Source organism: Amborella trichopoda, chromosome 5, assembly GCF_054954075.1.
Source record: "Amborella trichopoda isolate Santa Cruz 75 chromosome 5, AtrichopodaSantaCruz75HAP2 v2.0, whole genome shotgun sequence".
Taxonomy (NCBI): domain Eukaryota; kingdom Viridiplantae; phylum Streptophyta; class Magnoliopsida; order Amborellales; family Amborellaceae; genus Amborella; species Amborella trichopoda.
Genome location: NC_142340.1, coordinates 40,202,475 through 40,274,563, shown reverse-complemented (window position 1 = coordinate 40,274,563; position 72,089 = coordinate 40,202,475). Strand labels below are relative to the sequence as shown.

At 35.0% G+C, this 72,089-nt stretch overlaps 3 protein-coding genes across 10 annotated transcripts; 2 read left to right on the top strand and 1 right to left on the bottom strand.

Moving 5' to 3' along the window:
• Window positions 1–31,833: 31,833 nt before the first annotated feature.
• Window positions 31,834–47,957, top strand: LOC18425030 (RNA-binding (RRM/RBD/RNP motifs) family protein). 8 transcript variants are annotated; one of them, XM_088867886.1, is made up of 10 exons: window positions 31,834–32,028; window positions 34,988–35,086; window positions 35,234–35,691; window positions 43,878–43,941; window positions 44,056–44,109; window positions 46,503–46,571; window positions 46,785–46,850; window positions 47,173–47,241; window positions 47,343–47,443; window positions 47,589–47,957. In XM_088867886.1, exons 1-9 carry the CDS (start codon window positions 31,918–31,920, stop codon window positions 47,397–47,399), a joined length of 1,047 nt encoding a protein of 348 aa, XP_088724012.1. In that variant the 5' UTR covers window positions 31,834–31,917; the 3' UTR covers window positions 47,400–47,443; window positions 47,589–47,957. The 8 variants fall into 8 exon arrangements, with proteins under 8 accessions (XP_088724012.1, XP_011629210.1, XP_011629212.1 ...); XM_011630908.3 differs by having other exon boundaries at window positions 47,319–47,443; XM_011630910.3 differs by having other exon boundaries at window positions 43,875–43,941.
• A 23-nt stretch (window positions 47,958–47,980) lies between these two features.
• Window positions 47,981–51,106, top strand: LOC18425031 (HXXXD-type acyl-transferase family protein). Its single transcript, XM_006829602.4, has 2 exons — window positions 47,981–49,394; window positions 49,959–51,106. The coding sequence occupies exons 1-2, from the start codon at window positions 48,903–48,905 to the stop codon at window positions 50,913–50,915; spliced, it is 1,449 nt and encodes a 482-aa protein (XP_006829665.3). The 5' UTR covers window positions 47,981–48,902; the 3' UTR covers window positions 50,916–51,106.
• A 405-nt stretch (window positions 51,107–51,511) lies between these two features.
• LOC18425032 (myb family transcription factor EFM) lies at window positions 51,512–55,671 on the bottom strand. Its single transcript, XM_088867885.1, has 4 exons — window positions 54,822–55,671; window positions 53,503–54,033; window positions 53,268–53,344; window positions 51,512–52,318 (listed from the first exon to the last, which is right to left on the bottom strand). Exons 1-4 carry the CDS (start codon window positions 54,985–54,987, stop codon window positions 51,776–51,778), a joined length of 1,317 nt encoding a protein of 438 aa, XP_088724011.1. The 5' UTR covers window positions 54,988–55,671; the 3' UTR covers window positions 51,512–51,775.
• Between the last annotated feature and the right edge of the window lie 16,418 nt (window positions 55,672–72,089).

Below are 72,089 nucleotides of genomic sequence, written 5' to 3'. Positions count from 1 at the left end.
TTGCAACCAGGGATCTAAAAATGGGAGCCAAATCCTCAAATTAATGAGGGTATAATCCTAATTCTTTTGATTAGATTAGGTTGATTCTCCAGTCATACCAATGTAAAGATACAATAAAAACATAAAAAAATAAAAACAAGGGACTGTAGCTATTCTAGAATTATCAAATTAGAATTAGCACCTTATTAATTTATGGACAACTTAGATTGATTCTAAATCTGCTCGACAATTTTCGAAACATGCATTGCTTGAAAATTTTTAAAAAAGGTTGTCTATTGAACCAAAACCCTAATTCTTATTGATATTAGTGAATAATTTTGTGAAGTAATTGAGAGGATGTGATAAAAGAGAAGGTGAGCCCATTTAAACAAGGGTATTGGTTCTTTAAGATTGAAACCTTAAACAATCCATTTAAAGCGTATCTCCAAATTTTATCATAATATTTAAATTTTGTTTTAAAAATTCTTAAAATTATTCAAAAATCTATTTTCATACCTAATTATAAAATTTTAAACTCCAAAAATGGTTTAAATCAAGTAGATCTATAAACATATGAAAATTTTGAAAATAGATGGTCTAAATAATGCGTTGCAAGATGCATTATTTTTAAGACTCAAAATGTTTTTTTTTTTTTTTTTCATATTCTGAATCTACTCGACAATTTTCAAAACATGTATTGTAATGCATTTCTGTTGAGCCACAACATGTGTTCTTATTGATATTAGTGAATAATTTTGTAAAGTAATTGAGAGGATGTGATAAAAGAGAAGGTGAGCCCATTTAAACAAATATAGGCAGCCAACCTACTTTTTCTTGGTACTCCGCAAGCTTGATGGACCACTTCGGACCCTTGACCCTTGGTCTAGGGCTCTTGCACCAAAATATAGGTTTGGGTGCATTTCGGCCTCTTGCTATGGGTTTTAAGACATGAGGTCTACAACACTAATGTCTGGGATTCATTCCAAAAAGTTTATCCACCCAAGAAAAAACCAAAAAGAAAAACAAGAAACTGATATATGTCTATTTTTATGTGCATCGTTTTATGGTATGGGTTCCAACTCAATCCTCGCCCACCCAAAAGAAAGCAATTAATAACAAGAAAAACAAGACAATCAAGAAGGCAAAAAAATAAAAATATCGAAGAAAAAAACCAAAGAGAAATAATTAAGAGCCAAAAAAGAAAAAAGTTTATATAAGGTTGCAACCTTGTACTGTAGAAAAAAGCATAATTAAAAAATCTATCAAAAAAAAAAATTGTTTCGAGGTTGAAAGAATCTCTAATTGATCATCTAAATCTCTAGATGTACGGATGTGAGAAAAAAAATAGATTTGAAAATTTAAAAAATGATACATCTTATAATACAATTTCTAGACAATCAATTCCAAAGATTTTCATATATTTGTAGATATGCTAAAAAAATATTATTTTTTTACTTTTAAATTCTATAATTAGGTGCAAAATAAATTTTATGTCATTATTGATATCCTTTTACACCAAATTTACATGAGCTCTAAAGGCACACCTGGTTGAAACTTTATGAAAACCACACCCAAAGAATGAAAAATAAAAATGCTTAGTTTAAGTGGGTGGACTATTTGGTCATTATAAAATGAAAGGGGACAGTTTTTGTCATTTATTAGAAGTAATTATTATTGTTATATTGTTGAATGAGAATTCCAGATCTACTGAATGTACTTTGGGGGTTTTGGGGACCCACCCACTTTTTCTTTATCCCACTTTGGGATTTAAAGGTTTCCCTTGGCAGTCTCAACTGAAAAGGACCAAAGCATGTGTTCTTCTCTTTCTTTATTCCACATTCCATTTTCCTGGTCGGCACTACTACTGCTACTCCTTAGCCTTCAAACTTTAATATTATTATATGCATATTCCATTTTATTGGTTGGTACTGCAAAGCTATAGAGAGAGAATAGAGGAAAGACAAAGTAGAGAGAGAGAGCGCACGTACTATTGAGGGGTGTGTAGGGTAGGGTAGGCAACTGGTGGGTCTGGCTGGATCGGGGCCCAAATAGTATTGGGGTTCCGGTTTTCGACTCAGATATGACTCGTCGGGTCTAAAAGTTGGATCAATACCTGAACCCATTGGGTCTCAGGTCTATCCCTCGAAACTAGGGTCTGGTCAGGTCCATTACTACCCTCACTGTGAGTTTTTTTTTTTTTTTTTGCCTTTTTTTTACCATCATATACTCATGTTATTGGCAACAAAGTCACAATCGCCTGCCATTACATTTCAAGCCGTTTGATTCGTAGTTTAATAGCTAAAGATGACTAAGAGTTCTTATTTTATAGGATCTTTAATACACCCAAACAAATAAGACTTGAAGTATTTTATCTTTAATAGTTTATAAGTATGGATCTGGTCCAATCAACCCGGGATCTAGATCCAAATAGTTTTGGGTCAAGGTTTTGAACCCAAACCCGACCCACCGAGTTCAAATGTTAGACCCATATCCAGACCTGTGTCGAGTATACCTGGCACGTCCTGGGTTGGGTCTGGGTCTGTTGCCACCCCTAGTGGGACCCGTTCGGCATGGCCGTACATTGGGCTGGGCTAGAGCCTGAAATCTAGTCCCAATATCTTGGTTTGGGGTAGTACTAGGCCATGGGTAATGATTGGGCTTCCCATTTTATTTTAATTTTTTTCAAAAATAGAGTTTTAGATCTAGTAGGCCCGCCCAACTTGATCCATCAATAGGTTCAAGCTTGGTCACCTAGCTCAAGAGTAGAGCTCGGCTTGGGCAAGAGCCCTTTTGACCCCGATCTAGACAAGGTTGGACTTAGACCAAACCTTTAGTTCCCGTGTCAAACTTGCCCAAGCTTCATAGGTAGCCCAAACTTGGCACGGGAACCTAAAGGTTTGGTTCTTTCTTGGCACCCATGAAGCTTTGCCCCTTCTAGGTGAGGGTGGGCCGAAGCAAAACCTTACCCTGATTGTTTAAGGTTTCAACCTTATTCAAACCAAACCCAATACTAAATGACCAATTCTTGTTTCGAATTCCATCTACCCTAGGGCATTTTAGCCATTATAAAACTTTATTGAGGGGGTATTTTTGTAAAATAAATTGATTGAAATGCCCGGATAAATTAGATGATTTGATGATCTCATCGAATTTTTTAGGTAGTATGTGCAAATTTTAAGTACCATTCTCCACGTACAGGGAGACAAAGAAATAAGGAAAAGTACTTCATAGGTGGTTGCTTTTCTACATTGGCGTTCCCCGAGGATCATCCATGTACCTTCAAGAAAAAATATTAAATTAATTGCTCAAATATTTATTTATAAAAAAAATGGATTCGATTTCTATACGGCCGCCTGTAAAAATGTTGGTTTATTGATAAATCTATTTTTGAGATGGATTTTAAGATTTATTTTTTAAAGACATGTGATATCTAACATGAAGATCTTAAATATGAAAAAATAAATAAATTTTAAAAATTAAAAGTAATAATTCTAGTAAAACAATATTTGAACGGCTAGTTTTGATTGTTTTTAGATGAAATATCTACATGCATTCAACTTTTGCTTTACATTTTTGAATTGCATATAAATGTTGTCTAGCCTGTATGAAACAATTTTTTTAAAAATATCATTTTTAGTTTTAAAATTATTTTAACATACGAATGGTCTCAATGTTAGGGAGTATATATTCCTTAAAAATTATGATTAAAATTTATTTTAAAATAAATTATTAAAAAAGACCGCATTTTAAAATTTATTTTAAAATAAATTATTAAAAAAGACCGCATTTCTACATATGAATATGGGGAACAGTGTCCAAGAAATAAAGAGAGCATGATAGGAGCCGTGAATAGTCGTAGTTGGATGAGAAAGAGAGGCATGGGCTTGAAAAGAGCACAGTTTGACCATAAGATTCGGAATCAATCAGTCACCACTCACACTTGCAGCACTTTTCATGAGCCCCACTAAAAGAAGCCCTTTTGCAGGGTGGTGGGGTACAGTGTGGACGCCATCCCAAGCCCTTGCCCACTTTGTGATCACTTTTGCTTTTTTGGGCAGATATCTCTCTATGTTTTTGGCAGTATTCCTTTTGCAACAACATATAAAGGAGTCCATGTAGAATGATCATGTAGGAGCATACTATACATTTACTTCCTCAGGTGAAAGAGCAGCATAAGAAGATGCGTTTATATAAAAATTTCGATCCACTAGATAATCTTCTGATGATTATTTTCAAACAGTTATATTTTGAGTTTATAAACACTATTGATTTGACTACCATCTTAGCTCATATCTTATGAAGTCTGTTTTGCTTTCTGTTTTTTTTTTTTTTTTTTTTTTTTTTTTTTTCAGGCACCCACTTTGTTTGATTTCCTTTTTGTAGTTTAGTCTTAAAAATACTCATAGATTGCGTTTTACCCAAGAGAGTGAAGGAAGGAAATGCTCCCCCTAAGAGCATACAATCTTTTGACATATAAATATATTGAATGACATGGGACATAGGAGACCTTTAGCCACTTTGTGATTCTCTCGATTAAGTGCTTCTTGTAAGATCCTTTTGCAAAAATATTCATATTGGATAAAGAATGTAAATGATTATATATGATGGTTGATAGATGATAATGTAAGATTCTTGCATTTTGTAGGTCTATATGAGGTACCTATGGCCACACCCACTCAACAAATCCTAGTCTCATGATGGCTAAGAAAAAGGAACCTTTAGTTGTATGATATGATGTATATTATGATAATTGAAACTGATGATTAAAGGGGTTCCTTCTATTGAATGGAGTGAGAAAGAGTCCCATCACAGGGTAAGTTATTGGAGGCTTTGCTCTCTTTCTTTTTTCCTTGACTGGACAGTGATGACACTTATGATTACACATATTTCTTTCATTAGAGATATTATAACATACTTTCCAAAGAATAGTACATCCAAAAGTATCTAAAAGGTTTTACATCATGTATATACAATTTTAGTGATATTGACTATTACCATAGCATATTTGTAACTTTTTAGAAAAACTTCATACGAGTCAATTCAAAATTCTGATACATATCTATCTCATTTAGGTACTCCAAATAAAAATGCAAATAGAAAAATTAACAAATAAAAGTTCAAGACCATTAGTGCCAAATGCTACCAGTCGACCGGGATGCTTCAATCAAACTCTTGTATATCAATTTGGCCATCTGACTTGTATTGTTTTTTAGCATCAGAGTTCTATTTTTTAACAAGATTTAGAGGTGCACATTACTTTGATCGTTTAAAGTTGATACCTCATACGTACTAGGTAAAGAGAGATCTTCCTCCTTCGAAGGAGAGAGAGAGAGGGGATTTCATGATGATGGCGACGAGGACTTTTGTAGATGAAGACTGCCTCATTGTTCTTGATAATTACGAGGGTAGATAGGCTGAAATTTTTGAGAGGCCTTCAATGATCATCCACTTTGGTGTAGGAAATGCTCAATTCCGCCCACCTATGCTTTATTTCTCCACAATTCCAAAGTAAGAATGGGTTTGAGTGGTTAGCGGATCACATTAAGCAATATTACATCTCAAGTTCCAGTCCTACCGCTGAATTCCCAAGAAAAGACAAAAAAAAGAAGGAAAGAGCTCCACAACCTCTGAAGCCCACATCAAAACTATGAGTTTACGATGGGTCCCTCCTAAATTTTTTCTTAGTTAGATCCCAATTTTTTAGTCTAGGACTTGTATCACCTTAATTTCTTGCACTTTGATTTTGTTTTGAGCATATGATTCCTTTAGATTTCGGCTCCGATGTATGCATATTAGTTTGGGCACAGGAAGTAAAGGGTTCGAATCTTTGTAGTTCATGTCAAAAAGCCCAGATGAGTTATCTCTCTCTTGTTTTTTTTTTAAAAAATGTATTCATAAGATAAATTTACATTAATATCCCTCTAATTATTATTATCATAGAAATCCCCGAGTTCGATTTTAAGTTCATATCATTTTTCATTTTCTATTTTATTTCTCCGAATCACCCTACCTCAGACCCTAAAGGTTTGAAGTTGTGCAAAACATCAACTTTGAATTTTGAAGCTAAGAAGTTGATGATTGGAACAAAAACCAACAAAATCAATTTCCAAAGTAAAGGTTAAACCTTAAAGGTTCGAAGTTGATATTTACGAACTAAAAACGAAAAAAAAAACCAACATCAATCCTTGAAAGTTTGAAGTTGATTTTGAACAATTTATAAGGAAAAAAAAAAGAAAAAAACCTTAGACCATCAAGGTCCAAGTCAATTTGGAAAAAATTTAAAATTAAAAAAAAATAAATATTTGCATAAAATCAAACTTTTTGAGAGGATTGTTTACATTACAGTAATTCAAAGGGCCATTTGCATTAATTTCTCTACTTATAAAGGAACATGATTCCTTAAAATTTATTATTATGATTTTTTTTTTTTTAAAGTATACACAATATCTAGGCCTACAATGGATCGGTTTACCTGGCCCAACACCTTTTCTTTATTTTTCTTCTTTGTTAACCTTTATGGCATTTGGCCTAGCCTAGCCTTGGGCCGAGGCCTCCTCAGCCTCATCTGGGTAGGTATGGGCTTGAGCCAGCCCTGTAACTAGGGCTAGGGCTGGCGCGGCCGGCCCAAGCTCGGCATGTTGCCTCCCCTAACAACATCTGAGGTTTTCCCAGCCGAGACTTTAACCCCTCCACTATTTTAAAGGCAGCCTCTGAGTTAAACTTGTTCCCATAATGTGTCATGATATCCAGATAAGGGTGTGGTTTCTGTAAGGTTGCAACTTTAATCAATCCAATTAACGTACACTGCTAAATTTTTATCATGTAATTTTGGTATCTTAAAACCTATTTCCATTTCTAATTATAAAATTTAAACTCTAAAAATAGTTAAAATCAAGTAGATTTATAAACATATGAAAATCTTGAAAATGGACAGTCTAGATAATTTGTTGCAAGATGTACTATTTTTGTAACTCAAAATGGTTTTTTTTTTTTTTTTTCCATATTCATACATCTCGATGTCGAAATAATCAATTAGAGGATTTTTCAACGTTAAAATAACTTTTTTCCGATAGATTTTGAGGTGCATCTTTAATTATACATTTTAGGGTTGCAACCTTATATAAACTCTTTCCTCTAGGGCCCGTTCGGATCGTAGGAAATTAGAAATCTTAGATATTTGAAATCTAAAGAAATCTATGGATTTTCAATATCAAGGATTTTTATCATGGATTCCTCAAATCTCTTGTTTGGATAAACTATATAAAATTCATGGATTCCTTGCAATCACTTCTATGTCCATTGTTTGGTAACCAAACTCTATAAAACTTTTTTCTCTAAAATTGTTATACTTTCTCTCTCTAAAACTCAAAATTTGGGATGGTATAGCTATAAAAATTTTGAGATAATTTCTCTCTCTAAAATTTGATATGGTTTATTTGTCTAAAATTTAATATACTTTCTATCCAAAATTTAAAATTTGAAATTGTCTATCTAAAAATTTTGAGATAATTTATCTCTCTAAAATTTTTAGGTGCTTTACTCTCTCTAAATTTTAATATATTTTCTATTTCTAAAATTGTAATATACTCTCTTTAAAGCCTAAAACTTGAGATAGTTCCCCTCTTCAATAATTTTGATATAGTTTCTCTCTCTAAACAATTTTAAGTAGTTTCTCTCTCTAAAATATGATATAGTCTTTCTCTCAAATTTTAAGATACTTTCTCTTTCTAAAAACTAAAATTTGATATAATTTCTCTCTAAAAATTTTGTGATAGTTTCTTTTTCTATAATTTTTTATGAATTTTCTCTCTCTAAAATTTGATGTAGTTATTCTCTTAAATTTTAAGATGTTTTTTCTTTCTGAAACTTCAAGTTTGAGATATTTTTTCTCTCTAAAATTTTGAAATAGTATAATCTCTCTAAAATGTTATATACTTTCTCTCTCTAAAGTTTAAAATTTGAGATACTTTCTCTATTTAAAACTTAAAATTTGATATAGATTCTTTCTCTAAATTTTTTTAAGATAGTTTTATCTCTCTAAAAATTTCATGTAAATAGGTTCTCTCTAAAATTTTAAGATACTTTCTCTTTCTAAAACATAAATTTTCCGATAGTTTCTCTCTCCAAAAATTTTGAGATAGTTTCTATCTCTAAATTTTTTAGTTTCTCTCTCTAAAATTTGATATAATTTCTATATGTAAAATTTTAATATATTTTCTCTCTCTAAATTCAAAATTCGAGATAATTTATCTCTCTAACAAACGAGATGTTTCTCTCTCTAATTTTTTTGGTAGTTTCTCTTTTTAAAATTTAGAAAAGTTTCTCTTTAAAATTTTAAGAATACTTTCTCTCCCTACAATTTTCATAATAATTTCTCTCTCTAAAACTTAAGACTTGATATAGTTTCTCTCTCTAATTTTTTTTGAGATAGTTTCTAGTTCTAAAACTTTTTAGGTACTCTCTCTAAAATTTGATATAGTTTCTCTCTTTAAAAATTAAAATATGATATTGTGTCTCTCTCTGAAAATTTTGAAATAGTTTCTCTCTCTAAAAATTTACATGTACTTTCTCTCTCTAAAATAGTTTCTCTCTAAGATTTAAAATTTGGTCTAAAATTTTGAGATAGTTTATCTCTCCAAACGAATTTGGGACTTTCTCTCTCTAAAATTTTTAACATACTTTCTCTATCTAAAAGTTAAAATTTGAGATAGTTTTTCTATCTAAAATTTTGAGATAGTTCTTCTCTCTAAAAAATTTGGTACTTACTCTCTCTAAAATTTTAACATACTTTCTCTCTCTAAATTAACATACTTTCTCTCAGTAAAAGTTAAAATTTGATATAACTTTTATCTTCGAAAATTTTGAGATAGTTTCACTTTTAAAAAAATTTAGGTACTTTTTTTTTCTAAAATTTTTATATCTATTAAATGCTCCCAATGTTTCGGATCAAAGGAGCCTATGTATGAAATCCATGGGCATTAGAAATGCAAAAAAACAGGTTTTGGTGTGGAAATGAAATCATGGAAAAGTAAATCTTATTTTCATGATTTTGATTTTCTTGATTTTAAGTATCCTAGTCATTAAGCCATCAAAACGGTGGATTTTGACAATATCCAAAATATTACGAATCCATGTTTTAAAATCCATATACCCAAACAGGCCCTTAGATAATTACTAATAAAATGTTAGCACGAACTAGCAGTTATCTTGGTATCGGTCTTTTCCGTTTTTTGAATATTATATTTGAAAAAATGTAGAACCGGAGTATTTTTTAGGCGATTGGAGGATAAAGGCCATTACTTAACGTCTAATTTGAAGTCCAATGACCAAGAAGAAGTCGAAAGAGAAAAAAATGATTAGCCATAATTGCAAGTAATTATACTGTCGTGACTACATCATTTCAAAATGAACAATGTTGAACACTCTTAGCCTCTCTCATTTCACATGTCAAGTGAATATTTAGTAAGAAAACCCAGTTATTTCCTAGAAATCCAAGCTTGCAAAGATTGTTCTTATCTATTATTATGTTTAAATGTAGTTGTGCTTTGTTACTTGGACTATTATGCACAATCATGGAGTAATATGACGACTAATATTTTGCACTTAAGAAATATAATAAACATTGGCCTTACGCTATTTTACTCTCTTGATGGTTTTGACTTTTGACACGTTTAGACCTGGGGATGACCTTACTCCATCTTTATTCATAAGACATGCACCCATTTTCTCTCCTATGTGACCTCAGGCATGGCCTAACCATAATTAGTATGCTATCCTAATCATAATTTATCTTTTGTATATTGAGGTCACAATTATTCTTATTTCTTAAATTTCAAAATTGGTGGTTGTAAGAGTGTTATTGAATAGACACAAAGTTCCAAAAAAAATATTTCAAGATTTCGTGACTTATCCCAAGCCATCCAATTTGACATTGAATGAGTAGGAATGGTGTTTTTGTAGACAATTTCTAATTAGCAAGTCTCTAATTAAATTATGATGTTTTAAAAACCTTTGAATTTTTCAAAATATGAAATCCATTAAGAACTCCAAGTTTTTCAAAATATCTTCAAAAAATCATGTTTCGATGGAATCGATATAAATCTATATTTTATCGTTTCTCGAAAAGGCTTTCAAAAAATTTCTTCCCTATAACTTTATTGAAACTCAATTTTAATTTAGAGATATTGGTACTTATGGCCTCACTGAAGGCATGACCCTTAATTGAGCAAAATGACGAATAAAGATTTATGTAGCCAACTCCAATTAGTTGGAAAAAGGCTTTGATGATGATGAAGATACTGATAATTAGGGGTGAGAACGATTCGAATCGGGGTCGGATCAGACTAGATTCGGATTCGGATCCGAATAGTATACATCGGATTAGGGTTCAAACCGATATTTGGATCGGGATCCACATTTGAATAGTTTATATCGGATCCGAATCCAGATTATATATATACTATTTAAAAAAATTATATATATAAAATAAAAATTTAAGGGGAAATATCATTGTACCCGCTGTTTTTTATTTTCATATCTCAATAGACCCAAATATTCAAAATATATCTCCTACACCCCTGACTAACTTTATCCACTTTTAACTATTTTTTTAGCTCTAACAAATATAAAAAAGATATGCTCATTATAAACCTTTCATCTCTTTACATAATATATTCCCCCAAATTTCTCTCTATAACATTCACTCTCTTTGTCTCTTTAATGGGGGAGAGAGAGAGTGAGAGACACGAGGAGAGAGTGGAAAAATAAGTAAAGAGATTTAAGGGAAAATCGCGTGAAGAGAGAGAGAAATGATGATGTTTAGAAACGATATGTCTTTCTTGTATTTGTTTGGGGCGAAAAAAATAAGTTTAAAGAGGATAAAATTAGCTTAGGGGGGTTAACTGATATAAAACTTAGAATTTTTATGACCAAAGACATGTGTTGAAACCTTGGGTCTATTGAGATATAAAACTTAAAAATAAGGAGGTATGAAGATATTTTCTCAAAATTTAATATAGAAAAAGTGGGTTGGATCTAGATCTGGATTCGGGTCAGATCTAGATCAGATCCACCTTCACTCGGATTCAATCCGGATTTCAATTCGGATCTGACGTTTGGATCCGGATCCAGATTTTGGATCCAAATTTTGGGTCCATACTTGGATCCAAATATGGTCCGAAATCCGAGTTTTGGATTTGTATCAGGTCAATTCTCACCCCTACTGATGATCATGAAATAGGCTCACTTAAAGCAAGACTCGTTAATAATTTTGATTTGACAAAAAATATCTTTAAAAATTTTCATCAACATGTTCCCTTAAAATAAGTGCATTAAAAAATACAAGCAATATATTTTTTAAAAAATAGTATATCAAAACGATCATATATCTTAAAATAAGAGGAGTAAGAAGAAGAGTACCCAATGAAAAATATCATTTTTCTCTAAACCCAGAGCATCATTGTAAGAGTAAGAGAGAGATTTAGTGACAACTAAAGATTTATGCTACTAAGAATTAATTGTGAGATTCAAATATTTAGATTTGCTTAAAAATTTTCTTGCTTAATTCAGAAGTTAAGTTTAATATTACCTTTTCAATTTTTTTGTTATTTCACTGCTAAAAAATAGAGAAAAGTAAGAAATGGATACGCAAGACCTCCAATCTTTATGAGCACAAGTATTAATGAAGATTACAAAAAAAAAATCATTTGAGTTAGAGATATCCATTTTATTACAATTAGATATATTTTAAACTTCATTTTGACTATAAAATCAATATATTAATAAACAAACACTCAGACATTAAAAGTTATTGGTATTTACGTAGTTTGGATAAAATAATGAAAATCTGCGCTACATTACCCCCATTTTTTTGAGAAATCTAAAATCTTGTATTTTTAAGAAATTTTAGTGATTTTTTAAATTTTTTTTAAGGCTAGTTTGGGCCGATCCACCAATTCGAACCAATTTTTGAGATGGACGATGCTAGTCCCTAATCCATTTGTTTGTTTTTTGTTTTCCTATACCTTGGTTTGCAGTTCATGTTATTTGCGAAATGTGATTTTTGTGTTTAGTATTGTTTTTCTTGTTTCTTTATATGATCCCAATTAATCTATCATATATTTTATATCCTGATAACAAAGTAAGCATTGTTGTTTTCAATAAAATTATATCTTGACAATAAAGTAAGCATTTTTGTTGCATTTATTAAAAAATTTATACAAAAAAATTATAACGTATCACTCTAATGATACTAGATAAGGACATAATATTATTGCTCACATGACTTTAATGTATCCACATAATATATGCAATCACAATATTTTTTGTCATATTTACATATCTGATTTTTTCCCTCAATTTTTTGAGCCAAAACCAAAATATTCATGATTATTTAACTGGCCTAAATTTTGGCAACATGTACTTTTTACCCTTTTCTACCTCCTTTTAGGAAAAAAACTGATTTATTATCGGTATTTTGATTTGTTGATATATCATTATTCTTAGACTGATTAAGTATGACCTTAACATAGACATGTCACCATCTGTATATAAAGTTATTGTTATCCTTTCTCCTTTTCTCTGGATTCATATTTGAGTTTTTTGACTAAGATCTGTTCTTCATAACTCAGATATGAGATTTTCGCTTCAGATTTGAGCCTTTCTCTCTCAGATCTAAGCCTCTTTATCTCTCTCTTTCCCTTCTCTTTTACGGTTTTTCTTTTCGGTGCCCTTTTATTTATATTTTTTGTTCCGTCCTTTTTCTTTTCCCTCCCCATTTAAGCTCTCCCCCTTTTTTTTTTTTGTCTTTGTTTTTCCATCCCCTATTGTCTTTTGCACTCTATCTCACTCTCATTTTCGCTCTCTCTCTCGCTCTTCTATTTCTCATGTTTCTATAAGTTTTATTTTTTTTCTTTTGCTTTTTTAGGTTTACCCATTTCCCCTTCACCTGTTAGAAAGAAAGTAGGGTGTCGTGGGAGTGGCAGACTCTCTCCTCCACCACCTCCTCTCTTCTCTATCATTTTTTGATCTCTCCTCTTCATCCCATCAATCTCCATTCCTCTTTCATGCCGTCTCCTTTTTGCCTCTTTCCATTTTTAATTGATGGGTTGTTTTTGAATTTTGGCTTTAAAGACTGTCTTTTCCCCTAAGTAGGTTAACGCTTAAGATGAGACTTCTCGTTTCGTTGGGTATCACTATCCTGTCGTGGTCTCTTCTCAAGCTTTGGGGTCTTGCCTCAAGGGCCTCAAAGACCCTATATTTAGCTACTTAAGTTAACACCTAAGATGGAGCTTGACCCATAGAGGCCCTAGTGAGCCTTATCGAGGTTTTTCATGTTCCCTTGTAGGGCTTGAAATTCCTACGAGTAGTCACGTACGATTTCTTAGGGGAGTTGTTCAAAACTCATTCTCTCCTCCTCCTCCTCCTTTTTTCCCTCTTCACTTCATCTTAGTTCTTGCACTTGATTATTTTATACTTTCTTCTCTCTCTCTATCTCTCTCTCCCTCGTTTCCTTTGACATATCTTTTGTTCCTTCTCTTTAGTCGATGGTTATGTATTTCCGGCCCCATCTCTATGCTGCCATACTTTTCTTGTTATTCTCTTGGGCACCGTTTCAGTGTAGGTCGTGCCATGCCTTTTTTCTTATGCACCGACTCAACCCTGGCATGTAGTTCACATTTGGAGGTGAATGTGGTTATAGAGTGTCCAATTGAGATTATGGGTGGGGGAGTAAAGATTTTATGGGAATGTCTTTGGAAGTGCTATGTATGGTTAGGGTGGGGTCTTAGACAGAAGGTATTGTAGGAGCCTTTGGGGTGAGGGCGTAGTTGTGTTTGGATGTCTTGAGGGGGTCTTCCCTGAAAGTTGGGAGTACCTCTTATTGTCTTCCACTTCTTCTCTTTTCTTTTCTCTTATATTTATCTAGCCCGGCTCCTTTATATAATGAAAATCTTTGCTTAATGTTAAAACGAAAAAAACTAACTTCCATTGCTTAAACTATTTATCGTTTTAATTGATATGTGAGGCTTGTTTAAATAGTAGAACCATGGGTCTTTATTTTGTGTTGCTAGCAAAAGAGACATGCTCAACACGGGTCATGAATTATTTATTTACATTAGGATTATATCAGGATGTATATGGAGTATTTACTTTATGTACTCAACATTCATTGGACACTCATTCCCCTTGTTTTGTAATACAAAATTTATTAAAAAAGATATTTTTCGTCATTAGGAGAGGTTAAATAGACATTTTTATAAAAACCTAATATCATTACATTAGTGATTAAATAAAAATAAATACTTCAAATATAGGTGATGTGACACCTCATGCAGATGATGTCATTATCCTTTATAGTTAAAAAAATACTTTAATTTCTATCTAGAACTTAAACTTTACTCTAGATTAATTATCTAAAATACCCCTAGATTAAAACATTGTCGAATAAGGGTATCATGTCCAAAAGTATTCAATACATTAATAAAATACTCCATGTGTAAGCGTACCCTAATAAAACCCTTTAAATTATGTTCAAGATGTTATTAGTATTAGCATATAAAGCCATGAAGAAAACACATAACTTAAGTAAATCAAACATGCATGAAACCAATTGTTTCTAATTTGATACATTCATAGATATCATAGTAAATGAGAAATAATTTTATATATTCTTATTGCCCATCCAAAACTTCTACCCAAGTCCTTTTGGTGCCAATGTGTCCTCCCATTTTTAATAACATTATCAAACAAAATCTTCTACAATGCACAATTATGGGTCATTTGGCAACTAGAAGCTGGAAATGGGAGCTGGTATTTCTATTTATGAGATTTATCTGCTGGGTATTTGGCTACCTGGTAAAGACAAATACTGTGTTTGGCAACCCATTTGAAAATTTCTATAACAGTGTTTTGTTGGACATAAAATTTTGCAAACATAGAGATCTGAAAATCAGTGAGTTTTAATCGTTCAAAACAGTTTTCATTGATGGGAGGATAATAATTGTTAAAACAATGAGATTTCAATTTCATATCTCACCCAAGCTTAGCCTAACCAAATGGATAGTATAGATCACATATATTTAATTTATTGTTCACATCTCTCTCTCTCTCTTCAAAAACGGGGCTGGGTAACAAATAACTAAACAAACTTGCGTCCGACCATAAACATGAGGAGCAAGTCATTGATTAAGCGCGACAAGCACCATCCATGCAAAACGGAAAGAAAAGCTAAGTAAAGGAAGCAATGACAATATGAGTCTAGGAATTTAATCTCATATTATATGTATAATTAGATTTAATTGCCTGAAACTTTGCACACTAGAAAATAAATAGAAAGTAAAATAATTTCTTTCGAATCTAGAGAATATGGATTCCATGTCTCATTACATTGCAAGGCTTTTAGGAGTGATGTTTTGAAGAGAGACATAGTAAATTAATAAAAAAATTTGAGAAAATGCATGTAATAGACTACTGCAAAAACAACACAAGCAAAAAATAAAAGAAAATTACTTACCCATAGATTGGTTATGCCATATAGAAAGAGAGAGAGTGAATGTTAAAACGAGAGCGGAGAGTTGAAATACTGGATCGAAATTTCTATTCCTTGATATGATTGTATCAGTTTGAGTTGCCAAACATTGATCAGTTATAGTGAAATGGAATTTCTTCTTCCTCGTACAAAACTTCCTGTTGTCAAACACCCCTTAAGGAAGTCAAAATTTCCCTCTATTTTTTTTTCAAAAAACAAGAAAAGCTTATCATATGTTTATAAATAACTGTTCAAACTATTTATATCTTCTATTATATTTTCAATCAAATCAGCAAGAGTTCTCGGACTTCTACTCTAGTTTTTCTCAGGCTTAAGATTTAAATTGCCAAAATCATTAAATTAGTCCCATGAATTTGCCTCTCAAAGTACAAAGCAATAGAGAGAACACAATACCGAGAAAACCCATAAAGATAGGAAAGGGAAAACCTATTAAGAAGTATTGACAAATCCTTTAAGATAGAAAGTGATAAAAAAATAACAGGCACGAGGCTAGAGGTATAAAAATACAAAGATTTTATACAATAATATATGCATAATAAACAATAAAAGTTTATTTTTTTATAATTATGTTACACTTTTTTGAAAAATATGTTATTCTATTAGATGAAATGGTGACTGTTCATTTTTTCCTATAGGCGTTGGGAAGACTTTTCTTCTCTCTCTCTCTCTCTCTATATATATATATATATATATATATATATATATATATATATATATATATATATATATAATTGACTAATAATCATTCCTATCATATCAATAATATAGGTAAAACTGAGGCGAGACTAAGTATGCAAATTAGGCGAAGAAAAATAAGAAGCTAGTGATATTTAACAAAAGGGTGGAGTTTGTATAAGGTTACATCCTTATACTGTAGAGATTAGGTGCACCTATAAATTTTACTTAGAGATATCGTTTCGGCATTAAAATTCTTATGATGGCTTCAAAATCTCTTTTTAAATTCAGTTAGAAAATTTAAAATTTTAAAAATAGTACAGATCAAGCAGAATAATAAATACTTGAAAATCTTGAAAGCAGACGGTCCAGATGACTTTTTACTAGATGTACTATTTTTTGAACTTGAAATTCTTTTTTTCTTCATGTCCAATCATTTCAAGGTCTAGATGATCAGTTGGAGGGTTTTCCTATGTGGGAACACTCTCCACTGTAGGATTTTTGAGATGCACCTTTCCTCAGCAGGATAAGGTTACAACCTTATACAAACTTTTTCCTTAACCAAAAAGCTATGTAATGCATACCATAGTGCTTCACATAAGAGAAGATGACATTACTAAATATTAATATACATAAATAGTAAGGTGTGTACATAACACGTCTAAAGGATTATTCAGCTAAGAAATGAATGAATAAAGCCTATATCCATAAGAGTAATACAAAACCAATAATAAAGGAGTATACATGGGGTGATGCACAATCAAAACTGAAAAATACAATTACAACAAATTGTTTCAAGTATACTCAAGATATTTCAGCCATGTATAGCATGAATATATACAAACATCTTACATCGTTTTCCTGTGATATGACGATGAATAAAATTCTACAATGTGACAAATCTATTATTTTAAGAGGGAAATTTCTCATTATATGTTGTTAAATGAGAAAGATTTAAGTTGCATCTAATGATATATTTGATAGTCATATAATTTTCTAATGTCATAATAGAATGATATCCCTAGATTTTCTCAAAAGTTGATCTGCCTCATTTCCATACTGCCTTTATTCGATTCAAGTTGTGCCTATTATAAAACCAAGTTTGAGATGATTGAATTTTAAATTTTTATCTTGTTAAGAATTTTGACAACACAAAAGTAGACACATGAAGGACGAGAGAGAAACAATTGCGTTTGAGAGAACTAAGCTCTCAATCTCTATTCTTATACATAATTAAATCAATATTCATTATCATTAGAGCAAGGGTAATCATAAGCTCATAAACCAATTGAGATAAAAATAAAAATATAGATAATATAACTTTATAGATCATGTAGATATATCATATGTAAATTAGTGGCAGAATGAAATTGATTGCTTATATTAATCTCTTGATTAGAATGTTTAACAACAAAAAGCAAGTCTTGCAAATTTAAAACTATATGATGTATATCACCAAATTATGACAACTATTTGATAGGCAAGCTATTGCAAGGCAATACTGACTAATAGTTTAAATTCATCTTTTGATAATTATAAAAGTAAAAACCAATGAAATTTTTCACCACATTTTTGTTCCCACATTATTTACATGTTTAATTGAACAATTAATATGAATTTCATAAGAGGGAATAGAATCCAAAGTTGAGGTATTATAAGATACAATAAGCATTCAAACATATTTAACAAAGAAACTCAATTTTTTGTCAAATTATATACCTTTTATTTGGTTTTTCATTTGTAGCTTTATAGAATATACACTCAAATTGTGTAAGATGTATTTGAAAGAATGACCTTTTAACATTTAGCACAGCCACCTTACCGACAACTATCCTAGGAATTTCCACTTGGCAAAATTTTAGGAATCCCTTCTTTTACTGGAAATATTATTATGCTTGATTATTATTAAAAAAAAGATGTGCATGATAAAATGATCTCATAATGCCTCATATTAATATAAAAAAGAGATAGAATAAGATTTATGATTATATTAAATATCTTATAAGTGGGAATGAGAAGTACCTCTCTAATATGACCAATTGTTATATTTTGGAGTTAGGTAAAAGATTAGTGCAGTGCAATCCTTATTCTGCTAACCAATGAATATGATGATTATGTCACCAAAGCACATTGAGTGAGATGTCCGAGTTAATCTATCTATGAAAGAAATAAATTTTGATATGAGGAAAAATATAACTTACATAGATGCTACGGAAAGATGGGATTTGCAGATGAAGTTACAATTTTTGTGATATGAGTAGAATTTACTTGATAATCTGTCAAGTAAATCAGTGAGAACAAATAATGTAATCACCAATTTTTTTAATCTAAAGATTTCAAAGTTTAAGATATGCAAACATTACGACTTTTTCGTTATAAAAGAAATCAAAATTCTCTCTTGCTAATCCTCCCTATAGAGGCACTTGCAAAATTTCATTTCTTTATTCCAAAATATATAATAGCAAGAAAAAAATTTATTATAAAAAATGATACAATGTCGAGTGATTATTACCTTTGATTTGCCAATGATATATTTTTGAAGTAGGAATTCATCCGAAATATGCAACCTCCGATACTTGTCAAGTTACATATCGTATAAGATTTGTCATAAAATAGTTACTATTTGAAAACATGATTTTTGTAAGGCTAGAGCTTGAATTTGTACTTGTAACTATTTTCAAACCATGTTGGCCACCAACAATAATATTATAAAATTTTGCTTCTCTTATGTACATCACTATGGGAAGAATAAATATAATGTCCATGTAAAATGAAAGGATAAATAATCTCATACATCAAATTCCATTTAATGTTTGATAAGGTTAGTCTTCCCCAGGCTACGGTGGCAGACTTGTTGGAAGTTAGAAGTGACAAAGCTTACTGGAATATCACATTCCCTTATGATAAACTTCAGAGTTATCTCTTTCTTCTGTTAAAAGAGCTTGAGCAAACTTTCATTAAGCAGCATAATGAGGATGAAATGGCATGGGAAATTGAAAATGATGGCTAGTTCTATGTTAAGTCGGTCTATAGATTACTTTTCTTTGACAGACTGTGCTGGTCTCTTCCAAAGATAAAGCAAATATGGAATTGGCCTATTCCACATAAGTGCAAGTCTTTCTTTGGTTGGCGTCCCAAGATAAAATCCTAACTGTTGACAATTTGATTAAAGAGGGAAGTTCATCACTAATGTTTGCTTGATGTGCAAGGAAGATGGTGAGAGTGAGGTGCACCTATTTATCCATTGTTCGTTTATATCCAAATTTGGTGGTGGTACTTTCAATTGATGAGGATGAACCTAACCTTACCGCAATATGTGTTGGATTTGATCATTCAATTGGAGGTGCCTTTACCAAAAATTGGGAACTCTATCTGGAAGATCCTTCACACTGTTGTTCTATGGGAAGTATGGTTGGAGAGAAATCGAAGAACCTTTGAAGGGAAAGCCCGTTGTTTTGACAGGGTATTAAGTAATACTAAGATCTCCCTTTGGTCATGGCTCGCTGTCATCAAGGAAGGCAAGGGTTTATCCAAGGTTGATGTTTTATTAATATCTCTAACCTTTTTCAGTTGGATGTGCCTAAAGTTAGACCTTGTACTAGATGGAAGCCATGGGATCTAGGAGTGCTTAAGCTGAATTTTGATGGAAGCTCGTTTGGCAATCCAGGTGTAGCTAGCTACGGTGGTGCAATACGTGATTGCCAAGGAAATGTCTTAGCTACATATGCTGGCCCGTGTGGAATCACAATGGCTAATCATGCGGAATTTCTTGCGATTTTTCATGGCCCGAAAATTCTAGTGGCCAGAAATACAGTGGCAGGTGTTATCATTGAAGGGGATTCGATGAATGTGATTAAATGATGTTTGAAAGAGCAACGCTTTCCTTGACAATTAAATCCACTGGGTTTCAGATCTTTATGACCTTATCTTTAGCTCATGTGTATAGGGAAACCAATGATTTGGTAGACTCTTTAGTTAAAAGGGGTGTTTCTCTTACTGCGCCGGTGATTGCTGATGATGTATCTGCTATTTATAACTTGCTTTTGATATCAATAAATTCTGAACTTCGTCAAAAAAAAAAAAAAATCCATTTAATGTGATTTGTGACAAGATCAAATTAATGATATTTATTTAAGAATAAATGTAGAAATCCAATTTGGCAGTATATCGAGAATATTGGTGGCATGTCATTTTTATAAGTAAAGATATAATAGATGTTGACGCAAAATATAAATAGTGGAGAAGTATGTGTTTATGTTTGATATTGAGGCAAACATAATTCTAACTGACTGGCCTTGACTTTGAACGTAAACTAAGTTACTCATAAGGAGAATGAGGGGCTGGTCGTTAAACTGCTACTGTACAGTTTATCGTCAGTGCCAGCTTGTGAGGTCGTAAATAAAAAATCCACTAGAAAGTCTAGAAAAAGTTTTGAATTAAGAAGATGGTAGATTTGGAAAAGGGTTTTGGAAAAAGATCCAAAAAAAGAAAGAAAGAGAAAGAATGATAACCTCAAGCCAGATCCCCAGGCCCAACACCAGGAGTCACTGGCCAGTTCAGGATCGTGCTTGGCACACAGAATTTTTCTAGTCCTTTGAAGTCCGTCGAGTAGGATTGGTCAGTATAAAGGGAGGTTTGGGGTGTAAAGGATATCGGGAGTAGGGTTTAAAGATACCGAATCAAGGCTCAAGCTTAGTCTGGATTCTGGGGGAGATTGGCTGTGATAGAGTTTCGACTCAAGTTCAATAATTCAGAGGTCCCAAAATCAGAGGCCAAGGCCTCTATTTATAGACAAAAGGCCCCTCAATAGTTTCACAAAGTTTTGGTTAAATCGGAACCATCAATTAGCGACGACATTGGTGCCAACCCCGGTGTTAGCACTGACAATACTGGGGCGTCACTCAATCCTTTCAAAGTTACGTCAACAGTGCAAAAGCTAACATTGAATTATTACAGCGTGCGTAACACACTTCTTTCAATTAATTTAAACACTGTTTATGGGAGTGTCACGTGACTGGGGCTACTGATTGCCAGCGAGGCCACTGTTGATGCCAGGCGTCGCCACCATTGACCCTGGTCCCTCAGTGGTGCTTAGTCATTTTAAAACAAGGTTGAACAATGCTGACACTGCAGAGTTAATCATGGTATTGTTTCACATATATGGGTTGTCTTTTTGCAGGCGTTGCTACCATTGACTCTGGCGTGGGCAGCGCCAACGCCGGTCCTAATCATTTGTTTTCCACTGACTGGTCAAGCCTCATTTAATGAAATCATTGTTACAGAAGTTTGGGGGTCGTTCGTCTATCAGTGGCTGCCAAGGGCGCTAGCGTTCACACCACCCACATCTGGCTCATTCAGTCTAATGATGCTTTGAGCCCTGTTTTCTGGCGATTTTGTAGTTCAATGATTTAGGACAATTATTTTAAGGCACTATTGCAGAAAGCTTTGCTACCGCTAATGCTGGTGCTTGTGAGGCCTCGAGCTGTGTTTTCCGATAGTCTTAAAGCCAGTGGTTCAGGCTAATGAATTTAGGTCACTATTGTTGACTATCCCTAATGCTAGAGTCGTTGTTCCCAATCCTGATGCAATCATGATATTCCTGGTTGGATTTTTGGGCCTGACTTTAGGTCAATGATTCATGGTTACTGTGGCTGATGGCAGGCCTTCAGTGTTGCTACCCTTGCTTCAGCATTGTCATATTTGGCGCCAAGAATAGGCGCTTATATCATAGCATTGTTGGCCTTGATGTCAGTGTCAACGGTGTCGACGTTGGGGGACCAAAATGTTATTTTTACAAATAAATTTCGCTGGCCCATAATTTCCAAACCATAAATGATTTTTAAGCCATTGGAATTCTTTTGACATTTACTTTGATTTAAAACTTGATATGGGCTTAAATGGTAGATTTTAGAAGGGCCTATAGGCTTGGACTTCTAAGTATCGATTTCTAGGGCTTTAGGTGTATGGTCTGCACATGGGTTGGTTTTTGAGGTACTGGGTGGTCTTAAGGCCTATGACTTAGGAAGATGGTGGGGTCAAGGTTTCTATGGTTCTAAGGTCTTTAGTGTCATAGAATTCCTTCAGCTAGGAATGGGGTGTCTACAATATGTAACTATTAAACTGATAAATATCATAAATTTCAATAAACAATTGTATATTCATATTTTTTTAAAAAAACTTATTAGCTAAAACAATCTAATTTAATACGGTTTAAGAGGCTATAAAATAATGATGTCTAATAAGAAATGAATGTAGAAACCATTTAAATTCATACCTATGTGTTGGGTATTTGTAGTCGTAATACAAGTCTAAGAACACTTGAAGAAATTTACAAACAAGCCTGAGGGTGTGATGCAAGAAATAAGTATTGAACAAACGCTAGGCCTATATGCCTTGACAGACATTGGGTCACCATATAAACCTAATGGATATTAATCTTGAAAAATATTTGCAAGGCATACTCCTGGTATGATAGTAGAGTATAATGTGCTTAAGACTCGTCATGTGAAGGCCCCTATATGCCTTAAGAGTCATGCTCGTGGGTTAGTTCATATACTTTGGTTGACGACCAATGATAGCAAAGGATATCAATCCATCTAAATTTGAGACAATCTTTGGGTCATATATCCCTGAGGTCATAATATGCCTTTCCACGCAATATTAGAATGGTTTGGAGACATACAAACATGTGCATCTTGGATAACAATCGGTCATAAAATACTATCCGAGCATTTCAATTTGAGACAAGCTCCGGGTCATATATTTATAAGGCCACAATATGCCTCTCCACATGATATTGAATGAGTTTGGATAGGGTACGGTACGTCCTTGAATCCGCCGTCTGCCAAATGAGTGTTTGACATAAAATAGGCTACCTAAAGGCTGAAACCATTATACAAAACCACCAAGATGCTGGAGGACAACAAATTCTAACAAAAAATACTATACATCCATAATTGAACAGCAAGAAGGGAAGAAAGTCAAAAAGGGGGAAACCAAGAGCTCAAAAAAATGGCAAAATCGTTCACTGGGAGACTGGCTGATTTCCTAAGATCTCATAAGTAAGATATTTTAACATATAAACAGTTGATTCTAACACCTTTGCATCTTACAAGTTACTGACATTTTCATTGATATGGCATTTCGATTTATTGAGTGGGCAATTTCTTGCATCATGACCAGTTTGTCCGCACCCTTGCATTTTACAATGCCTTGTAATCTCTTCACCCTTGGATGTCCTTTTATGACGGAGATGATAGGTTTGCCTATGCTATTGTCATCAACACCCAAAGTACCATCATTTGATTCATCTTGTAGCAAAGAATTTGATGTCATATTTTGAACAACCTCATTTGTTTGATCCATGTCTGCGATGATATCAAGGCCCTTTGCGACAATGTCATGTACAATTTTGTACCATTCCTCCTCCTTTAGAGCTTTCACAAAAGGGTCGACCACATGGTTGAAAGGTTTTTCAACCATTCATTAAATGCTATCAAATTGCTCGCATTGCTTCTAGGTGGCAAGGAGCTTTCCTGGGGCCATCGCATAGGTAAATAACAATCTGGTATTTGAAATATATTAGCACGCACAAGAGTTTGTATTTCATGCAGGCATAATATCCCTGAAAACTCAAAAAGCTTACAAGAACAAGAAATACTTTCATCTTTTGGCTTCCATGTCACATGTGGCCCCCATCATCCTTCGTATAATGCCTAACAACAAAGCATGCAATATTTTTTTCGAAAATTGCATGGGATTCCTTTTGCACTGTCTTCTTGTAACATTTTGAATGCATAAGGAATAAGGATTCTAGATGCATGTGCTTGCAATGGAGATCTTGTCTTGAGTTGTACATTATGGTACTTTTGTTCCATTGTTTTTTCTTCTCCAACTTGATCTCTCAAATCAACAAGTTCTAATCAAATCGGCAATATGAGATAGAAAGAACTAAGAAATTGAGTGATAAATTGAAATGCTCAAGAATCGTTGAATGAAAGTGTCGATTGACTTTGAACGTCCAGTAGTAGTCATCCCAGAGAAGAAAGAGCATTTCAAATATGGTAATGCCCAAATGCTTGCGGTGTGGATACAAATTTTGAATATTGTTATCAAATTCCAAGTTATATTCTTCAACCATATGCAGCCATTCCTTTTCAAAATCATCTATTGTCACTAGATTATATAGGCTATGAAATTCTTATCTCCAAGATTGGTATCGATATCCCAAAGGACCATTAAACCAGCTAGGTAACTTATAATGTATGTCTCAAATACAAAAGACATATTGGTGCAAAATAACTCCCTTTTAATTGCAACTTTTAGTTACATGTCCTGATCTGTCAAAATCGTCTGTGGAGCCTTTCCATTCATGAAACCTAAAAAGGTCTACAAGTGCAACATTTTGTGAGCATCGTTTATATTAACAATTCTTTTGCATAGGTTATAAGAAACATCATTTGAGTACTATTTTTAGAGCTCAAGAAAATGACTGCTCCTTTTCATTTCGTAATAAAACACATCCAAAGAAACATGTATTTTCATGGTTATTTAGACCAACCCATATTCCATATGCCATTTTGTAGCTATTTAGATGGAAGGTTGTGTCAAATACCACAACATCACCATGTAGTTCATATAATCGAACCGATGTCCCGTATGACCAAGCAATATGCTCAAGACGGTCAAATTGGTGTATCTTCACCTCATATTTAAAATCAGAATCCATCTCTCTCAATTGTTTACAGAGCATAATAACTTTAAAGACATCATTTTTGCATTCCATATTCCTAATAGAAGCAACAAAATTGCGTAGGTCCCTAACACGAAAAGGTAAATGACCCAATTCAACACAGAACTCACACTCTAAGATTCTCATTATGCTCTTCACTGACACCACAATTTTTTAAAGCATTACAATTCGATCTTTGATGCTCTCTGGTATAGTACGATATGCTCGTAAGCACTGTAGTTCATTTTCACCTAGTAATGTATGGTTATGCTCATTGTTAAACGAAGCCACTCTCCATTACAGAATACCTGAGATCATCTCCTGGAAAATATACATTAGTGCAGGATACCATACCATGATGTTTTTTTCTTGCAGTTATAATTGATTCCACTTTTAGGCTTAGTAAAACCAACACGATTACAAACATAATACTTTCTTGGAATGCTTCTACTTTGCCCATGTATTCCATCACTTCTATCTTTTTGAACCAGAAAACCACAATCCCTCGCAATGTTACAATAAAACCCATAAACTATTTATCACTTGGAAATATTCGATTAATATAAGGTACTCTACTGGTATCAATCCTTTGTGTGAAGGACTGAGTCGTATTTGATGGCATTGGTAAAATTTCCTCATAAGCTGCAAACTACTTGAGAAAACAAGTAAGAGTATAAATTTTGGTTATGTAAACCATATGGGTTTTATTGTTCATCAAGTCTAAGGCATGAATGAAAAGAAAAATTAAAGTAAAATATTAAAACACAAATAATAAAGGTTATGAAGGCCTAGATTCACATAATCGTCATTTTCCTCAATTGGAGATGTTGTATTATAAAAAGCACCCATTTGACTAGGGGATGACATCTCATCAAACTCATCCATTTGAGTTCGAATGGGGATGCATGGTCCTTCAACTATAACAAATCACATTGAGCAATATGGTTATCATGTTTTAACAAAATGAAGTATCATCAAGAAAACTACAAACTAGAGAGTTATCATTAATCAATAGAAAATAAGCAAGGAAAAAGCAACAAAAAGAAAGATATAATCAAAAGAATGAGTTAACATGAATAGATCGAACAAGGAAAGAGAGAGAGCAAGCCCAACAATGCTCCTCAAATCTTCATGGAACATTGGGAACTCTACCAACTTTAAAATTCCCATCCTCTCTCTCTCTCTCTCTCTCTCTCAAATCCAATGCTCCCAGTTTCTTTAAACCCAATCAATATCTCTTCCTTATTCTTTATCACCATAGACAAATTGGTGGGTACCCATTCACCAAACATTAATCCTTATCTTTGAAATTGGATATCAATTTCATTTCCAAAGTAACAGATTAAAACCAGATATTAGAATGAACCCACATGGATTAGAGAAAACCCAAAATCCCGATCCTCATTAGAGCATAAGAAGTAAAACCGAAGGCCATGGGGTGCTCGTATGCCATAATAATGCCTAATCAACAACAACAGTTCCTACTAAATAAACAAGAAACAGCAATACCTAAAATGCCTATTCAATAGTTTCAAAACCTAAAATTCAATCCAAAGTAAGAAAAAATAGATCCCTAAGTCACTTTATTCCTACTCCTTGTGCATGTTTAAGGACACTGAATGAGCTAGAATGACATCAAAGAGTTTCTCGTGAGAGAGTGTAATCACCAACTAAAATACTAAACCAAATCTCCCAAGCATAGTGATTAATCACCAACTAAAAGCACTAAACTTCAGGAACCACAAAATACCATTTAGAAATGTCCTTAATTAAAATATCACCAAATGTGGAGAGAAAAACATATTGCTTAAAAATTAGTTCAAATAAGGGGTTGTTTTCATCTTAAAAGATTGGGTATTGAGTAGAGGGTCCTCATAATTTAATTGAATTCATAGGTGCATAAGATGAAAAGGCCTTCATGTTGCTTATGGAAAATGGGGAGAAAAATGAATGGTTCAAGTTCAAAGAGATGCACATAGACAGACATAAGCACTATTAAGTGAGAAAAATCACGTCTCTGTGTTTTATGAATCTGAGAATGAAAACCCAACTGAAAACTGTCTTTGTGTTTTATGAATCTGAGGATGAAACCAAGTTAAAAAGATAGGGGAGAGAGAGGGGTAAGAGGAAGGCAAAGACGATAGAGAGCTAGGGTTTTCCATGAGAGAGAGAGATGAATACCATATAAGCATTCTTAATGCCTTAAAAACTAATTTTAATAGACAAAAATGGTCAATAAAATTTTATTATTTATTTTATTATGTATTCAAAATTTGTTGAATATAATTATAAAATGTTAACAAAATACAAATTTATATGATATTGAAGGTATAAAATATGACTTGTACTGTTTTTTTTGTTTGTACAGGTATGTTGTATGGAGATGATCCTTTGTACAGGTATGTTATATGGTAATGAAAGCACCGTAAAAATGTGGCGCCCAGTGTTCCTTCTATGTTTAACTTTATATATTTTTTTTGAACAATAACATAACACTTCTGTTAATGAGAGTAAGAGTACGAGTTATACAATAGAATAAAATTAAAAATCATTGGAAAGAGGTAACCCTTAAAGAAGTGGAATTAACTCCTCTTTTGACAAGAGAATCGACTTTTTTTAAGCCACATGGTAACAATGCTGGAGATTAACATTTGTAGCCAATAAAATATTCCAATCTCATGTAGCCCTTAATTTCCAAAGAATATTGGCTTCTCTTTTGCTCCAAGCGATAACATTTGCTGAATCTTTTTCTACAATCTTACCCCTTCCAATCTGTCTAAACTTTATATTTCTCCAAATTCTATAAATTTTAGAGTGATTCATTGCATAGAATCATATGCAGAAGTAGGAGACAGCAGGGGTTATGAGACATGTAATATTTGACATACCTAAATAGGCAGGGCCATGGATTGCAATGTATAGGTAAAGAGAGGGGCCTCTCAGCATGGTCTCACTATTTAACAAAGGATTTTTGACACCATAGCCTCCTTCAAGTGGTCTGTGATATAATTTAGATTATTCATGGCTCATTGCTGATTATAAAACAAGTCATAGAGAATAGTGAGCATCGTCTCATTTCAAGAGATTAATCATGATGAAATAACAATGGGATAGAGAGAGAGTTTTTATTCCTTAAATTTTGTGCGATTCAAAGAAGTCCCCCATTTGTCATAGCTTATACTCTCTACTCGTGATGTTTTTCCGTGTTTTTTTATTTTTTTTCTAAAAATACCCATGGTTCAGAATTGTAAGTTTCAAATCCGGTCTTTTATCTTTATCAAGCAATTGGTTCAGAACTTAGAGTTTTGAGCTGCTCATTCACAAAAGGCAAAAAAAAGAGACTCCAAGGTCCGAACTAGTTCACTTCCTTGCTTTTTTTTTTGGTAAAGATTGGTTCAGAACTTAAGGTTTCAAACCAGTTAGAATTTAAAGTTCATTTCCTTGGTTTAGAAAAACATTAGTTCAAAACTTGAAGTTTCCGACCGATCTCTATGCCAAACAACCAACCTAGTTTGGAATTATTTTGAGAAAATAGAAAAATAAAAAAAAGAGATATGAGCACAAAATATAAAATAAATTTTTTAAATATAACAAAAAAATTAAAGAATAGTTATGTAAGTTTCTCGTTATTTTTGTCCTTGATATTAAAACTAGTATATATATGTTGTTGAGTTTTCTCAACTTACATTGAATTCTTGATAACTCTTAGTTAATTTATAGGTTTATGTTAGGGTGACGTTCGTATAAGATTGATGCTTTAAACCAGTGTTTTAAAAAACGGCGAATCGAACCGGACTCGCCCTGTTCGACTCGAAAACACGCGTGCCCATGCCGGTTCTAACCGAAAATCGGGAACCGCCCGGTTCTAGAGTGGAACCGTCGGTTCCCATCCGGTTCAGCCCGGTTCTAGAGTGGAACCATCGGTTCCCATCCGGTTCAGCCCGGTTCTAGAGTGGAACGACCGGTTCCCAACCGGTTTAGCGCGATTCACACATGTAACACATGACACGCACGTGCAAGCGTGCCCCACGCATGCTCACACGCTCACACGCTCACACGTGTGAGCGTGCCCCATGCACACTCACACGTGTGTCCGAGCACACATGTGAGCGTGCCCCATGCACACTCACACGCGCACACGTGTGTCCAAACGCACATGCGAGGTTGCCCTAATATTTTTATATATATTTTATAATTCATATTGCATAGGTATTTATATACCAAATTTGAATACCCATCTTTCGATATGGGATAATTCCCAAACATCATTAAATGAAAACGAAATGTAAATATAGTCTATTAATCTGCAATTTATAATCATATGTAGTTAGATGGCTTGATGGTTATGATTTTGAATTTTTTACTTGAGGTTCCAAGGTCGAATCCCCTTGGGCACCTCCTTGGGCATGTGTTGCATTTGAATCTCCTTGGGCATGTGTTGCATTTTTATTATGTATATAGTGGTTGGTATAAATATTTTTGTTGTTTTCGAATCCCCTTGCGCATGTGTTGTATTTTTGTTGTATATATAGTGGTTGATATAAATATAAATATTTTTGTTGTGTATATAGTGGTTGGTATAAATATAAATATTTTCGTAAATAATATAAAAGACATAAAAAAATGGAAAATAAAAAAATTAATTTTTTATATAACCGTTAATTTTTGTTGTATATAGTGGTATAATTATTTTTGTAAATAATATGAAAGGTATAAAAAAAATAAAAATAAAAAGTTTATTCTATTCGAAATCTCCATCTTTCTACTAACAATCTCTTTTAATAAATTTATTATAGAAACCTAAAAAAATAAATTTTTGAAAAATTGAAGTGTTATTTCCAAAATTTGTATGTATTTTATTAATTTTTACATTGATAACCAAATCTTTTATTTTATTTATGAATTTTTACATTATAAATCATGTTATGTAATATTTTTCTTACAGTTGTCAGTAATACATTTTAAATTAGATAATATTATAAAATATTTTTAATTTGTTATTATTTGTCTAATGAAATAATTATAAAATATAAACTAATAATTATAATTTCAATATATAATATTATAATTAGTGAGGTTGTAATAATTTTGGATTATAGTTAGTTAGGCTGTAATAGTTTGGGTTTTTTTAGCGGGTTAGGGTTTTTCGCCAAAACGAGATTTTAATGGCCATTCTTTCATTGATTAGTCTACTCTTTATAATAGTCCATATATAATTATATATTTTATCCATGATAATTCTATGATTTTTCTTTTATGTGATGCAAATTTAATAGTTAAAATAAATTTATACAGGGAAAGAACATCTCAATATTCACAAATTGATAAAAAAATGAAAGTTAATTTTTTTGAAGCTTTAATCCGCCGATTCCCGATTCGGATCGCCGATTTATCGATCCAGATCGGTTTTTGAGGTGCCCGATCTGAGTCACCGATCCGTTTTTTAAACCATTGCTTTAAACAATTAAAGTCGCACTCTAAAATGATGTTAACAGATGTGGTTCAAGTGTTGGAAATCCCTTCGAAGGTCAGCAAATCTATTTTCATATCTATTATAAAATTTAGAGCTTAAAAAATAGCATAGATCCAACAAATTTACAAATATTAGAAAATTTTGAAAATAGACGGTCCAGATAACATATTCCAATATGTGCTACTTTCAAGACTTGAAATCATTTCTTTTTTACATCCATAAATCTTGAACCATTTGAAGTTTTTTTTAGCTATAAAACAACCTCTTTTTTTGAGGTGTGTCTTATTTCTATAGTATAAGGTTTAGACCAATATTTCAAAACCTAGAGTTTTTCGATTAGGATTGCCAATCTAACTGGGAATCAATCCCGAACCAAACTAGTTCCAAGGTGACATGAGTCCCCGCCGTGATTATATGTACGGGTGAACTATCCACCCCACTTCACCTACTTATTTGGGTTCTTAAAGACGGGTTTGCTCGTTATGTAAACTTTTTCCTGCATAGTGAAAGTCCTTTGAACTGCATAGTGTAAGAGCTTTTAGGGCAGCAATATCCGTTTAGTGTGAGAATATTTTTCGATGTCAAAAAATTATTTGGGAAATTTGCATAAAACCCCCAAAAAAAACTTTGTAAACAATTTAATTTTTTCTAGCAACTTTTTCAAAAAAAAAAAAAAAGCCCTAGTACAAAAAGTTCAATTTTTTTACAAAAATACCTTTCTTTTACCTAACAAATCATTTTCGCTGGAGAGACGTAACAAATCATTTTCGCTGGAGAGGGCGGTCCGACGTTTGGAAGAGGCGGTCCGACGTTTGGAAGAGGCGGTCCGACGATTATTTTGTCATTTTCCCTGAAAAGGGCGGTCCAAGGTTTGAAAGGGGCGGTCTGACGATTATTTTACTGGAATGGGCGGGTTTAGTGTTTCATTGTAGTGGTTCAACGATTATGCTATTGGAGAAATGGGCAGTTCGGTATTTTAAAATAGCGGAAGTGGAGGTAAAACATTTTAAAGGGGTAGTGATGCGTTTTAAAGTGGCGGTCCAACATTTTGAAGTGAGGAGTTTGACGTTATACAAGTGTTGTCCGACCTTTTTTTTTATTGGGATTCAAAAATGATTTGTTATATATGAAAATGATTGGTTATATACAGAAAGGGTATTTTCGTCTTTATTTATTTATTTATTTGTTTGCATTTTGTTAGGAATGGTTTTTTTGAGGTGGAGCTGTTAGGAAAGTTAGCTTAGGGTTAAATTGCTTAGAGAGCCCTATTTTGGAGGGCTTTATTGTAAATTTTCCAAAATACTTTCGTGTAAAAATATTTTCATACCAATTTATCTCTATACATCATTTCGCACCAATTAGCATCAAACATACAGAGTCAGAGCTCCCACGCTCCTCTCTTTTATCTCACCTGCGCAATTCTGTATTGGTCCATGTGAAGAGCGCCCTTGCCCTCTCTCTCTCTCTTCCCTTTTGTTGCTCTAGGCTTTTCCACTTCTCTCTGCGTTGAATATGACGATCGATGACGATAACTCAATCTACGTTGGTGGCATCCCTTACGATTCAACGGAAGAAAGCCTGCGCAGGGTCTTCGACCTATATGGTGCCGTTGTAGCCGTAAAGGTTCCTTACCCTAACCCTAACCCTAGTGCTCTCCCTCTCGACCTATTGATTCCATGGTCATTCTTAGTAATAATCATGTTTTTTCTCATTCTGTTTTAGTTCATAATTACTCTTTCTCTGTCTTCCGTTACCTGAATGCTTCTTTGACATATTTGCTCTCTGTTGCTGAATAAGTATTATGTTTTTTACAGTAATTCTTTCTCTATCTACTAATTCTTTCCCTGTCTATATTTTTATTTATTTGCTTTTTGAATGATACTCGGTACTGATATTCTGAGTTCTATGCTCTCTCTCTCTCTCTCTCTCTCTCTATTTTCCCTGTGCATTATAGGAACATTTTACTGATAGAAATGCTCCTTCCATTGTGAACTATGGATTGGCTCTCACATAAGTTCATTATCTTAAAATTCATGTTGAATTGTGGATGCAAAAAAGCTTATCAGTTTCCGGTAGTCCAAGCAACTACTGTTCCGTTTACTGATTATTAGGTACTATAGTTAGTTTTTTGTGTGTCCTGGTTTAAAAATTGGGGTGTCCTTATCTGATAAGAATGACCCTGCAATGTCCATTGCAAGTTACAACCCTGTGATGTTTTTAAATATTATGCATATGTCTACGTTCAAGGAAATAAAGCTAGGGTGCATCAATTCAACCATGAAATTAAGGGAGGTAAATTTACACAAAATTCTACTCTTCTATTATGGACTTGTGGGGATTATCTTCTTATCTTCAATTGATGCCTAGTTGTTCTTTTGGTGCACTTTTAAAATACGTCTGAGTAGTTGTGAAAGTTGCATTTGCAAAAAGAGGGGAGCTTGCTTGTCTCCCCTTTTTTGTTGATCTCAATATTACTGATTTATCCTTCAATGGGAAGAGTTCAGGGAATGATAGATATTACAATGTTGGCAATGTATTTTTTATCTTCAAATAAGTTAGGGATGAGCCACTGTTTGCTGTCAATGTTCTCCATCTTCTATGGATTCGTCTACTCTTATAGCTAGGGATATTAGTTTTGAGGATTTGCCAACTATTGGCATGTGAAGAAGCATACAAATGGAATGACCAACCTGCACTCATTGCAAACCTGTTGGCCATCCTTATCAGAATGGACATATTTGAAAATTTCATGGTAACTGACAACTTACAATAACGTCTTTTTTTGTAGCTGTTTACTTGCAACATACAATAGCTTCTCTAACTTCAAGCTCACTTATATGGAATTCGTCGAACTAAATCAATGGAATGGTGTTCTAACCTCACCAGATCTCATGGGTGAAATTCTTCCATCAAAGTCAGCCACTCTCGATGTTTTCAACAAATATAACTTATATAGGAAATTGTTCTTCTTTCCTGGTTCACAAGTCCTTTTTGGTACTATGAAAAATCCCATTCTTAGTCTTGGGTTGTTTGATTTGGTGCTGCCTAGGGGTGGCAATGGCCCAGCGCAGGTCCGGTTCGACCTGGATCCAGACCCAACTAGTATTTAACTCGGGTCCCTGGATTTGGACGCAGACTAGACCCATTGGGTCCAAAACTTGGACCAGGACCGGACTTGACCTAGTTCGGTTTGGTTTGGGTCCACGTCTCAAAAAAAAATTTTCTATAAAAAAATGGTTTTTATGCGGGCTAGCAGTCGTCCAACCAAGTTGGACGGTTGAGTTGTTGTGTTTGTGTGTGTGTGTGTTTATGTATGTTCGGGTCGGGTCTACTTGAACGGGAACCGAGGACTCGACGGAATCCGACTTGGATCTAGGGTTTTGAACCACCTACACCTGACCCACGAGTTCAAAACTTGGACCTAGACTTGGACTCAGATCGGGTCGACCTAGTCAGATTGCCACCACTGGTGCTGCCAATATTGTCACCAACTTCTTGCTACCTTCATCAGTTTGTGGGCCTTTTCTTTTTCCTTTTTGGTAAACAGGGAGTTTTTTTTTTTTTAAAATTATAAAATCAAATTACATATCTCTTAATTTGGCAAAGGATAGGGTTTTTGTATTAGTCCAAGTTTTTTTATTCCCCAAATTTAGGGGAATGGGGGTTTTTTTAGTGATTGTGCATTCACAACCTTGACCTGATGTCTTTTTCTAAAGGAACAAACATTGAATGATAAGGTCCTCCACTACTATTATTAGAAGGGCAGTGGCTTGGCGTGTTGGTTGCTTGATTGGATTGATTAAGAAGGTCTTAGCCATTGATTGTGCATTCACAACCTTTGACCCAAGGTCTTTCTTGAAATGAGCTAAAATTGCATTATGAGGTCCCTCTGCTACTATTGTTAAAAGGGGGGTGGTTGGGGCTGTTGGTTGGCTTGATTGGATTGATCAAGGAGGTATTTTCTTGGTCCTTTAACCATGGTAGAATGAGCCTAATATATGTAGAAGGCTAGGTTAGTTACATAGAGGGACAATCTCCTTAATGCTTGTGCTATTGCCTTTGTTCCGTCATCTTTTCTGGAAGCTAGAAGAGGGGGGTTGGGTTGAAGCAGTTATATTCAAGAGTCTTAGTGAGAGTTTGGAAAAGCTAGAGATGGTACCCAATATGTTTTCTGGTTCTTATTACATTCCATGATGCCAAGGTGGCATATGATGCAATCCTTTTATTTACGGGATTGTATACAGTGAGACCATTTACCTTCGATACAAGGAGGTCACAATTGCCCATAACCATTCGATGTAAAATCTGATAGCTTGGGAAATGCAACCACCCAATTCACATCCAATGGTCAAGATTGATTGTAACGACCTTGTACCAAAGGTAAGTGGTCTCATTATATACTCTCCCTTTATTACACTATCTTTATCTTGAGAATTTTTTTTTTGCTTTTGTTTTTGTTTTTTATGTTTTTCCTGTTATTGATGTATTCCAATGCAGTCAGTGAAGACTTGCATTGTTGGAAAAGGAACTGGTTCTAAAATTTTCAGTTCCATTTCTTCTCACTGTTGCTCTCTATGTGCAGATAATAAATGACCGGGAAGTTGGAGGTAAATGCTATGGATTTGTCACTTTTACGAATCCAAGATCTGCTATTGATGCTATCAATGATATGAATGGCAGGGTATGCCTTTGCATCACCTCTTTTTGGCTGTCGGCGAGTTTTTTGTTGTTTACTCTTATATATGCTACTGTTTTAGTGTATATCTGATGTAGATTATGGATTTATTGCGTAATTTATAACCTTTTGACATGTAAAGCTCTCAATCAGACTATTGGTGGAAGACCTGTGAGAGTAAATGAAGTGAGGAGCAGAAATAGGCCCAATTTTCACCGTGAAAATTTTAACAGAGATATTGGAAGGGACATAGATTGGGACAGAGACAGGGATAGAGACCGGGATCAGGATCATGATAGAGATCGGTATAGGGACAGAAACAATGGCAGACTGCGTGAGCAGGATAGAGAACGAGAGAGAGATTATGATCGTGGCCATGATTATAATCGCATGAAGGATAATTCCCTTGACCGTGATAGAGAGAAAGATCATGATCTCGATGGCAATCGAACCCATGACCGAGATTGGGACAGTGAGCATGGTCTTGATTGGGACCAGGATAGGGACATTGAAAGGAACATTGTCAAAAGAGATACTGAAAGAAACAAAGATCATGATAGGAACAGAGATAAGGACAAAGATAAAGAGCATCGGCCAAAGAATCGACTTGGGTGAGTATCGCTGCTATTCGCATTGAAGTTTTTGTACTTGTTTCAGTCTATACTATTTTCTTATTATAAATCTGGGCATATGTTTATTTCTCTGCTAGTACAACACCTGGAGGGTCTATAAAATCAAGATGAGAAATAAACTAAATTAAAATATCCCAGCCTCAAAACATAGGCCTAACCTGGATGTGGTTGTCCAAATGAACTTATTATTGACTTCGGTAGAATTCTCCTTTATGTTTTGGAACGATGAGCAAGATATGCCATTGCACAAGCAAGGGCTTCTGTTTGTCATCATATTCCTTTGCCATTGCTCATATGAGTTCAGTTGTGAATAGTGAACCATGAAAAGTTTGTTGTTTCTGTTTTCCCTTGAGTTCCCTATTTCCTAGTGTATGCCTTGTGTTTAGACTTGGTGCAACTTGACAATACTGCCATGATTTGATTGCAAGTTTCTTATGGATCTTGTTCTTGATGCTACGGATCTTGTTCTTGATTGGTTGCATCACTCTTGTGACCGAACTAGAAGTTCCAGCTCTTGACTTAATTTTTTTTCTGTTTCTACAGTAGCTATATATTTCCTTGGATTGTTAGTTCGTAATAGCATGGTCTTTGGCAATATAGACTCTTGGTTCTTGTCTGACTTTAAAAGATGTATTCAGGCTGGTATAAAGTATCAGAAAGCTTCTACTCCTTGTGAAAGGTAGTTATTAGAGGTGGTTTTTGTGGCTTGACTTGGTTCAAAGCCTTATACTTGAGTACTTGCTTGATGGGGGGCTTGCATTCTCGTCCATCACAAATTCACAATGGTACTAGTCTGCAGTCTCTAGAACTTCTCATAGGCTGGGCTGCACATGCTTTTGAGTCCTGAGGAGTGCCTTCATTGTCCTATAGGGTTATTAAATTACTCTCTGATTATGTAAGGGGGTAGCTTCAATTTTTTAGAATTTTATAGAGCTGGTTCTTCCAAATGTGGGAGACTTAGGAAGATAATGGGACTGGTCTAAGTTTATTGGGTGCTGTGTTGCTACTTTATAAGACACCAGTGCCTTCTGCTAAAAAAGTGATCTGGTGTTTGTCTCACAATGCATGAGGCCTGTTGTACTGAATGGAAATCATTGGCAGTTGAAGGATAATTTTCGTATCTGATGGCATTCTCTTGATTTTCATGTGCTATCACTGCTTCCGTTGCACTCGCTACTAACAGTGTGCAGCATGTTATTCTTCTTGTAGAGGTGTACCATAGAAGTCAATTGCTAGAAAAGTGATCTGGTGGTTGCTGTGTTGCAATGCATGTGGACTGTTTTACCAATGGAAATCATTGGCAATTGTAGGATAATTTTCATATCTGATGGCATTCTCTTGATTTTCATGTGCTGTCATTGCTGCAATTGCACTCGCTATTAACAGTGAGGTGGACCATAGAAGTCATTGAGATTCACCTTTCATCTCCTTGGCACACCTCAGTTGCTTTGTTTTTTACATGTTATCATTTTTATAAATTGTATTAAATTGCAGTTATCAACTTATTGACCCAAAAAAATGATTTATTGTTGCAGTCATATTTCGTAATATGCCCTTCTGTTCAGACTAGAAGACTTATAGTGTCATATACAATGACTAGGCTTTTTCTGTTGCAAGGAATGTGGTATCCATGGGATAGAGATACAAAAGTGACTCTTTTTTTTCCACCATTGCTGTGGTCATGCAGGGGAATGCTATTACCCCTTAAATTAGTATGTGTAATAACTCTAATAGTCATGAAACAATCTTGTATAATGGATTGTAATAGCCTTGTAACAGTCTTGTATAGTGGGCTTTAAAAACCATGTAATAGTCTTGCATAGTGCGCTATAAAAGAAAGCCATGTAACAATCTTGTGTAATGGGCTATAACAGCCATTTTACAGTTTTGCATAATGGGAACAACCATGTAACAATCATGCATAATGGCCTGTAACTCCCATAGAGATCCATATGTATATAAGGCACATTGCCCCACAATTTGACTAGAGTGAAAGGACATCTATAATTTCTTTATCACATGCTTGAGTTTACTTTCTTTCTTTTCTCTCTCAATTTGAACATGTTATCAGAGCAGAGATTTAAACCCTAGGATATCTAGTATTTTTGGTGACCCTAGAATCATCATTTTTCTTCCTAACTAGGCTTGAAGTTGTGGTGTATCAGCAACCTCATATTTCTAGCACGATCATCTCACTTTCTTTTACCAATAAGAAAGCTTTCATCCCAACTTCCTTTCTTTTTCAGCAACCTCATATTTCCCGCAACATCATATTTCTGGCAATCTCATATTTCCAGCGGCCTCATATTTCCAGCGATCTTACATTTCCATCAACCTCACATTTGAAACTATGGAATTAGTACCTTGAAAAAAGAAAAAAAAAAACCTTAGGGTTTCATGTTTTGGGAGTTAACCTTAGGGTTCTAGTTCAAGGGAGAAGGAAAATGTATTAAGCACAATATTTCCTCGGGATCAGTCAATCTAACCATACAGGATTGATGATTACTATAGTTTATCTAGATGGAACAAAATACTTAAACTAGTCCCAATTTGCCAAAATGTTCATGGGAAGCCGGATGGAAGTGGGTTATATAACAGGGAAAGTGAGAACAAGGTTTCAAAAATGGTAGGCGGCCGGCCTGGTGCTTAGCGCCCAATGCCCAGGCAGGCGTCCAAAACCTTGGGCCACTTGTGGTACAATTTTTATAAAGATACATGCATATATTTGCTGTCCAAATGCACATATATGCATATATTTATGTCAAATTTGTAATTAATTTGCATTTGAAAATATTGTAACATGCTTTTTATACACAAACATATGACATATCACGTGTTGAGAATAAACTTGTTCAACATTTCAAAATTTTAATGAGAAAAAAACGGTTAGGAAACTTTTTCAATCCACAAAAAATACTTTCGATTCTCATAAAATGCTTTCGATCTAAGAAATAGGTATAACAAAGAGATTGAGGTTGTTTTTTAACTTTGGGAGATTAAAAATAACCCCCATAACATATTTATACTATCTTGAGGGTCAAAATAATCCCTTTTTCCCTTTGAGGCAATTAAAAAATACGAATAAGGGCCCACGGCCCTGGACGCCCTCCCAGAATGGACTGCTTAGGCCCTGCGGGTGTGGTGTTTAGGATCTTGGGCGCCTAGGCGCCGAGTGGTCTGTTTTTTGAATCCTTGAGTGAGAGAGCCTCCCATAGATGATCCATCCCATGATGAATGGGAAAGTGAGAACTTGACAGTAATGGCATGGCTCCTTCATTCCATGTAGCCAAGTATCAGCAGGGGGTTGCTATTTTCTAAGATTACAAACGATATATGGGAGGCAATAGCCAAGACATACGAGGAGATGATATGGCTAGGATTTACTAATTGCATCGTGAAATAGCGAATTTGCAACAAAAGAAAAAATGACTGTGGAAGAGTACTTTAGGATATTAAGGCATAAGTGGAAAGAATTAGACCACTATCAGCTTATTCATCCCATCGTTGATGACGTTAAGAACCATGCTGAACAACGAAGGATCTTTGAGTTCTTACTAGACCTACATACTGACTTTGAACTTCAGAGAATAAAAGTTCTAGGCAAGGACAAATTGCCCTCTCTTGAATTCATTTATATTTATGTAAGAGGGGAGGCTAGTGGAAAGGCTATTGCAGAAGTACAAAACTCAAGCATCCATTTTGAACGATCAGCCTTTACAATAAGCTTCAAGCAAGGAAAAGCAGGTACAAAAGGACCAAATTGTGCCCCACTCTCTCCTATCGAAAAGGAGAAACTCAAATGCTCCCATTGTGGTAAGAGATACCCTTGAGAGCATTATTGGGACTTGCATCCACACTTGCCACCGAAACCAAGGAATGCAAGTGCCCATATTGTATTGAGTGAGCGGGAGGAAACCTTAGCCACACAATGCAATGAACCTGATCCAAGAGATCAGGCCATCACAAATTTACACCACCAATCGACTGCTCTCAATGCTTCACTCAGCTCCTAGACACCGGTAAAGCAGCTAGGTAGATTTGCAACTGCAAACCATGCCTCGAACTCCACCTCTTCTACACCCTAGATCATTGATTCAAGGGTTATTGACCACATGATTGGTAAGAAAGTTGGTTTCTTTTCTTTTTCTCTTGCTTTTAGCGAAGTTAAACTTGCTGATGGATCCATGACCAACCATTGCCTCTGGGAGTGGTACTTACAAACTTTGATCATCCTTGTCCTTGCTCTTTGTAATACATGTGCCTTATTTCTTTTCAATCTTCTTGTTGTTAGCAACTTGACAAAAAAAAGTAAACTGCAGTGTCAAATTTTACGCCTAACGTTGTGTTTTGCAAGACCTGAAAATGAGAAAGACGATTGATGGTGGTTGTGAAGAAAATGGGTTGTACCTGTTCAACACAGGATGCACTTCTACTGCTCTCTGCACTGAGTCTTGTAGTCATAAGCAACTCCTCTTATAGCACATCTGCTTAGGCCACATGAAAATAACAATTCTAAGCCATTCCATCTTGTTCATTCTGATGTTTGGGGGTCTGCTCTAGTGATTTCTGTTTTTGATATCAGTATTTTTTTATCTCGTTCATTGATGACTACTCTTGTTATACTTGGATCTATCTTATGAAAAGCAGAGATGAAGTACCTTCAATAGTAAAATATTTCATAAAATGGGTTTTGACCTAGTTTGAGTCTCAAATTTTTTTTTCTTGTTCTGATAACACACCAAAGTATTTATCCTGTTAAAAAATTGTTTTCTTGAACATGGTATAGAAACTCAAATATTGTTCTCCTACACACCACAACGGAATGGTGTGGCAAAATGCAAATATAGACACTGGTTAGAAGTAGTGAGAGGCATCTTAATAGGAATGAAGGTTACTAAGCCATATTGGGATGAAACAGTTCTTACTACTGGCTATATGAACAATAGAATGCCTTCCTCTTTTTTGTGGTGCTTATCCTTTCAAACTTCTCCTTGATGCACTTCCTTTGTTTTCTCTTCCACCCAATGTTTTAAAAAATGGTCCGCCGAGCGCCTAGGCGCCCTGGACCAAAAATCCGCCCGCCTAGACCCAGCCGGCCCTGCACAGGCAGATGTACCTGGGCGGGCACCCAGGCGGATGTACTTGGGAGGGCTAGGCGTTTTTTGTTTTTTTTAAATTACGGGGCGCCCGAGGTTCTAGGCGCCCGCTTAGGCGTTGGGCGCCAGGCAGGCCGCCTAGGGGCCGCCTAGCGTTTTTTGAAACCTTGCTTCCACCAAAAAGCCTTTGGTTGTGTCGGCTTTGTGCATACCCAAGGGCCATCTAGGAATAAACTAGGACCTCAATCTGCTAGAGGTGTGTTCCTATGATACTTGAACTCTCAGAAAGGATACAAGTGTTACTGTCCAGAAACTAAAAGAAAATATCTCAAAGGATGTTATGTGTTTTGAGAATATACCCCTTTTTCTTCCGAAAGAGATTCAATATCCACTAGGCCACCTGACAATCCTATTCTTCTGCCAATAATCATAAATAGCTCCAGTAATCCAACCAAGGAACATGTGGAATCTATTGAGAAACAATTGAAAGTGTACACCCAGAAATAGAAGCAGGGAAATTCCAATGGAAACAATCAAACCCCAACTCGTTGACTCGTCAGGTACTTCTCCTTTTACCCCTATTTCTTCACAATTGAATTTACCTACTGCTGTAAGAAAAGAAAAAAGGACTTGTACTTCTCATCCAATCAGTAAGTTTGTTTCTTATGATTCACTTTTACCTTCCTTTTATTCATACCTTTGCTCCACTTCCTGTGTTCCTATTCCTACCAAAGTTGCGGATGCATTAGCTCGTCCACCATGGAAGCAGCCACGATTGAGGAAATGATTGCCTTAGAGAAGCCGCAAACTTGGGATATCATTGATTGGTCGTAAAGACATGTTGTTGGATGCAGGTGGGTGAATACCCTGAAGCACAAACCAGATGGTTCGATTGAGAGATATAACGACCATTTGGTCGCTAAGGGTTTTACATAGTTATATGGGGTTGAATATGAAGAGACTTTTGCTCCTGTAGCAAAATTGAATTAGTACAAGTTCTTTTATCTATTGCAGTAAATATGAAATGGCCACTCCACCAGTTAGACGTGAAGAATGCTTTTCTTCATGGGGATCTGTAAGAGGAAGTGTATATGGCATTACCACTTAGGTTTTATCCTTAGAGGGAGAAAGGGAAGGTCTGTAAATTTGAGAACAGCTATATATGGATTGAAACAATCACCTCGGGCTTGGTTCAAAACAAATTTCAATATGGCAGCGGATTTCGGAGAAGTGCTTCAAATCATTTGGTATTTGTTAAAAGAGATTCTTGATCTGCCACAATAGTAATAGTGTATGTGCATCATATAGTGCTCACAGGAAATAATGATCATGAGATCAAAAAATGAGAGATTTCTTGTGGGCTGTTTTTGGCATCAAGTATCTTGGTCCATTGAAATACTTCCTTAGAATAGAGGTGGCTAGGTCTAAATAAGGAATATTTTTTCTCAAAGAAAGTCTACTATTGATCTTCTCAATGACACGTGAATGCTTGGAGCCAAACTGGCAAAACCTTCTATTGAGGTTATCCAAAGATTGTATGATCAACAGCCAGAGCCTTAGAGTAATCCTGGTGCATATTAGAGATTAGTGAGTAGACTCATTTATTTGACTGTCACACGGCTAGACATTACATATGTTGTAAGTGTGACAAGTCAGTTCATTAAGCGGCATCCTCCCATCACTTAGATGTTGTTTATCTCATTTTACGGTACTTGAAATCTGCTCCAGGGGTGAGGGCTACTTTATACCAGCCATGGTGACCTTGACGTGCAAGGTTTTTGCGATGCAGATTGGGCTGGGTGTTCTCTTGATCAACGATCCGTCAGTAGCTACTTTATGACAGTGGGTGGTAATTTAGTCACCTGGAAGAGTAAGTAGTGTTATAGCTCAATCTTCAGCAGAAGCCGAGTATTGAGCAAAGGCAAGTGCTACATGTGAAATAATTTGGCTCCATTCTCTTCTTCAAAAGATGGGGGTTAATGTATTAGCTCCTATTCCTCTACATTGTGATAATAAAGTGGCAATCTATATTGCTTTAAATCCTGTATTTCATGAAAGAACCAAGTATATTAAAATTGGCTGTAACGTTATTAGTGAAAAGGTCATTGCAAAAACAGTATGTACTCCATTTGTTTGATTTGAGAGTCATTTGGCAGACATACTTACTAGGTCCTCAAATTGAGTTCGACTAAATGATACTTTGGACAAATTGGGCATCTATGATATATATTCTCCAGCTTGAGGGGGAGTGTGGTGATTGTAATAGTCTTGTATAATGGGTTGTAACAGCCATGCACCAGTCTTGAATAATGGGCTATAACAGCCATGTAACAGTCTTCCATAATGGGATTTAAAAATCATGTAACAATCTTGCATAATGGTCTGTAACAGCCTTGTAACAGTCTTGCATAATGGGTTATAATAACCACGTATCTGTCATGCATAATATGTTGTAACTCCTATAGGGATTTGTGTTTATATATGGCACATTGCCCCATGATTCGAATAGAGAGGAAAGACATCTATACTTTCTTTATCTTGTGCTTGAGTTTACTCTCGCTTTTCTCTCAATCTTAGCAATATCTACTGATAGGATTCCTGCAAAGTTTATGCATTAGGTTGAATAGGGTTTTGGGTTGTGACAGTAGCTTGGTTTGGTCATAAACTGTCTTCTTGCCCTTTTTATGGATGGTAACATGCATGTCATTGGAACAAATCTTGTTGGATTGTCCTAGATCACTTGATAAATTTTTCTTTCTTCAAATAAACTAGAATAGAATATTAAGGTTTCATTGTTATCTATTTGATGTTTATTGCAGCCATTTCACATATTGCATGTATCTTGCATCTAAAATTTTTAGTTTTAATACATGCTGGATAATGTTCCATGCTTCTGATAGTGATCTATCAAAGTAAGAATATTTTAATTGTTTTCATTAGTTCACTCAAGGATCTCATTTGGAATCCAATTTTCTTTGACTCGAATTTGAGTTGTTAGTTTTAGTTTTATTTATTTTAAGAGTACATAGGTAATAACTTTTGTTAGTCCTCCTTGGTTTCTGTTAGCAGTTTTGATGAGCGCCCAATGAGGGAGAGGGAGCTGTCATCAAACTCGAGCGATTACCAAGACCAGGTAAATAAACATCACATTTGACGATAGGGACTTATTTGAGTGGTATTGATGTTCTCCTCATTGATGAGGATGACTCCCATTTGCATTCATTAGCATTTCCCCTGTTGTATTCAGGTGAAGGAGGAATTAGATGGAGCCATTAAAAGGCACAATGAGCTTCAGAGGGAGGTATGTGTGGTTTATGTAGATTCTTTGAGTAAACGCTTTAAAGATGATGCTGATGTATCTAATGTATTATTGATATTATGCTATTACTTTATGGAAAATTGTTTCATGCTGGCTGGATCGCATTTCTACAATATGCGGTCCCAAGGTATAAAGCATCCATCTTAAAGATGGATGCACATAGGTGGTCCATCTAAAAACAATTGAAACTAACGGTCCAAATATTTTTTTAATTGAATTATTATTTCTAATTTTCAAATTTATTTATTTTTTCATATTCATGATCTCCATGTTAGAGATTACATTTCCTTAAAAATTAAGTCCAAAAATCCATTTCAAAAATAGATTTTTAAGAGGTTACTCATTTCTACATGGACTCATAGAAACTGTGTCCTTACCTTATTTCAAGAGTGTTATTAATAGTATGCTATTACTTTATTTTATGAACATTGAGCTAATTCCTACTTGTTATGTGGTTATTTAACTTTAGCATATGAGTTATAGAAGACTGCAGAGATCTCGTAAATGTGATGGTTGGGGTGCTTCTTGTGTTATCCATTAGGTCATGTTTGATATGTGTCAAAATACATCGGTGAAAGTATTTTCATGTGAAGAAACTATCTCATGTGATTAGTCGCAATGCATTTTTTTCACACTAATTGGCAGCCAATTGATGTGAAAAAACTCCCCCACCTAATCACTTGAGGGAGTTTTTTCACATGAAGATACTTTCATGGAAGTATTTTTCATGCGTACCTAATGTGCCGTACTTAATTTGCAGGGAAGATAAGCTGCATGAATTTGGGTCTGTGTTTGTTAGTTTGAAAAGGGAAAGTTTATTGTGCGTTGGCCAACTTATGAGTGCTTTCAGGTTTCCATGGATTTAGGATATGAATCACATCCTAGATCACAGCAATTTGCCACTTTGGATCCATGCATTTGGAGCTTCAAAAAATGGTGCAGATTATGATCTGTGAAGAATTGAATGGTCAAAAGAAAAGTTTAAATATATTATTTTGAGGGTTCAAATTTTGTGATCGTGGTTGTTGGAGATTAGCGACCTGTTAAAATATTGGATCTGATATGCATCTCTAAGATTGATTTTGGAAGGCAGGCACATTTTAAGAGGTGCATCAGCTGACGCTCTAAAACCCTACATTTTTCAAAATGAAAAACTTCTATATTATTTATTGGAAGGTTTAGTGCATCGATAGCTATGTTCTTGTTAGAGACAGGTCGACGTTCTTTTTAGTGCTTTTTTTTGAGGGAATAGGTTCTTGTCATTAGGAACGGGCTTAAGGCTAAGTGGTTAATTTGGCAGGCGCTACAACGTGATGTCTTGAGTTCTATTCTTACCATGCGTAAAGTTCATTTTCCATGCTGAACGACCCCTTATCCCCCCAAAGAAAAAAAAAAAAATAAGATGGTTCTTTTCATTACTGTTGTATTCTGGTCTATATTCTTTGAAATTTGTGATGCATAAGGGCATTTATCTACTTTAAAAATTGGAACTGTCTTTTAAGTCTTCACTTACTTCAGTTGAACAATTTGGCTTGAACCTCTATTTGAAACGGAAGGAAGAATAAAATAAAAAGAAAAAAAACAGCACTTCTTGGGCTTCTTCAGGTGAACCCAATGCGCATATAGAGCAAACAATCTGCCAGGCGCTTTTTTTTGTTTTCCTTTACTCTGGCCATTTGCATTGGAAGCTGTAGGGATGAGAATCGTCGTAGGTTATTCTTATGTCCAATTTGTTAGGGAGTTTATAAATGGGCAGTATATTGTGTCTTGTATGTAACCAATTTCTTTAGGTATAAATTGCAATGTGATGCCATCTTTTTGGGGTAAGATGGGGAGAGGTCCCCTACCATTTTCATTCACTAATAGTATTAAAAATTTGTTAGACTTAGTTAAAGAAGAAATCCTTTGCAAGGGACAGCTAGATGCACCATCGTCAAGCAACTAAAGCAAAATGTTATGAGGTTTTGAACTCCAAATTTTTGCCATTCAGATTGACCCCTTTCAGCAGGTGCAGCTGCAAGTTCAGTCTACCTGTGTCAATAGCCACACAGCTGATTGTTCCCATGTTCATCTAGTACCAGTTTGGATGTGAATTAATTTGCTAAGTTACACTTATTAATAAAGTTAAAATACCTTATAGATTGTTCTAGTATTTACTGACAATAAGAAGAACAAGTATTTTTGTCTTGGGCCATGTCTTAGGGAACAATGCTTCTCTATGCTTCATGTAAGTTGAACTTTAGTATAGTAAGGACTAAGGACAATAGATTTTTCTATCTTTTAGATTTTTTCAATGGGTTTCTTCTATCTTTTATCTGGTTTTTCCTACATCAATTAAGTAATGGGAACTTGTCTGATTGTAAATAATTCATCAGATCGATCAGATGGAAGAGAAATTCGAGGAAAAGCAGCAGCTTGTTTTAGAACTACAAAAGAATACCCAGGTTTGAAGGCTCTCTTCAAAACAGAATATCTCTTGCATCCTTGTGCTAGTTTGATATATTCTGTATATGATGGCTTGTTCTCAGAAAGAATAAGTACTGAGATTCGTTTTTATAATATGGTTTTGCCTGACTTCATCTGATTTGATGATGCTCTTCATTCTCATCCTTTTTTTTTTTTTAATGTGCATCCACTTGATTCATTGGGGAATACAGAAACTTGAAGAGTCACTGGCAGCCACAAAAATGCTCAAATTGCATCGCCAGGCTCAATTAACCAAGGTTAAGTTGCAATGTTTTCTTGTCAACTTTAGGAAGACAATATATTGTCTGAATAAGTTGACTCCATTTTATGTATTGATAATGTCATCCTAAATGACAATGATTTATGTATTCTCTCTCTCTCTCTCTGTGCGCGCTTGGTCCCTCTTGTTGTAGTTGTGAGGGCACAAGGATCTACAGCTATGATCTTCTGCTTGAATGCTAGCTTATCAACCATCCAAAATAAGCAATAAATTAGTTCTTTTCATTTTCTCTTTTTCCTCAAATAATTAACATGTTGTGAAACTTGGTGGACTAAGTAATGTTTCTGCAAATTGGGCAGATGCAAAGGTGTTTCCTGCAAGTTAGGGGCTGCACTGAAAAGCTCAAATGCTATGAACAGGAACTCCAGGTCACTTTTTTCATTTTAGCACCCTTTCCTTGGTTATTATTTCATATTTTTGAAAGGTTTAGAGCTCTGCTTCATAGGAGTATTTGTATGCGACTGAGCAGACCCTTGTGGATGCGGATATGGTTGATGTTAATGATGGAGAAAACATGGAGTTCTGATAAGATATTCCGTTTGTTGATGGCCTGGCTTAAGTGCCTTGAAGGTAAAACAGTGAATGTGGCTAAATATACCGTTCAATGTGGCTTGTTATGGAGTTTATGAGTTTAATGTTGTGGATTTCAGTATCTCTCTCTCTCCAAAAAAAGATATTGATGGTTATGGATTTTTTGATCTATGTTTGTGGCCAGAACGCAAACATAGATCTAATGCTTCTTAGGCACTCTATGCACCTTTGGAATTCTCTGAAAAAGCCGTTGGAGTGCCGTTGGTACCATGGACAGGAATCAGATCAGCGTGCACAAGCCTTGGGGATTATAGATCCACAGGCTTTTAGTGTTAACTTGGGCCCCCTTTGGGGGCAGGTAAGGTGGTTTCTTTGAGGGACAAGGAACCCTTGACCTCCCTCATTTGCTGAGTTTGCAGCTCTGCCAGCCATTTAGATTTGTAACTATGAAAACTTTTTGAGTTTTGGGACAATATTCGTATGTTAATATAGATTTTTGTTTCTTATCTTTAATTTTTGGGACTTGATACTGAATAAGATTTGATTCTTGGAATTTTGGAATGATTGATTTCTAAGGCACGTGCGTCCGACTCAGAGAGAGAGAGAGAGAGAGAGAGAGAGAGAGAGAGAGAGTTCTCTTGGATTTTCAATGGTTTCAGTTAAGGGAGCGAGCCTAAATTTCATAATCCACAATTAAGTATTAGATTTCTGTAGTAAACAAAAAGGATAAAAATCTTTGGCCCGTGAATATTCATGCCAAATTTGAGAATTCTGGCAGGAGTTTTCAGGAAATGTATGGTTTGAATCCTAGTGCAGGCTTTTTGTGTGTATTGTTAGGCTGTAGTAGAGTTTGTTAATGCTGTTGTGGATATAATCTGTGTGAAGACACATGCAATAGTTTTCCAAAATTTTCAGAAATTTGTTCCATATTTTAAGGATTAGGGGTTCTACGTGTTGGTGGGTTATCCAAACTGCCCCTGGGATTTCCACTACTGGCTTCGCATGCTACAAACACCCATGAAAGGATTGAAATGGCCAAAATTTCTTCTGTTGAAGCATAATAAAAAGTAATCTTATGTTGAACTAGGAGTGCGGACTATGAGATCGAGAAATAACATAATCAACTAGAGCACAAAGGTTATTTGGTCATTTTGCTCTGATTTCCTCACTGAAAAGGCACTGAGGAGGTTCCGATTCCTTAGAAACTGTGAATCAAGATCCCTCATCGTTGAGTTTCTTCCTCAATTAGGTTAATCATAGACAAAGCTGTACATGAATCATGTTCTAGTCATTTATTGAACCCCGGTAATCCTTGCCCCCAAGGGCACATTGGAAGAAGAGAGGGCCTTTTGGTCATTTTACTTTTGGGTGATATGTCTATTTCTAGAAAGCCAAGGATAGTTCATGGTTCAGATTTGTTGTCTTCTAAAAGTGGTCCCGAAGTCATGTAGTGCATGTGTAAATATATATATATATGTGTGTTTGTGTCTAACTGTGTATGATATACACATGCATTCTTGGCTCCATCAGTGAGTGCAAGATTCATTCTGAAGACTCTACAATGGCCGACCTTGCAAGTTTGATCTCTATTTGTAGCAAGAGAACGATTGTGAGCGCCTATGTGACGCCTCCGGGGAAAATATTTCTGCTTTCACCCCTAGATCGCATTATGGAGCTTCATAATATACGTGCGGTCTATTACTACAGATTTGGTGGAGAGGATGAGGCTTTGGTCCTGGTGAACAAGCTAAAAGAATCTCTATCGATGTTGCTTTCTAGTTTTCCAGTTATGACGGGTAGGCTTGTGAGGGGCGAGACTGGAAGTTGGTGGGTCAAGCTCATAGACACAGGGGTGAGACTTGTGGAAGGAAGGGTGAATATGACTATCGACGAGTGGCTGACAGTTGTCAATAGAGATGCAGAGTTGAAGCTTGCTCATTGGGAAGACATGAGAGTCGATATGTATTTCTGGTCAACATTTTATGTTCAGGTATATCTCTTGGGCTGTTCTTTTGTAGGATAGAGCTTTCTACGAAGGGACATCTTTGTCAATGCAAAAGCAGGGATGGAGTTTGTTTCATGCCTTCGTATTAGTGGTTTCAGGGATTAAGGTCAATTTATGCATTAGCTTTCTTTCTTTCAAATGTCAAAGAAAATGTTTAGGCCTTAGATTTTTTGAATTTAAGGTCCACAGGGGATCAGCTTCCCACTCCTCCATCATCCAACCGCATTGATTGGATGGTGATGAACCTCATGATCACAAACCACCTGTTGTCATGAAGATTATGGTAAATTTTCGCATTATGGAAGGTCTTATTGCTTTTGCAAATTTTCGTAACACCTATTGTTCATTTGAAAATAACAGAACTCAACCTAAAAACGTTGAAGGTTATAGGTGTCATTCACAGCCCTATAGGGGTGTCGCTTCCAGTTCTGTTCTTTTCCAATTTGAGAGAATAGCCGAGATTCCATGTGCACTGTCCAGATTACATGGACAATCCATCCGCTTAAAATCTACCATCCACACTTCTAAATTTCTAATTGCTCGTTGCAGCTGACCGTGTTCGAGGGTGGGGGGCTGGCTCTTGGATTCAGTTGTAGCCATCTCTTATCTGACGCAATTTGTGCCGCTCAATTTGTGAAGAAATGGGCTGAGACCCATCTCAAACAGATTTCAATTTATCCACCTACTCATCTCTCTTTAACTCCAATAACTGGAGCAGTGTCTTCCTCATTCCTCAACGACAGCCCATGTGTGAAACACTATGAATCAGCCGCAAAGGCCCACACAGAACAAGGACGTTCACAAGGGTTAAGAGACCCCGTAGCCGCTCACTCGACCGTAACATTCCACTTTAGCAATGAGATGGTTCAGAAGTGCATTAGAGACGCCCAGTGGGGCTCACTAAATGGGCTCCAGCCCACACCCTTCGAGGCACTTACAGCACTCTTTTGGGTTGCATGTAGTAGAGTGAAGGGACAAGAGACCTTAGTGGATTTGTCCCTTTGCCTTAACATGAGGAGTACCTTGGGCCTTGGTGATGAGTTCTTTGGAAATGCCATGGTTTTCACTATTATGGATCCTCATAACATGAATATCAAGAAAGAAATGAAAGAAGGGGAGTTGGGTTATTTAACCAGAATTTTGCAAGAGGCTGTAAACAAGATTGGAGAAGAGGAGGCAATGCATTTGCTTCGATGGGTTGAATCTAAGAGAGAGGGAGAAGGGGGAAAGAAGCAGTATGAGCCTTTTCCTGTCTATGGTCCTGGCCTTGTATGTGCAAACTTGGAAGAATTGCCATTGTATGAAGTTGTGTTTGGAAATGGGTTGGAGCCGGTTAGGGTTTCGCTTTATGTTGAGCCTGTGGCAGGAGAAGGGGAGATCTTGATCCTTCCTTCCCCTGAGGGGGGCTTGGCTCGCAATGTTTCAGTTACGCTTCCTAAGGATCAGGCTCTCAAGCTTAGTAAGGAACCTTTGATCTTCAGTTTCAATTCAATGATACCCATATAGGAATAAAGCAAAACAACTTATCAGTACTTAAGTGACTTGGACAAGAGTAATATGCTCAATGTGAAGCATAATTGAATAGGTTTGTTGGGGTCATGTTTGGATTTGCTGCACCATGTGTTTAGAAGGAAGACCAGGGGGAAATGCTTGTACATCTTTCTCTCTAATGAAAGTTTCGATTTAGATAAGCTCTACATTTGGCTGTTTAAATGTTTTGATTTTTTAAAGCAACAAAATACTAGGGGGAATTTTGCCCCAAAATTGGTAATGTATCCTTCATTTCCATGTGTGACAGTTAGGAACATGTTTAATGTTTGTTTTTTTGGTAATTAGTGTGGCTCTCTTGTTGCTTCCCAAAAATATCTGCAGCACCTTCATTATTTCCTCTTTGTTGTGTGTCTCTTTCCTTATAAACAAAAGCTGCAATAGTACTGGTTTTTTTCCGAACCAGAAAATGAAGAGCTACACAGTTCTATTAATTTACGAGCTATTACTTCTCTTAAATTCAATGAAAAATGAAACATTATTATTACTTTAATGGATGAATGTTTAACATTCTTGTAGTAGATCAAATGCAAGGAAAGAAGAAAGAAACATCAAGAGAGAAAAAGAGCTGATTTCACTTGAATTCCTAAAGAAATTCCCTCAAACCAAGGACTTAACATCATAACCATATGGAGATGAACAAGATAATTTGGTCATTTATCAAAACTCTAAAGACACAATTGTCAGTCCTATATATAAGCCGAGGAAACAGATGCTCTAGGTGGGAAATTGGTTTCAGATTCTTAGAACATACAGTGGTTAATAGATACAACGCTAGGAAGCTCTAAATCACACATTAGACCTAAAAAAAACCTAAGCTAAAACTTCAGTGTTATCTCACTCCCTGTACTATCATCCTCATCCCCATCATCCCCATCATCATCATCACCGTCCCCATCTTCATCCATGTCATCGCCATCATGGCCACGATTCCCATGACGATGGCCATGCATGCGAGATAGCGAGAGGGCTGGACCCGCATCTCTAACCTCGTTCTCGGCACTCCCACTCTCTGACTTTCCATCCTCTTCTATGCTCTCCGACCCACCTCTCTGCTCGATCACCGAGCCGTTCGGGTGAGATGGGTTCATGTGGGCTAGAGCCATTTGGTCACAATAGGTTCGGTGCGTGGGCGCGTAGAGGTGGTCTTGGGCCATTGTTGGCTGGCAGAAGTGGTGGGGTTGGGTTGGTGGGGTTGTGGTGTAGAGAGTTTGTGATGGGTTGGAGGGGTTAACATTGGGAGAGGGGTTAGAGAAGTCAGGTTGTGGGACCCAGATGCCACCCAGGACTACTAGTTGTGGAGCCGGTGTGGGAACTGCTTGTGGGGTGGGGCTTGGCCGTCTTGTGTGGAGCCTGTATTTCTGTGCACCATGATAAAAGTATGGTTAGTCAAGAGAGAGAGAGAGAGATCTAATTCATAGATTGGGTGGGTGTGTCACACCCTGTGTGTGGGAGTAAGAGAGAGAGAGAGAGAACTAGTGAGGAGAGAGGGAGGAATGGGTCCTTGTCTTGAGTGAATCAGAAAAGTGTTTGTAATGGATACGGTCTCCTAGAGAGAGAGAGTTTTTGCAGTATGTGGGGTAGGGATTGTATACTATCAGACTTTTATACAAGGATAAGAACTACAAATACATCTAAAAAATCCGTCGAAAAATGTAGTTTTAATGTTGAAAAACCCTTAGATTGATCATCTCGACATCGAGATGATTTATGACCATGAAAAATAAAAAGATTTTAAATATCATAAATAGTGCATTTTATATTATATTACACCGTCTATTTTCAAGATTTTCATATCTTTATAGACCTACTTGATTTTAACCATTTTAGAAATTTTAAATTTTATAATTAGATATAAAAATAGATTTTGAGATATTCCTAAGAACATTTTACATCAAACTTATATACCATGATAAAATTTGAAGGTGCACCTTACCTCTACAGTTATAGATGCATCCTTCAAATTGAATGGTCGGTGGTATCACCGAGTTTGAAATTTTTTTTTTTTTTAATAACGAGTCTAGTCGATAACACTCATACAATCTCTGCATTTAAAATCTAACTGACAAGAGTGTTATTGTACTAAAAGTAAAAAATCTCTGTATACTTCTCGGATCATATTAGGCATGTCGACTTCTAGAGAGAGAGTAGTAATGGAGAGAGAGAAAGAGAGCAGTGAAGTAGACTTTCCATGTTTGGGACAAGTGGGGAACAAAAAATTGAATAGGAAATGGCACATAAGAGAGAGAGACAAAAGGAGGAGATTCATTGCGGATTTGAGAGAGAGAGAGAGAGAGAGAGAGAGGGTACCTGTAAGTGGCTTTTCACCTCATCATTGGTCAATCCATCAACCTTCATGAGCTCCCTGATCTGCTTTGGGGTGGCAACTACTCCACAATCACACACCAGCCACCCAAAAATAAGACAGACAATCTATAATTTAAGAGAGAGATTTTAAAAATCCCAACCAAAAGAGAAAAAAGAGAGATGAAAAAGAAAGCCTCCTCTAAATTTAAGAGAGAGAGAGAGAGAGAGATTATCTGACCTTGAGACCCACCAAGCTGTTGAAGTGCACTAACAAAACGCCTGTGTAAATCAGGAGACCAACACCTCCTTGCCTTCCTCTGCGTCTGACCACCACTACTCCCCTTATTCTCCTCTCTCTCTAACCCTCCTCCTCCACCCCCTTGAACCTGGTTGTAGTTCTCTTTCATCTTGTTGGCCCCGGAGGCTTCATGCTCTGTGAATTTAGGACTCTCTATTTCTTCCTTCTCTGTGGAAGCCAAGGCAAGGTCCGAGAGAGTCTTTCTGCTTTCTCTATCCTTAGAGAACGGGAGGAAAGCTCCACCATTCCTCTGTTTTCCGTTGAAAGCGGGTTTTTGAGAAGAGGGGAAGCTCTGATCACTCCACAACTGAGCAGATGTCATCCAATTTGCTTTATCAGAAGTCATGTTTGTTGTCTCTGAGCCTTCGGAGCTCGAGCGTTTGATGGGTATGAATTCCTCGAGCACTGGTTTTGAACTAGATCGTGTTAGTTCAGAGCAGCTCGCTAGCTGCTGCCTTGAGGCCTCCATAGCTGAAAATTCCAAAGACGAAGAGAGAGAGAGAGAGAGAGAGAGAGAGGATATCAATATTGGGTCTTAGTGCAAACTCTCTCTCTCTTCTTCACTTTGTTTCTCTCACTACATTTCTACCCACAACACACATTAAGTCCCACACACATCCAGATTCTCTCTCTCTAAAAGCAAAATACACATGGGATTGTATACCATGGGTTTTGTTGGTTTTAGCATTAGTAGTGTTTTATTTATGACACTGATATATTTCAAAATAGCAAAACTGCCCGTTATCATGAGAAAAACATGCCTCCACAGAGTCCTTTTCATTTTCATTTTCATTTCTTGGCCTCCATCCTTTTCTAAATACCAAAACTCCCATCTATCCATGAATCTCACACTCAACTTAAAAGACAACCCTAGAGAGAGAGAGAGAGAGAGAGAGAGAGAGAGAGAGATTACAGATGATTTATGAGTGTCTTTGTGAGGAGATAGAAATAAGATGGATTAAGCATGTTAATTAAGTGGAGAGAGAGAGAGAGAGATTAAGCATGTTATTTAAGTGGAAAGAGAGAGAGAGAGCATGAATTAAGCATGTGATTTCTGGATGGTGAGAGAGACATTGAGCATGTGTTTCTTGGAACACAGAGAGAGAGAGAGAGAGAGAGAGAGAGAGAGAGAGAGAGAGAGAGAGTTGGAGTATCATCTGAGTTGCTATATGTATAGAAAGGTGAGATAGGTTTTCTCTAAGGGAGAAGACATGGATAAATGGTGTTGAGTGAGAGAGAGAGAGAGATTTTTGTTTTACCATCATTGATGAGCTGCATACAGAGAGGGAGCTCTCTCTTGAAGGCATCAATCTTGATTCTCTCTTCTTCAAGGCGCTTAAGGAAGTCTCTAAGCTTGCTAGTTTTCTCAGGTTGATCTGAAAATGGCTTACAATCAAGGCTAAGCTCAGCAGGAGAACCCATCATCCCTACTCACTCTCTCTCTCTCTCTCAGCACTTGCACAACTGAAAGGTTCCAAGGTTCCTTTTAAGCATATAATGTGGAGAGAGAGAGAGAGAGCAGAGCTTCTTCAAACAATGGTTAGAGAGAGATGGGGGGTGGGTTTTTAGAGAGAGAGGGAATATTTGTAGATGGGACGAGGAGGAAGGTTCGGGGATCGGGTTTTGAAGTTTGAGAGATACGCCTGCAGAGAATAAAGGTGGGATGGTGGGAAGAGAGAGAGATAAAGGAAAAAGGGTAGACAATAATTAAAAACTAAAAATAAAAATAAAGGAAGGGTTGGGAGTGTAGCTTCTTACAAGGAACAAAGGTGGAAAAAAAGTTGTGAGGACGGTTTGTGGCAGGGTGCATGTGAAACCAATTCCTTGGCCTATGCTCATCTTTTCTCTCTCTAATTGACTCACGGTCCCCTTCAACTTATTCTCTCTCTTTCATTGAGTCATGGTTTTCTTCAACTCTCACTCTCGTGATGGTCCTTTAACTCTCTCTTATGTGAAAAAGTGGCTTTTGATTGTTTATTTGGAATTTTACTATACAAAAAAAAAGAGAGAATTATTTATTGTTAATATAAAGAGGTCGTAATTATTTTTGTCCATTAGATTTACAATCAAGTGGTTGTGAATGTGTCATTTACTGGACTCAAAGTTTTTACAAAATTATCAAACTTCGTGATACACCTCAAGCTATCCAGTTTCACATCTAATGATGAGTAAGTTTCAAAAATCATGATATACAATTTGGAAAAAAAAACTAAAAATAAAAACCCAATTTTTTAAAATAACACGTTTATATAAAACCGAGGCTCTAAACAATCAAATTAGAGCCCACCTCAAAGATTTCACTAGGAAAGGTTGTTTTGATGCCCAAATATCCTCAAATTGATCATCTCGATATCAAGATTCATGGACATTAGAAAAAAATAGATTTCAAGTTTTGAAAATAGTGTATCTTGTAACACATTTTTGGACCGTCAATTTTCAAGATTTTTAAGTTTTCATTGATCTGCTGAATCTACACTATTTTTTAAGCTTTAAAGTTTATAAGTAAATATGAAAATATATTTTAAGGCCATCACAAATATTTTCAATATTGAAACCATATTTGTCAACAATATTTGAAAGTGAGCTTTGCTTTGATTGTTTGGATTGTTTGGAGCCTCATCTCAATACAAATCGCACCCCTTTTAAAAAGAATGTGGTTGTATAGGGTTGCAACCTTAAATAATCAAATTAAATTGTACCCCCAAACTTTATCACGAGATACAATTTTAGTGTAAAATTTTTTTAAGATGGTGCGAGAATTTATTTTTATCTCTTATTATAAAATTCTAAACTCCAAAATAATTCCAATTAAATAGATCTATAAATGTAAAAAAATCTTAAAAATAGACGGTCCATGAAATGTATTGTAAGATGTATTATTTTTAAGATTTCAAATCGCATTTTTTCTCCACATGTATGCATGTCAGTGTTGAGATGATCAATTAGATGTTTTTCATCAAAACTATCTTTTTGGAAGGATTTTAGAGGTGTGCTTTAATTGTATATTTTAAGGTGTTAACGTTATATGAATTTTTCCTTTAGAAAATGTGGAATTGGCCTTGGTTATTAGTTTTAAAAAACTCTTTTTTGGGACATATGAAATATGCGGAAAAATAAAAGTAAAAAAAAAAAAATAGGGAAGAATTTAAGGGTACAGGATATAGTACTAAAAAATAAAAGTAAAAAAAAATAAAGAAGTAAAGGAAAGTGTGACGAATATTCTTCTGCTCCTTCTGCCTTTAGTGCAGAGGCGCGGAAGGTAAGAAGATTCTAATTTTTCCCAAAAGAGACGTAGGGGAGAGAGAGAGCAGAAAAAAAAAGTGGAGAGAGAGAGAGAACGATGGAGAATACACACAGTTACTGTTGCCAAAAGATTGTGTGGTCTCGAGGGAACTGTCCAATTAATCCTTGGACAAAACCCCCGGATTTTTAGGACACTGAATTTTGATCATCTTCAACTCATATGCCATATCCAATAAAAACTTTCCAGCATTTTATGTGTCCTTGAAAGAACTAATGATGCAAGATCAATAGAAGCTATCCAGTTTTTGAATTAGAGAATTCAAAGTATAAATGTTGTTATTTTGAATATAATCATCTAGTAATTTAATGATTCTTTAGTTAATCTTCTGCCTGAGGGAATAAGTGTACAATATGCTCCTTGCTAGAGCATAGTGATCTCGGATATCTGGATAAAATATTTACACATGGTTTGCCAAGAGAATAGATGTATAGTGTTATGTTAAAAAAAAGAAGAGAGTAGATGTGCAATAGAGAAGAGGCAAGGGTGGTAGAGATGGTTGGAATCGTTTACCATGAGACCATTTACTATTAGGGTGAGGTTTATATAAGGCGTCAACTTTATACCATTGAAATAAGGTGTACCTCAAAACTATATCGAAAATTCAATTTCGGTGTCGTAAAGCATCGTAATGATATGAAAATCTATTGTTTTTTTCAATTATGAAATTTGAAGTTCTTAAAATAGTGATGATCAAACAAATTTATAAACCCTTAAAAATCTTGAAAATAGATAGTCAAGATAAAATATATAAGATGAACTATTTTAAAGACTAAAAATCCCATATATTTTTTGGAGATGACCAGGGTTTTTTCAACATAGGAATAACTTTTTTTAATAAGTTTTTTTTAGGTGCACCTTATTGGTATATATACTTTATATAAATAATTTTTTAATTATTATTACAAAGATGTCACAATCACTTTTCAAATAGAATGACTTGATGGGGGTGACTCAGGGTGCCATAAAATTTGAAAAAAAACAATTTTTTTTTTTTTTTTTAATATAGTGACCAATGCATTTATAACTATTTGATAAGAGTAACGGGTGAAGAGAGTGATCCCTCGTAATATGCATGTATTGGGAGAAAAAAGAGAGAGAGTATTCAGCTTGAGAAGAGAGAAAAAGGAGAGAGAGAGAAAGAGGAGAGAGATGGTACGTGAACAGTAGAGAGAGAAAGAGAGAAGGGGAAAAAAAAGTGGATGGGAAATTCCCTGAGACAATAATGAGTGATTTTGTCTCATTAAGTCTTGTAGGAGAAGCCTCCAAGGCTTTGCCTTTTTAGAGAGAGATTCCCCCCTTTTCTCTCTCTATCTAACCAGCCCACCGCTTCTCACCACCACTCACATAGGACACGTGTTCTTAATATTCCCCAAATCTGCCCCTGAATATCCCTTTTGTCTCTTCGCACAAGGGAATATTCCCATGCCTGGTCCCACGTGCGAATCCAATTAGGGTTTAGAGTTAGGGTTTCCCCCATCCCTTTCTAGGGCTTCTTCTAAAGGTCACGGGTACCACGAGAAATATCCTTGAAATTCAAAATAGTGTGACCTAATTGCCCTTGAACTTTATCAGATATTCTTCATGATAGTTTTGTTAAAGAGAAAAAATAAGATGCTGGCTCTAAAGGAAAAAAAAAAAGGAAGCTGGATGCTTTTAGTGTATTCTCATGATAAAGCCCTCTTTATTAGGGTTATATACGTAAATCATACTTCTGGCTCCAAAGATATACAACCCAATTAATTATTCTCGGGAGCATGATACATTGGAATAAATACGCATTATAAAATCAGGAATAAATACGCATTATAAAATCAGGCGATTTTCGATCTAGATTGTTGATTTGGATAGGAATTGGTTAGGGATTGAATCAATTTTGGCATGGATTAGGTTTCAGCCATATTCTCCCTAAAACACTCCCTCGTATAATTAACTCCTTTTTTTTTTTTACACGTGTCTAGTATTTTCATAGGTCTCTTCTAGTCCCCATTATATAAACTTTATTTTTAATAATATTTTTTAGATCATCACCAATCCATTTTGATCGCCGATTCAACAATCCGACACGAAGTTGAGAATAAATGATTTGTTCAACCGATCTGGGTTTTAAAACACTGGAATAGATGAATTAAATTGTACATGGCAAATAAAATCAAAGCATTGAAGCTTGAGAGAGAGAAGAAAGAGATTGTTCATGAAAATAATGGGGCTTGAAGCTAGAGCGAGAGAGATCTTCCATATAACAAGTTCTAGGAATTTGGGTTGTCCATGAGATTTCAAAAGGGTGCTTGAAGCCTATCCACAATAATATTCAATACATATACTATTAAAAAGAAAATGTCCCCAAAACTAATCAATATCTATTGAGAGAAGTACGTTGTTAACATTAGTTTAAGCATTACTTAGAGATTGGGAAAAGGTCTTTGAGATGTTCAAAATACAAGATTCAAAGGTAGATCTACCTCTTTGAAAATTAGGCCTAGCATCAACATGTTAGAGAGAGAGAGAAAGAGAGAGAATAACTTTTTTTTAGCCGTACATGATTAAAGTAATAAGGAGTGAAGGCAAAGAAAGGAATTTTCAAACAGGTTTATTCCAAACCCATTTGAAGCGGACGGAAAAAGCTTCATTACATATATAAAGCCATGGCAAAGATCCCAAATACAATGCATAACAACTCATTAAAAAAAGCGACAAGACAATAGAGTGAGAAACCGACGGCTCAGATTTATTGATTTAAAGCACTTAAGGTTCTTCATTCACAGTGGATAAGGTCCATATGTTGGGGTTTTGGCTCTCAGAGATTGAGATAAAGGCCACAATGCCACAATCTAGGGTTCGAATCCAAGCTAGCCCACCCAAAACAAAAAGACGCATGATACAAAATATTCATTTTAAGAAAGTAAGTGATACTTTATTTAATGCATACTTTCTTTGGGCAACCTTTCTACTTATATACTTCCCCTATCCAACCGTCCATTCTGAATGGATGGTTGAGATAGCTTCAATCACAATATCACGTCTCTACACTATTTTATTTTTTATTTTTTCTATAAAATATTTTAACACCAAATTTTGGGTGTCCACTATTCTTTTAAACAGGCACTTGTAAAAAATATAAAAAAAAATATTCTCAATAAAATAAAATAACCAAAATACCCTTGAAAATTTGAAGGGGTATTTTGGTCATTATATTTTATCAAAAATTCATTTTAATATTTTTTCTAGGTGCCCCCATTGAGAAGATGGCACTTACCAAGTTTCATATTCATAACATTTGTAGAAAAACAATACAAATAAAATACTTTGAGGCGTCATATCTTGATTAAACAGTCAGTGACTCACGTGATCTAAATTGAACGGCTAGATGGTGGGGGGGGGGGGGCAAATATCTTCGATGATGTAGGAGAAGTATGGAAACCTTTCCCATTTTCTTAAGGGATTAGACAACACAGTTAAGCATATTAATCAAGAGCACATATATTTTGCTTCTTCAGGAGCATAGTCCACTTCTACTCCGTCGGTCAAGTGACCTATTTGGTAGGAGTTTTTCGATCTGAAATTTGGGAAACCGCTTATGAATTACTTTTGGGTTTTTTAACACTAATGAATTTTGGAAACCACTTATGAAACCACTTAAAATTTGAGTTTTCTAATACTTTGATCTCATCATTTAAAATTGTATGGTCTCTATTCAATCTCTGAGATAATATTTTTTTCAAGTGTATAGTAGGTACCATTTTTTTTTTTTTTTTTTTTTTTTTTGAGGTTTATCTATGAGTTGAAGAGCTTTCATCCAATTCTAGGTGGGATTTTCTCAAGGGAGTAAATATCCATTGTACTCATGTAAGATTAAAATATCTTTTGGTATTAATCATAATACAAGCTAGTTCTTGAAGGCATAAATGAACTTCTTGGTAATAGAAATGGTGTTTGCCTTTTAAGTTGTTGGATTTGTCTCTTTTAATATGGAAAATTAGGTGACAACGGCATTGATTAATGTGAATGTATATTGTTATTGAGATTACCAGCTTCAACTTGATTTAACACTTACCCCATAAATATGTTTTTTAGATTATTGAAAATAAACCTCAGACTTTCTATAACCTCATCTATACCCATTTTTTGGGTGAGATGACAAAAATAGCTTTCATAATAGTCTTAAAACCGTGAAGGCATAGCGGTTGATTGAAAACCCTGATGGTCATGACAGGTTATAAATCAAATATAGTTTTGAAGCATCACGATTCTTAAGTGCCGTAATGGTTTACAAGAATATTCCGGTTCTAATTTAATCGCTATATTCTTACTTAAACATTCATCACAAGGAAGAAGAACCATTAACGATTATCACGGCTGTTTAAGTGTTGTGATGCCTCTCAACGGCCATCACAGCGCTTAAACAACCGTGATGCCTCAAAACGTTGAATCCCCCATGACCATCACGGTTGTTAGTCTACCGTGATGTCTTCACGGATTTAAGACTATCGTGAAGACTATTTTGGTAAAAAAACGTAAAAAGTGGAGAAAATATATATAGACGAGATTTTTTAAAGTTTGAGATTTATTTTCAATAATCCAAAAAATAAAATATACTTTTTATAATTTCCCTACTTTTTAGTATATTTGAATATCGTTAGATATTTCACACCGAGCATATGTATACTATGCTTCCTTGGGAGTGTAGTTTACTTTTACTCCCTTGGTTAAAAGACCTACTTAGGAGAACTTTTCAATTTAAAATTTTGGGAATTATTTGAGAATTATTAGATAATTATTTTTTAAAAAAATTGAAACTTGTTCCCTCCGGTTGGATATCACCATCTAAAATTAATTGTCGTAGAGGGTACACATATGAAATTTTTTAATTAAAGTTAGTATATGTTACATTTCCAAAATTTTGAGTCGTAAAATTCAGGTGGGGTTTCAGCAAAGGAAACAAATGAACATTTCACTCCCCAGGGAGTAGATCTTTTGGCATTTCAAAATAGCCATATTATCTTGAATATTTACATATATAAAAAACCTATGAAATCACAAATCTAATTCATTTTTATTGAAGAAACCAATAGATTGTTCTTTTACAAATATCCAATGATACTTTGTCCACCATCCATCAACCCCAGTTGAAACTTTGCCATCCTTGAGCCACCTGTGAAGCTTAACCAAGGTCATCATGATAAGAAGAAAAAGTCGAAAAAATAAATTATAAAGAATAAAAAAAATAACCTCCTACTCTCTATTTTTAACTTCTATATCTCCATATATCTAAGAATTGAAAATATTACTTGCAAGCAAAAAGTGTCTATCTTTTCTATCTTACCCCCTCAGGATCTGTTTGACCACAAATTTTTGACCCAAATAATTAAAAAAATGACACTATCCTTCTTTCCCTCTCTCTCTTATCATCGTCTCTCTCTCTCTCAAAATTCAATTTTTTTCTCTACTAAACAGTTGTAGACGTTCCCTCTCTACATTCTCTCTCTAAAAACACACAGATCTGAAGCCCCTACTGTGCTGATTTATTTTGGTTCAAGAGGTAAAAGTATGAAGGGACTTACAGTTGCAAAGCATAACTAGAAAAAGATTTCATTGATAAAACAGGGGAGTTTTGAGTCCCTTTTGATGCCCTTGTATTTGGATTTTTACTGAAGTTTTATTCATGATTTCTGCTCCATTTCACACTGTGCTCAACTCTCAATCCATGTCTCCATCAATAATCATGGAGCTTTATTGGGGATCTTTATAGAATACAACTCTTTTCTCTGCCTCTTTTTTATTCTATAGATAAAGAGAAGAAAAGCACAGTTATTTTCTAAGAGTCATTGGGCTCTTTCACCATTCATAGATAAGCGGAGAGGGTTCATTTTGCATCTGTTGCTAAATCCTCTGACAGAAGATATGAGGTTTATTTAGTAATTATTAGGATTTGTTTCTTACTTTTTTTGGTGGGTTTTGTTCATGGGTTTGGAGCTAATTGGGGCACACAGTCATCCCACCCTCTAAAACCATTGATAGTTGTGAATTTGTTGAAAGATAATGGGTTTAAGAAGGTGAAGCTTTTTTATGCAAATGCAGAGACAATGAATGTGCTCTTGCGAAATCAGGGTTACACGTGATGGTGGGGATTCCAAATGACATGTGGGGATTCCAAATGACATGTTGGCTAAGGTAGCTACTAGTGTTAAAGCTGCTGAAGATTGGGTCTCAAAGAATATGTTTTACTATATGTCCAAGGATAATGTAGACATCAAGTGGGTTGCTCTCTCTCTCTCTCTCATCAAGTGAGTTGCTTATATTTGGCACTAGTCACTAAGTCTCTTTCATTCACTATCATCTTTCTCTCTCTTAAGTTCTCCCTATTTCTCTCTCTTAAGTTCTCCCTCTTTCTCTCTCTATAATTTAGATTAGTTTCTTATTGTTGCACTTTGGGATTGATTTGGCTATGCGATACTACAAGTCTCAGATTTTACTTGATTTAATTGTGCATCTTATGATCTTGTGTAATAGTTTAAAACTTTGTATTCATAGATTCTCTCAGGTTTCAGGAATTTTGCCAAATCAAGCTTGATGAATTCTATTTGTTGCAATTATGCTTTGAATTCGTGATTTATTGTGAGAGAGAGGAGAGAGAGACGATGTAGAGAGGGTCTTACACTTTGGATATCAGAGAGAAAGAAATAAAGGTTTGAGAGAGACAGAGACGGTGATTCCAAACATTGGGTATCAGAGAGAGAGAGACGGTGATTCCAAACATTAGGTATCAGAGAGAGAGAGAGAGATGGAGGTTTGAGAGAGAGAGACGGTGATTCCAGAGAAAGATATGCTTTGGGTTTTTTAGAGAGTTTGTGATTTTATTTTTTGAGAGAGAGAGGAGACAACGACGATGTAGAGAGCGCTAACTTTGGGTACAAGAGAGAGAGATGAAGGGTTAGAGAGATAGACGTCATTTTAGTATTTGTGTGGGTAAAAAATTAACGGTGAAAGGGATACAGGGGATTGAAAGATAGAAAAAATGGAGACTTTATGTTACAAATAACATTTTCAAACATTGAGTTTAATGAGAAATAGAAGTAAAAAAATAAGGGATAAAGAGATATTTTCCCTAAAGAATATACTTCTATTTAACGAGCTTGACAATACCATTAGTAGGAAAAAAGTCACAACTCAAATATCACATAAATTTGCAGCTCCATTGTCGAAAAATTCTGAAAATTAATCATCTCGACGTTTGCCTACTATGGATGTGATAAAATACAAGGATGTCAAAACCTAAAAATAATGTATCTTGTAGTGAATTATCTAGACCATCTATTTTCTTACGTCCATAAATCTGTAAGATATGTACCACTTTAACGTCAAATTTCATAATCAAAGGTGAAAATAAATTTATGGGGGTTCCAATATAAGATCCGGTGAGATTTTGCAATGACGCTTTACTTTTTTCTACAAAGCCTAGGCCTTATGGAAATCACACCTTAACATAAATTCAAATGTAACATTTTGCACCGGTATAAATACATGTAGCGACATTACATAAAAATGTATCTGTGCAGTAGATCGTGGCACGCCACAAACTCTCTCCAAGTTAAAAATGAAGTTTAATCTCTTCTTTACCTTTTTTATTATCCCAATTGTCAAATTTATTTTTTTTTATTTTTATTTTTTTGTCTTAATAACCTCATCATATAAATGAAAATTAAGATGCCTCTTTTAACCTTCTGGTGAGGTTCATGGGATGAGAAACAGATAGGAGAGTTCAAAAGAAGTTACAAACAAGAGAGAGTGCGGTGGAGGTGGAGGTGGAGGTGGGGGTGGGGGTGGGGGTGGGGGAGGGGCCTGGGAAGGCAGGTAGGGATGAAGGTACGAAGAGGTTTACATATGAGTGAAAGAGAGAAAGTAAGAGGGGGTTTTCTAAGGTTTTGATAGGTGATTTTAAAAACAGATCAGTGACTAGGTTTGGACATCGCAAACATCAATCCGGATTGGTGAATTGGCGGTTTGGATCGTTGTTTTTATTATGCAGAAAAAATAGTGAATCGATGAAAACAAACATTAAAAAACAATGAACTGGCCAAAAACCGGTTTGGATATATGAATCGGCATTTTTACTAGCAAATTGGAGTTTTTAATGTAGCATAAGGTCGTTTTACTGTAGCAAATCGCCGGTTCTTTTCTAGAACCAGACGATTTCTTATATATTGACAGAGTCGATACGGGTGACCAATTCCCGGGTAAAACCGGGCAATTCCATGTTGACTCGATATTTTTAAAATCACTAATTTGATGAAGGACTTGTTAGAAAAAAAATCGAAAAGATAAAAGGTGCGGTTTCTATAAGGCAACCTTAAACAATCCAATTAAGGCACACCTTAAAAGTTTATCATAACATGTACTTTTCTTATAAAAAATTATTACTATTATCTTAAAATCTATTTTTATACCTAATTAGAAAATTTTAAAATCCAAAAATGGTTAAAATCAAGTAGATATGAAAATCTTAAAAATTGATGGTCTAGATAATGTGTTGCAAGATGTACTATTTCCGAGACTCAAACTTTTTTTTTTTTCATATTCATACATCACAATGTCGAGATTGATTAGACGATTTTTCAGCATTAAAACAACATTTTTGATAGATTCTTGATGTGCATATATGATTCTACGTTTTAAGGTTGTAACCTTCTATAAACTTTTCTCAAAGTTAAATACTGTAATTTGGATTGAAAAAGGTGCAAAGAAGTTGGAATAGGTCCATAGGCTAAGAGGTTATTTGAGATTATGATTTTGGAGAGATGGATGTGCGTCTTTTTCCCTAAAATGAAGTTGCAAGGACACTATGGGCTTGAGAGGGGATTTTTTGTTCCAATAAAAAGGGAAAAAGAACTTTAAGTCTTTCACAAAAGAGAAATTAAGAGACAAAAGAGGTCCATTTCGTACTCTCTCTCTCTGAAGTCTCAAGCGATCATGCCTCGACTAATGCAGTGACATTTTCGGCCAAATCAAGATGAGATTCTGCCCAGTTTCAACACCAGGTTATATTGTATTTATGTAATATTTACTAATTAATTTAGAGTTTAGAAAATACATAAATAACTGAAAATTTATGTTTCCCTTGTTGGATTTAGGAAATTAAAACTTAGGGTTTTACAATTTTGGAGGGAGTTTTCATTTTTTTGTTGTAATTTTAGGTTTTATAAGGCCTTTTAAAATTTGTAAATGCCCCTCAAAATAATGCCCAAAAATATAAAAAAGGGAAAGCCTAATAATTTTTGGTTGTTTGTTTATTTAAACAATTTAATTTTTAGAATTTTTATATTGTGAATTGTGAGGCCTTTTACCATTAAAATTAGTAAAAGCCCCCAAAAGGTGAATCCCAAAATCACCCAAAACAAAAGAAAGAAAAAAACCGAAAGAAAATTGTTTAGTACAAAATTGCAAATCTTTTATGTACTTTCAATTTTGGAAAATTGTTTTATGCAGGCTGGACCGCATTTCTACAATATGCGGTCTAGAAGTATAAAGCATCTACCTTAAAGATGGATGCAAATAGATGATCCATCTAAAAGCAACGGTAACTAACGGTTCAAATGTTTTTTTAATATAATTCTTATTTTTAGTTTTCAAATTATTATTATTTTTTCATATTCATGATCTCCATGTTAAATGTTATATATGCTCTATAAATTAAGGTCAAATTCTTTCTAAAAAATGTATTTATTGTCAAACCTGTATTTCTAGAATACGCAGGCTGACCGCATAAAAACCGTGTGCTTCAGTTTTTAAATTGCAACTTGCCAGGGCTTTTATATTTTGTAAAAGCCATTAAATAAAAAAATACAAAAATGCAAAAAAAGAAAAAGAAAAAGACAAATACAAAGCCTAGGGCTCTTTTGAGTGAAAGCAAATATCACACGTGGTCTAAGAAATTCATCGATAGCAGTGAGATAAAACCCTCATTGTTGAAAGTAGGGGTGGCAATGGACCCCGACCCAACCCGTCGGCTATACCCAAACGGATCCAGGTATAGATTCAACATTTAAATCCAGCGGGTCGGGTTCGGGTCCAAAACTTGGATCCAAATACTATTCAAGTCCGGGTGTAGTTGGACCCGACCTGTACCCATAAACTGTTGGAGATAAAATGCTTCAAGCTTTATTAGTTTGGGAGTATTAAAGGATCACATACAATAAGATTTCATAATCATCTTTAGCTATTAAACAACAAATAAGACCGCTTGAAATCTAATGGAGGGTTGTGACCTTGTTACCAATAATTTTGGTATATAATAGTAAAGAAAGGGCCAAAAAAATAAAAAATAAAAAATAAAAAGAAAGAAAAAAAAAGCTCATAGTGAGGGTGGTAGAAATGGGCATGACTAGACTCAAGACCCAACGAAATAGATCTAGGACTCGACGTGTACAGGTATGGGGTCCAACTTTTGAAACCGAGTCTGATCCAGGTTCAAAACCTAGGTACAGATCCAACCGTACCCGACCGGTTGCCACCCCTAGTTGAAAGTATCCACACATGTTTGGATCTTAGGTTTTGGTGATGTTTACGTGAGTTAGACTTGATGTGGATGAAGAATTGGGAAAAGAGCAAAATGCAAAAGTTGGGTTGTCCAAATCATCCAACCCCCATTGGTGAAGAATAAATTGAGACCTCTCTCAAACACACAATGGTTTTATAGTTTTGCGCTAAGAGTGTTAGAAAGCAGTATAAATATGAGAGAGAGACAGAGGGACTTTGTGTGTGTGAGAGAGAGAGGGGGGTTGAGGGTGTCCAGTGGTCACATAGTCAAGACGACAGGCCTGTCAAACGATCGGCGCGGTCGGACCGACTGTGTGCGGTGTATGGTAGTCGACAGGTTGAACCTCGTTCGTCAATTCACGCACAGCCAGTGATAGAGGGGAGTAGAGTCAGTGAAGTGCAGTGAAGCATTATTAGCTAATCGATCAATCGACGTTTGGGGCCAACTTCAGATGACAATTTGGGCTTCAAATAACCAGCATTTTGGCTTCAATAGACCAGCCATCCAAGCTTTTGGACCATCAACTTTTGCCTTTTGCAAAGTAGGTAAAATCAAGTCCAAATGAGATGGAAGTTTGACAACAAGCTTATATCCTTACCTTTAGAAACCAATAACCAGTCCTAATAATTTGAGATCGTTTTATCCGACTTCTTTCGTCGATCAGTGGCCTGGGATTTTAGGGTCGTCTTGGGTTGTTGCTTCATCAAGAGTGTACCTTAATTGCATACGGTGTACTTAATCACAGTTTAGCACTTTAAAAAAAGTGGTAAACTAGTGTGCAATGATAGAGGAACTTCTCTGTTCAGGTGTATTTCTGAATCAAAACATTCGAAAACCCATTCATGGCAAATCCATACTGGAAAACACACTTAAAACATAAGGGGTGATGCAGGGGGGAGGGAGAAAAAAATAACAAACCAAAAGAAATAAAAGACAAAAATAAATAGTGAGAGAGTATACCCTCTCTCAAGATTCATAAGGGAGTCCAATCTTAAAAGATCTGTTTACAAGAATTAAGAACTAATTTTCTCTATTTCTCTTTTTTTTCTAATAATTATATATTCATAGAACAAAATCTCTAATACCAAACTTATTCCTTTAAGAAACCCTAATCAATATTAAATCCTAACACCTTCATCACGTAAAAAAATTAAAGTTTCAATTCTACTCCTCAATTCTCTATACCTTTAATAAAAGACAAAAATTCCCTAAAATAAGACTATTAATCCAAATAACTCCAAACCAAAATTTTGATCTCCTAAAAAGTAATAAAATAAAAATAAAAAAGCCTAATTGCATCATTTGCTTTACGTTCAGAAAAGCTCGACCTCAAGCATCTTGTGTTCCTCTCATCCTTGTGGGCTATTTGAATGGTTGTTGATGAAATCAGACTATGCGCCTAGGCATTTTTGTCTTCTTTGAAGATCAACGAGTCAAACACTTGATATGATGCTTGTAGCAGAAATCTGGGATGTCAAGCAAAAATCTGGGAGCTTAACACTCCATTTTTCAAACTACCATAGAGCTCCAAAAGGAGAGAGATCTTAAGATTCACCTAAGATTTTGATTGAGTGTTTGCTTCAATAATTCAGACCTAGAGGCACGAGAAAGTCTCGCTGTCTTTGAATATTTACTGCCAATCCAAGATCAAGAGGAGTATTGGAAAACAGGGTTTTTGTACTGAATTCCCCTTGATAATGATTCGAATTAGAATAGGCTTTGATATGAGAGTTGAGAAATTGCAAGAAACAAAGCATTGGTTCACAATCAAAAGCTGTGGGTCTCAATTAATTGTGGCCAAATCAAAAGGGAAAGGTTTCTATACTTCTCCTACAACATAGAAGATCTATGCTTCCTTTATCATCTAGCCGTCCAATTTTGATCAAGGGAGCCACTCACCATTTGATCTTAGATCTGACGTCTTAAAGTATTTTATTTTTAGTTTTTTTTATACAAATGTATGAATATGAAATTTGGTACGTGCCATCTTCTCATTGGGGCGCACCTATAAAAAGTATTAAATATAAGTTTTGATAAAATATAATGATCAAAATACCCCTTGAAACTTTTCGGGGCATTTTGGCCATTTTATTTTATTGGAAATATTTTTTAATATTTTTTCGCTCGTGCAAGTTTAATCGAAGATTAGACGTCCAAAGTTTGGTGTCAAAATAGTTTGTATAAAAACAATAAAAAATAAAATAGTGTAGAGACGTGGCATTATGATTGGGGCAATCTTAGCCCTCCATTCAGAATGGACGGTTGGATAAGGGGAAATATATAAGTTTTATGCTGCAGGACAAACATAGAAAGCTTGTCCAAAACAAAAACATTGAGAGAGGAGTGTATTCCAATATTGAAAGGGGTATCAAGCTTTCTATGCTTCCCCTACAACATAAAACTTATATACCTCCCCTTATCCAACCATTCATTCTGAATGGAGGGCTAAGATGAGCGCAGTTGGCATACGGATGCATCCGTAGGTGTACAAGTAAGGTGCACCTTCAAATTTTATCATGGTATATAATTTTGATGTAAAATATTCTTAGGATTATCTCAAAATATATTTTTATATCTAATTATAAAATTTTAAATTTATTGGGTGTGGTTTCCATAAGGTTGCAACCTTAAACAATCCAACTAAGGTGCACCTTCAAATTTTATCATAATATATAATTTTGATGTAAAATTTTCTTAGGATTATCTCAAAATCTATTTTATATCTAATTATAAAATTTTAAATTCCAAAAATGATTAAAATGAAGTAGATCTATAAACATATGAAAATCTTGAAAATGGATGGTGTAGATAATATGTTATAAGATGCACTATTTCTAAGACTCAAAATCTTTTTATTTTTCATTGTCATATATTTCGATGTCGAGATGATCAATCACATGATTTTTCAACACTAAAATAACATTTTTCGATGGATTTTTGAGGTGCATTCGTAGTTCTACATTTTAAGGTTGCAACCTTACATAAACTTTTTCCTTTAAAAAATGGTTAAAATCAATTATGAAAATCTAGAAATGGTCAGTGTAGATAATATGTTGTAAAATGCACTATTTCTGATACTTAAAATCTTTTTATTTTTCATGAAAATACATCTCGATGTCGAGATGATCAATCAAAGGGTTTTTCAACATTAAAACTACCTTTTCCGATGGATTTTTGAGGGGCATCCGTAGTTCTACATTATAAGGTAGTATCCTTCTATAAACTTTTTTCCGACAAAGATTGCCCAATCACAATGTCACATCTCTACACTATTTTATTTTTATTTTTATTTTTATTTTATAAACTATTTCGATATCAAATTTTGGACATCCAATCTTCTATTAAACTCACACTAGCAAAAAAAAGTTTCAATAAAATAAAATAACCAAAATACCCCTGAAAGTTTCAAAGGGTATTTTGTCAGTATATTTTATCGAAAAGTTATTTTTAATATTTTTTATAGGTGCGTCCCAATGAAAAGATGGCACGTAAAAATTTTCATATTTATAGAGCTCATATAAAAAAACTAAAAATAAAATACTTTGAGACTTCGAATCTAAGATCAAATGGTGAGTGACCCTCTTGATCAAATTAGACGGCTTGATGGTAGGAAAAGCATAGATCTTCTATGCTGTAGGGGAAGTATAGAAACCATCCCCTCAATAAAGTGGTACTCAAGTAATTTAGCCAAAAGATATTTTACTCCCACGGGAATATATTGTCTATGTACTCCCTCGGCTAAAACTTTAGGACCCCTAGGGATATAATATCTTTGACATAGTTTAACTTCAATAAAAAAAAATTTCATAGTTGCACCATTTAAGCACTTGAAAAAAATGATATCTCAAGATTGATTTGAAACCGTCCAATTTCAGATTTGAAATAATATCTCCAATTTTTAGAGAGTGAGAGCTAGTTGTTAGAAGACTCAAATTTCAATTTTTTTTGAAAATAATCATCATATTCTAAGGTTGTTGGCAAAATTTCAGATTGAAAAAAAACCCTCTCAAGTGAGAGAAAATAAACTATGGTCCCAAAGAAGCATAGTATATATGCTAAAAAAGTATGTTGGTGAAGCAATGGATGGCACATTGCCACGCAGATCAACATGCGTCAAGAGCGAGAAACTTGTGGCCAAGGCGTTGGCAATAAGGAGCACTGTTTTCGACCCGGACCTGCTCGAGTTACTTGGACCCTTCTACTGGGCGATTAAGCCTAGATTTGGTGTTCAAGTTCAGAATCTTAAAACAATTCAAAAAATTATTAAAAATCTAAAAAAATAATCAATCTAAATAAATAATAAATTTATTTGTAATGTGTTTATTTATTTATTTATTTATGTTTTCTATCATTTTGGTAAAGATTAGAAGAGTTTTAGCCATGAATATTCAATATTATATTTTTCTTTTCTCGTTAGATTATTTCTAAAATACATTTAGTGACAAATTGATTTTTTAAAATCCAGTTTTTTATTACTTTTTTAACCTCATATAGATGTACTTGAAAGATACATATGTGATCTTTTACCGAGGAATACAATTTTTTTTTTTCTTCACCTCTTTCATTTGGCAAAAGATAACTTACAGGTGGTATTTATTACAATAATATAAATTTTAAAATAAGATCAACATAACAATAAAACCAAGATCTTAACAACTTGATGTCATTGAAACAATTATGAACTATGCTTGA

Excerpts from the sequence above, each read along its gene's own strand:
- LOC18425032 (XM_088867885.1), bottom strand. The coding sequence starts at position 54,987 with ATGATGGGTTCTCCTGCTGAGCTTAGCCTTGATTGTAAGCCATTTTCA. Across the intron at positions 54,034-54,821 it reads TATGCAGCTCATCAATGATG|CTATGGAGGCCTCAAGGCAG; the intron begins GTAAAACAAAAA and ends TGGAATTTTCAG. Across the intron at positions 53,345-53,502 it reads ACAGCTTGGTGGGTCTCAAG|TTGCCACCCCAAAGCAGATC; the intron begins GTCAGATAATCT and ends ATTGTGGAGTAG.
- LOC18425030 (XM_006829601.4), top strand. The coding sequence starts at position 31,918 with ATGACGATCGATGACGATAACTCAATCTACGTTGGTGGCATCCCTTAC. Across the intron at positions 43,942-44,055 it reads CGAGCGATTACCAAGACCAG|GTGAAGGAGGAATTAGATGG; the intron begins GTAAATAAACAT and ends TGTTGTATTCAG. Across the intron at positions 46,851-47,172 it reads GCCAGGCTCAATTAACCAAG|ATGCAAAGGTGTTTCCTGCA; the intron begins GTTAAGTTGCAA and ends CAAATTGGGCAG.
- LOC18425031 (XM_006829602.4), top strand. The coding sequence starts at position 48,903 with ATGATATACACATGCATTCTTGGCTCCATCAGTGAGTGCAAGATTCAT. Across the intron at positions 49,395-49,958 it reads GGTCAACATTTTATGTTCAG|CTGACCGTGTTCGAGGGTGG; the intron begins GTATATCTCTTG and ends TGCTCGTTGCAG.